We start from the raw sequence: 72089 nt of genomic DNA, 5'->3' as shown, positions 1-72089 counted from the left end.
TTCGGGCCAAATTAAAGTGTTAGTGAAAAAATATAAAACCCATTGGGCCTAAAAACAATTAGGCAATTGAACTCAGGGCCCAAAAATGCCTATGGATGGGCTGAGTAAATAAGAGCCATGCGGCCAAAGCCCAAGAATGGATGAGGATAGGCTTGGGTGGATCAAGCCCAAAGACTGATAGTGGGCTACAGGCCCATAGCAACAAACCGGCTGCAAGGGAGCAGGGCCAAAGAGAGGCCCATATTAAGGTTGATCATGATTGAAGTGACACGGGGGAGCACAAATACTCTAGTGGAGCTGGAATTTGGTGCAGCGCATAATGCTGGGACACCATAGCCCTACAGGCTGGTGTTGGGTCAAGCCCCAGGTATTGGACCATATAATGTGAGCCCGTTTTAGAAAAAAAAACTTTTTTTATTTATTTATTTAATTTTTTTTTTTTGCAGGCCGAGAAGTTTAGCCCAAGTTTTGGGCTTAGGGTTTCAGCCAACAACACCCCAGCTGGAGCTGGGTGCCGGGGACGAAAGCTGGCACCACTGCTGTAGGTAGTAGTGTTTTGGAAGAAATTTCTCGATGCATGGTCATGGGTTCGACGACGAGCAAATTCCAAGGGACGGAGGGAGTGTACCTCGACATCAGGGGAAAAGGAAACCTATGAAATTCAAACTAGAATTTCACCCAAATTTGATGAAATTCTTCTGGAATTTCAATGATATTGGTTAAAAAAATCACGACATCATGTTGGATTTTGCTAGAAAATTGCATGGTAAGGCCGTGATCTCGTTGCAAGTGAGTTGGGTTTTCTGGGTTGGACGCCATAGGCGTCGGGTTTCAAGGAGCTTGATACTCTATGTTTGCTTGGGGTCACGGGTTCGAAGAACCCATATGGCGTTTTCCTTTTTTTTTTATTTTTTTTATTTTTTCATAGATTATAAAATTCAATTATGTGTATATACAATTCAATAATTTAATGCATGTACATATATTTGATGCAATTCATGGCAAATATTAAATTGACATAATTTAACAATTATAGATATAATGCAAACACAATTTATGTAGAATCTAAAATTTGAAAAAACGTAAAGTTGGGTCATGCATTATGGTGAATGTTCATGCTATCAGGGCTGCAAAAATATCAAGATAAAAACTATTGTTTTGGAAGAACCTAATTACGTGATGATATGGACGAACTGGTTTGATGCAGAAAAGCTTCCTGATCAGATTCCTAAGCACAACAGTAGGAGCGTCCTGATAACGTGTTGTAGCCTATTTTATCTGACTAAGGGGAGATGGCTGGCGGCAAGGGAAGAGGGAGAGAGGGAGAGAGAGAGAGAGAGAGAGAGATGTGTTTGTAGAATCGTAAGGGAATGTGTGTGTTATTTCCTCCTACGTAATGTTTTTATTTATAGTAATAAGAGGGAGAAGAAATCCATCATCCTCAAGGAATGCAAATTCATATAGAAAAGAATAACTATAATTAAATCTAAAATAATATTTATACAATCACACTTAAACTAGAAATGTTTACAATAAAGGTTTAATTTTTGTACAACATTAACCTATTAGGAAATGTCGGCAGGCTGATATTTGTTAGTTTGGCACCTTTTTGTTTTTATTTTTATTTTTGTAAAAACAACTAGTTAGCCACTTGGATAGTACAATTTGTACTCACACATGTACCTGCAGACCAGCAAACTAAAGAGTATCATGCATCCAAGGGACAAAACAAACGACATGTCACATCCATACTGTTTACCATTTAGCTATCGATCGCAAAGGGCCAATTTTGTGATTAAATAGCTTTCGGGGCACCTGCATTCTTCTTAGTTGTCAACGCGTAACCAGTTGGAAAGCTGTCAAAATGTGTTGATATTTGGGGCGGGAAATCACTTGTGCTGCGAGAGAAATGATATAATTTTTTACACAAAACCTATATAATTAACTTTATATGACACTGGACGATGCAACTCATCACCAATAAATATTTGGAATGTTGTAGGCTTATTTGATTGAACAATCTAGGGTTTAGAGAGAGAGAGAGGGGGCCGGCCACAATTAGAGAGAAGAGAGAGTGATTTAATTGTGAGGTGTGTTTGATTCACACCATTGTGCCTTTATTTATAATAGTAGGATAGGTAAAAACCTTTCCCTTTACGATTATAACATTTAATAGGTAATCAACTTTTAATATGAATATAAGATACATTCCCAGATTCCCTAGGATTTACACAATCACATTCCCATTCTAAATATGACTGCAACACTCCCCATTGAGTGTGTAAATACTCAACAAACTATCGCATCAGATCTTCAACATATAAGGTAGAATAGTTGATGAAGTCATTGACACAATAGGTGATCGCGAGTCTCCAATTTAAGGAAGTATGCATTTGTAGTAAAACTCACAAAACCTTGTTATGATAAAACCTAAGGCATGGGGAAAACCCATAGTCTAAGGAAAAAAGTAAGAAGTATGCATAATGTCTAAAACAAATGTCAAACAGGACGAAAGTAGTGAGCTCAACGGAGTATGATCATCCCAGGATGGGTGCCTAGTTAAAACCTCGTCAGGTAGCAAAAACCCAGTGGGAAAAATGCTTCTAATTGTAGGAAAAACAGTACATTAAGATCATGTGCATATGCTTCTAGATACTTCCCCTAAGTTAGACATAACTTCTAAATAAAAGAACTACAAGTGATTGAACTCAGATAATTTACGCATACCGATTCCTTGGAAGAGCTTCTGAAATGTAGACTTAGGCAATGATTTGGTGAAGAGATCAGCTAGGTTGTCCTGGGAACGAATTTGCTTGACTTCAATGTTTTGATGTTGCTGTTGCTGGTGTGAGTAAAAGAACTTTGGCGCTATGTGCTTGGTGTTGTCTCCCTTGATGTATCCTTTCTTTAACTGCTCGATACATGCTGCATTGTCTTCAAAGATCGTCGTAGGAAGGTCAACAACTGATGTAAGACCACTAGTGCTTCGAATATGCTTCATAACTTCTCTCAGCCAAAAGCACCCACGCGATGCTTCATGGAAGGCGAGAATCTCAGCATGGTTAGACGAAGTCACGAGTAGCGTTTGCTTGGTAGACCTCCAAGATATAGCGATGTCTCCAATGGTAAAGACATAACCCGTTTGAGAACGTGCCCTATGTGGGTCAGACAGATATCCAGCATCTGTGTAACCAACAAGGCGAGAATCAATCCGAGTACCATAGGGGGTGGCAACACTCAAAGATTCACACGTATAAAACAAGTCCAAATCCGTAGTACCCTTGAGGTAGCGGAAAATGTCTTTAACATCATTCTAGTGCCTGAGTGTGGGCGCATTGCTGTATCTTGCCAAAAGATTAACAACAAAGGAGATGTTGGGTCTGGTGCATTGTGCCAAGTACAATAAAGCCTTGATTGCACTTAGGTAAGGAACTTCGGGTTCCAAAATCTCTTCCTTATCCTCATTTGGACAGAATGGATGTCGTTTAGCATCTAGAATCCAAACGACCATGGGTGTACTCGAAGGCTTCACTTTATCCTCATTAAAACGACACAACACCTTTTAGGTGTAGTTCGATTGATGCATTAGGATTCTATCTGAACAATGCTCGATCTCTAGGCTGCAATAGTATCGAGTTTTCCCAAGATCCTTCATCTCAAATTTCGATTTCAAGTGTGCAGCAATTTCCTCAAGCTCTGCGAGAGTTCCAATGAGGTTCATGTCATCGACATAAAAAGCAACGATTGCAAATTCAGAATGTGACTTCTTTATGAACACACGTGGGCATAATTCATTGTTCACATAATCTTGACTTGTTAAATATTCACTTAGACGATTATACCATATCCACCCGGAATGTTTTAATCTGTAGAGTGACCTCCGCAACCTACTTGAGAGAGAGTTCCGTGGTCTAGAACTATTTGATCCAGTCAATGGAAGTTCATGTAAATTTCCATATCTAGATCCTTATAGAGATATGCGATTACCAAGTCCATAAGCTGCATATCCAGTTTTTCAGAAACTACCAAACTGATTAGGTAGCGAAACGTTATAACGTCCATTACAGGGGAATATGTCTCCTAGTAATCAATCCCAGGGCACTGAGAGAAGCCTTGCGCTACGAGGCATGCTTTATATCGCATTATTTCATTCTTCTCATTACGCTTCCTCACGAAAATCTATTTGTAGTCAAAGGGCTTTATATGTGGTGATGTAGGAATGATAGGTCCAAACACTTTACGTTTCACGAGCGAATCGAGTTCGACTTGGATTGCTTGTTTAGGTCCAAACACTTTACGTTTCACGAGCGAATCGAGTTCGACCTAGATTGCTTGTTTCTAGTTTGACCAATCGATTTTACGTCGACATTCATCGACGGAATGTGGTTCAATGTCATTGCTAAGCATGATGTTAATAGCTACTGAGTACGCAAATGCATCATCGATGATCATCTCATTCCTATTCCAAACCTCATCCAATACTGCGTAATGGACAGAAATCTCGTGATTCTCCAAAGGCCGACATGTTTTGTCTGAAGCATCACCGTAATCTAGAATAACCTCATGCGTTGGAATGGTTAAGTGAGCGATGGTCGGATTCAAACTAGGGTTACTAGTTGGTGTCATTTTCCTCTTTGGGGGTTGTGAATCCTTTAAACTAAGGGGTTTGCAAGGCTTCAGGGTCGGAGCCAATGATTGGCTGGCTGCCAATGTACCTTGCCACGTAGAGGGTGCGGCCTCCCCACCTTCGGGGATGGTCCGGCCTTCCCAAGCTAGTTGTTAACGTACGCAGGGTACATATATCCTTACAGGTGTGTTTGCAGTTGGTATATGTGATCTTGTCACCTTTGCTAGATCATTAAAAGCATCCGGCACGCTTTGAGCAATGCTCTGAAGATTTATAACTCAATGTACCTCAGTTTCAGACTGGGCAGTGTGGGGATTTAAATGAGACATAGTGGGAGCATACCACGACAATTCGTGGCATTCTACGGGAACGTTAGCATGCTTATCTCCCCCTAACGATGGGAAGACTGTCTCATCAAAGTGACAATGCACAAAATGTGCGGTAAAGAGATCTCTTGTCAAGGGTTCTAAGTAGCGAACAATTGATGCTGAATCATAACCGACATAGATTCCCATTTTTCTCTGAGAATCCATTTTGGTACTTAGTGGCGGCTCTATTAGGACATAAATGATGCACCCAAACACCTGTAAATGCGAGACGTCATGCTCGTATCCAGTAACTAACTGTAACCATGAATGTGGTTGGGTAGCGGTGGGCCTTAGGCGGACTAATATAGTGGTGTGCAATATTGCATAGCCCCAGGCAGATACCGGTAGTTTGGTTCTCATAACCAAAGTCTGAGCTATCAATTGAAGGAACTTTATGAAAGCTTTTACAGGCCATTTTGGGTGTGAACAGATGTTCCACATCAATCCTTACTGACATGCAATAATCGTCAAAAGTCTGTGACGTAAACTTTCCAGCGTTATTTAGTCGAATCGACTTAATCGGATAATCAGGTTGGTAAGCCCTTAGCTTAATGATTTGAGCTAGGAGTTTAGCAAACGCGGCATTGCGTGTGGACAATAGGCAAACATATGACCATCATGTCGATGCATCAACCAACACCATAAAGTATCTAAAAGGTCTGCAGGTTGGTTGGATAGATCCACAAATGTCCCCTTGAATCCTCTAAAGAAATTTAAGGGGGGGGGTGGTCATGAATAATCTTTGTATATGAGGGTTGAGTATTCAACTTCCCCAAAAAACACGTTTTTCATGGCGGAATTCCAACATAGGGATGTAACTTATGCCCGTGTGAAGATTTGATGATACGGCGCATCATGTCACGTCTAGGATGTCCCAAACAGTAATGCCAAAGCAACAAAGTGTCCTGGAACTCATGCATAGAACCAGCTACACTGTGGGCTTCTATATCACGAATGGTGGTGATGTATAACCCACTCGGCAGACATTCCAACTTCTCGTGAATATGTTTCTTGCCATACTCGTATGAAGTGATACAAAGAAATTCAGAACCAGTATCTTCAATGCTTTCAATATGATATTGATTATCTCAAATATCTCTAAAACTCAGCAACGTTCTTCTGGAATGTAGTACCTCCTTAATGGTTAAGACAGTACCATTGGACAACATGATACGTGCCTTTATGTATTCTTCAATTAGGTTGGATGAACCTAAGAGAGTTGTCAAATGAGCTTTCTTGGGTATTAAGTTAGTAAAATAATGTCGTTCAGGCAAGATGGTATGTGTGGTTGCACTATCTGCTAGACAACTAACTTCCCCACTAGACATACCTAGAAATAAATTGATTGAATTGGTCACATGCATAAATATAAGTCCATTCATTCACTTAAGCAATTCAAGAAAATAATATCCATTCAAATAACAATCCATAATTCAAAACAAACCAAAACCAAACAAATTATTCCAAATACTTAGAAAGATTGTTCAAAATTAAACCATAAACCTAGAAAAATAGGAGGGGGGTAGAGCCGGCCACTCCTAGTGGGTTCGGCCACTAGGGGTAAGCACCCTAAAAACATGTCTAATTTATTCATCCATAGGAGCTGACACCTCCTGAAAATCCGATATCTCTATTGATGTAGTTGCATCTTTCAGATGTTTTACATGTACAAAGCGAAACGGGAGCTTTGCCCTTGTTCTTGAAGTTTAGGGCCTTAAGGGCAAGTGGTGGACGCTGCTAGGTCACATTTCTTCCCTTAGGTGCGACACTCTGTTGACCTTAGGCTCGTGGTGGGGCTTGCTGCTTATTGCCAAGGCCATGACGATTTTTTTTGTCGTTTATGTCTGCTGGAATTGGTCGCATGCGCTTTAGGCGCGGCGTTCAAGCCAGTGGGTCGAGATTGATGATTCTTCATCAAAAGCTGGTTCTGCTTTTCAATGAGAAGTAAAATAGAGATCAAATCTGCAAAACTTGGTGAATTTTTATGCCCTATATTGTTGCTGCAAGACAATATTGGTGGCATGGAAGGTCGAATAGGTCTTCTCGAGGAGATTTGATTCGGTTAGTTCCACTTTGCAGAATTTCAACAGTGAACGGATTTTACAAACTTCAGAGTTGTATTCAATCATGGACTTAGGTTGCATTTGGTACGCGGGACGCGACGAAACAGAGTGGGATGAGGCATTCCATGCCACGTTTGGTGCGTCTAAAATGAATGGAACCCGCTCTTCCACATAACAAGTTTTGGATGATTTTTTGTTCCACCTCCCCCCTGGAACGGGTTGTTCCGCGTCCGTGGGACAGAAATTTCCAACATTTTAAGACAAAATTGCCCCTTGTCTTTTTCAAAATTTACATCATCAAAATCATACAACAAACCCTAAAAACTATCTTCTCTTCTTCTCAGCCGTTATGTTCCTCTTTACCTCTGCATCTCCCTTTCGTAACCTTCCTCCTCATCTTCTTCTGTGTAGCCTCTTCACCTCTGCATCTTCCCTTCGCAACCTTCCTCCTCGTCCTCTTCCGTGTAGCAGCTCTGCGAACCTTCCTCCTCATCCTCTTCCGTAGCATCTTCAGCTCTGCATCTCTGTTCCAGGTTCGATTTATTTTTGTGTAGTTCTCTGTCTCTCTTTCTTTGTAAAAAAATTTCTTTGTAATTTGATGGCATTATAGTGAAAACCAATTGTTCAAATGTTTTTTATTTGTTCTCTGTAAGGGCTTTATGTGGTTGACATTTCCATTGCCCAGTCGTCTTCTTCTTATTTTTATTCTTTATCTCTCTATTTTTTTTCTTTCAATTTGTTTAATTTAGTCGTTCAATTTTTTCTCTCTGTTTTTTTCTTCGAATCTGTTTAATTTAGTCATTCAAATGTGTTCAAAGTATCTATTTTTTTCTTCCCTAATTTGAACTGTTTTGATTCTGATTTTTCTTCTTCTTTTTCTTTTTCTTATTCTTGCTTGCAACATATTGTTCTTGTGATCATAACCAAGCAAAATCTCACTTCTGTTGTTTCTCATTCTTTTTGCAGCACTCTTAAAGCGTCAAGGAGTTAATGTGAAGGGTCTGTTGAAAGCTGAAAAGAAGAACTTCAACCATACATTTTGTACAGGAAACTTGCAGGTGCTGTATATCTGTATTTATTGCACTTTTTGTTGTTTCTCATATTTTTCTGGTAACCATTCTTATGTAGCAGTGGTAGTACTTGTTTGTTAGTTCAACTCTGTTTGGAAATATTTCCTTTGAACCAAGAACCTCTTTTGTTAACACAAACTCCACAAAGCTGGTTGACTGTACTCTTTGTCTTTCTTTTCAAAATTGTTAAAAAGGAAGACATAAAAGTTGTCTATGTATATGAATCAATTCATAAATTGTATGGAAATACCACTAACTTGGTTATAAAGCCTAATATTTAGTTTTGAATTCTAACCATAAAACTAAGAGGTTGTAACATTCGACAAGAACCATATCTAACTCATCACAAATGAGGTCTTAGGAAAACATGAACATTCATTTGGAAATTTTATGTTTTGCTTTTGCTGTAGTTCCATATTACTGTTGCTATATTTATTCATTATTTAGAAATGCTTTTTAGGTTTTAGAAGTGCATATTTGATGAATCGTAAAACCTTAACCCCACGCAGAAGGAACTGAGCTAGATATGTGAATATAAATCTCATGTCAACTTTTTTGTTATGCAATCAGTATCTTATTTGTTCTAAAAAACTTAAGGTTTGTTATCTATAACAGGCTTATCAAGAGTCAACCAAACAAAAGCAGCGTGCTCAAATTGCTCAAGGTTTCACTCCATCTCCCTTCTATTTTCTTCCTTTCTATAGATGGGTACTTTTTATTTGTTATAGATACTAGAACAGTTTGGGTTTGGAATGCTATACATGTTTAGGATGGGGGTCATGTAGGGTCGTACATATATGAATTGCCCTGGTTATGTTTCCCTCGTTCTATACACCCATGATTCATTTTATGGCCAACACAGTTATGTTTCCCAGTTATGTTTCTCTGTGGCTAGCACTGCTTTTGATTCATTTTATGGCTGAAAAATTAATATTCACTTTTATGCATGGTGAATTTTTAGTGCCACTCAAACCAAGTTTATCTGTCCATAAGAAGTTTTCTCCATATATGTTAAGAGGAAACAGAGATTTTTGTTGTTGATCTAGGTTCGACATTTTACCATTCCATGGAATAGAAATCCCAGCTGCATGAATCAGATGGTTTGGGGTTTGATGTAAAGAGAATCCTCTCTATTTGCATGCGACTGCTTTCATTCTAATTTTTCTTTCTCCAAAGTATTTTGTTAAAAAATGGTCCAAGCCTTTATTTAGGACTGTTTTTCGAAGAGTCAAATCCGCCTATCCAGTTTTGGTAACTCCATATACACTTATTCTATCCTGTAGTTTGCATGAACTGGGTTGCTTATTACTAAATCTTTTAACAGTTGCTGGTTTATGTGTTCTAATATGTCTGCTATAGAAGACATATAAGTAGTAGGTTGCATTTATACAATTTACTACGGCGTTCCCATTTCTTGTTTTGATCAAAATTTTATTATCGGTTTTATGTGTTCATAATTCTTTAGATGGATGGAAAAGTGAATAGAAATTGAAGTTAGAGAAATTTTGATATGTTGTTGAGTAAACCATTACCCTTGCAAAAAGTGTGGGACCTTGTTGTCATGTTTCTCACTGAGCATGTGAGTTCATGATGATCATATGGCTCAATGGTTTCAGGCTAAGAAAGCAACGTCCATAAACATTATATATTATTACTTTTAACAAAATTAAACTATTGTCCGCACCATTATTTGATGAGCTTAACCGTACTTTATAAACTGGAAAACAGTCTAATAAATTGTGTCTTTCAAGTCTTGTTCAAAAAGCGAGATTCCATAGAACACACTCATACTCATTTCCAATCTTGTCCAGTCTCAGCCACCGAACGACCCCCTATAGCAATGACTTACTTCATTAGTCTAATCCAAACCCTCTAAGTGAACTATTTTGCATTGTATAGGTTGTTGGGCCATGTTTTTTATTATACATTATATTATCATTATTACCTCCACAATTTGATGAGTCTTTAATAGACTAACATTTAGTCTGCGTGATTGATTATTTCTTAAAATCACTTTCAAGTTTATATATGAATTGTATGAACGTTTAAGCACTCTTTTCTTCCTCGTTGTTGTAGCACAAGGTCTAAGGTGAGCTTTGGGGATTATGTGAAGTGTTTTGGAGGGATGGGAAGTGGTTGGATAGTGGCTGCAATGGAGGAGAAAAACTGCACAGAAATGGAAATGATTTGCGGCACAAGGGTTGTGTTTGTGTTGTATGAAGTGTTGTGAATGGAAATATGAGTGGGGAGTGAATGAATGCCAAATGAATGAGAATGCAAGGGTTTTTATAGGAGGAATGGAGATGTATATGGCTGTTTGTTTAAGATGCAAGTGGCTAATTAATGATGGAAAATAGTTAGGAAAGCATGTGAAAGCTGGAAATGCATATGGGGTACACGGCAATGATGCTTGTTGGTGCTGAAATTGCATGTGTGTGAGGTGTGTAGGTGTTGAAAATGCATGTGAATGCATGGCATTTGAAATGATTGTTGTTTGGAAATGAATGTGAAGACATGTGAAAGCTGGAAATGCAAGTGAAGATGTTGGAAATGGGAATGAAGGCCACGGCAAAGGATTTCAGGATGCATGTGTTTGTAGGTCACGGCATGGTTGAATGATTATATGTGTTAAATGAATTAAAGGGTGCATGTGTTGATTTGAATGTGCATGTGGGTGAATGTGAAGGGAATGCATGTGAAGATGCTAATAAATAATGCATGTAGGGTTAGGAAATAAAAATATAACTTAAAGGGGAATGATTAAAAGGTGTTGAAAGGTTTTGCATGGCTTTGAAGTGATTGTGGATTGGGCTAGGGTTTAAGTACATGAAATGGACCCAAATTGCTCCCCCTTGCATGGCAAGGAATGGTGTTTGTGTTAAGCCCAAGGCAAGGTGAATGTGATTGGGTTAGGGCCATTGTTTTGTGTCTTCAAGTGCATACAAGGCCTTCAAATTCGTCCATCCTCTTGGCTCCATGGATAAGCTATCCAATCCATGCCCAAAAATGCTCCAAATGGCCTCAAAATGCACTTTCTTGCTCCCTAGGCCCTTAGAACCTGAAAACACACAAAAGAAGCATAAAGGACTAAAATACCGAGAGAAACATAACGTAAATGCACGAGAACAAGCCATTTAAGTCGCATGAATATGCTCCTATCAAATACCCCCACACTTAGCTTTTGCTAGTCCTCGAGCAAAACAGAATAAAAACAAATAAACAAAACGACACTAAACACGTAAAACACAACCTAAACCTTCCAACAACCGTCTTAGGGATTTCCAATGCACATGACATGTTAAAAATCATCATTCTCACAGATTTTAGTCATCTTCACACTTAAGTACATTCTTAATCATAGTCACCATATACTAGTTCACAATTAAGCATTTAAAACCATGTTTTGAATGTAGTAACATGCCTTAGAGAATTTGCTCAATTCCTTACAAGATATGCACTCGATTTTCACTCAGAATTTCTAACTACACACCCTAATCTAGTCATATGTGAGAAGATTGATGTAACATGAAAACGAACACTCACATATAAGTATCACAAAGAACGCAATTTCTGGAGTTAATAAGCATGTTTAGATACGATCTCATGAATGGAATGCTACTACTTAGACGCGAGAACCAGTGACACCATAAGCTCATACCAAGTTCAAACTCCACAAATTGAAATACACAACACTCAAGATAGAAGTCAAGGGTTGTAACGGGGCTTGGGGTATGTGGATAACAAAGAAGGGATATGGAAAACAAAGGTTCTTAAAGAAATAGTGAGCAAAGCATTTGAATCAACTTAGAATTCACTTTTGAATGAAAACTCAACTTTTGAACAAAAAGGGAGAATTTAGACAATTTACGCCCAGAATTGGTGTTTTGGAACCTTTCTTCAATCACTTATTCTTTTCTCTTTTTTTTTTTTTTTTTTTTTTTTTTTTTTTTTTTTTTTTCTTTTCTTTTGAATCTCAAAACATAAACACTTAAACATTCTCTCCCCCACACTTATTTTCTTTCATAATGTAACTCAAAAGGAATTCAATTAAGTCATGCTCACTATCTTTTAAGAACAAGGGTGGGGATTGTCCTAAACTAGGCTAGGTGAGGAAAAAGTGGGTTAACAAAGAACATGGGCTAACACGGCTCAACGGGGGTACAACTTACAACATATACGAAATATGGGAAGTGAGGCTATTTGGCTATGGTGGCAACTACACAACTTCATCTTGAATATGTGTTATGCAAATCAATAACATGCTTTGAATGAAATGGGCATGAGTTCTAGCATTTGGAACTATATGATGAAACGCCTTCTAAGTAGTAACCAAGCAAAGAATAATGAGATCATGCAACGACTTTAGAAAACAAGAAATCACAGATTATACTCTCCAAAGAACGTTATAGGCTCAAGTCTCTCAGGGTTGTAGCGTTTGTTTGAGTTCCTTCCTTCAAGCATGTTACAAAAACGAATTTTTTTTCTTTTATGATTGCATGTGAAGTCATACATTATAACCATAACCAAGCATATACCAAGAGTAAATCAAACTTTTCTCTATGTTTATAACTCTTTCTAACCGTCATGCAATTATAAACCAAATCCTTATCATTGTGTTGGAAGGTACCCTAAGACACAAACTCAAAAAAACGACTCAAAACACTCTTTTTAGGCTTTTCAAAACAATTTTTCAAATTTTTATGTGCTTTTCGGAGTTATAAAAAAAAAATATACTAAAACACTCTAAAACAACTTAAAAACACCTTAAAACAGCAAAGAACAACATTTGAAGTTATGGGTGATAAAATCCCACGAATTTGCATTAACAACATTAGTTACCCAAAATTTGATACGTAAATTATACGCACACAAACTAAACCCTATTTGTGACAATTGTAGTAATGATGTAAGTAGGGATCGTTCTAACCGGGGATTAACTAGGGATGCTAAACATTTGACTCAAATAAATAAAACTAACTTTTAAAACACTAAGACAAACTAAAAGACTCAAAACAAGTTCAAAAGACTCCAAATACTTAAAAACATAAAATAAGACAAATCAAATGATTAAGACTTAACAAAATAGAGGGGGGAATTGTGGTTGGACGAGATTAAATTAAACGGACAGATTATAATTTAAAACAGATAGTAAAGATGAATGTGATGAAAATATGGATGATGGAATAGCTAAGGGGTTCTTCTCCACACATGTTACACTTGCATACAAAATTGATTCTCAGTTGGTCTTTCGATAAATTATGAAACTCAATGCTCCAAGTTAATTAGGTCCGCTTAAATTAACTTTCAGATTTCCCTAGATTCGTTGGATTGAATGGAATACGCATTACAACCAAATTATTCTTAATCAAAGTCCCTAACTATGGAATACGCATGATAGAGACATTCAACAAAGATCATTAAGTTCAACGGAAATCATAAACATCGACGAGGCATTCGTTACTATGGAATACGCATGAAACTTATGCCAAGAATTCGTTTAACGCGATTGTTTATAAGCAACCTCCACTACTTGTGAATATAAGTTCATAACGATTAGGTGAAATTCACTTATATTCTAGCGTCATATTTATGCATGAAAATTAAGCTTGCAATCTCAATGAACATACATAAATAAGTTATCAATCAAACAGTTAAACGAATTGAATCCACAACTTATGAAATTCCAACCAAACGTAATCAATTCAAATTGCAAATATAAACATAGTTTCGAATCACCCCCTAGCTAAAGGGGGTTTAGTTCCTCATAACTTTGAAATCAAAGAAACACCTAAACATTCCAACAACTCAAACTTGAATTGTATGAACGTTTAGGCACTCTTATCTTCCATTCTCATACGTACAAAACAAAGAGAATTAAATTTAAACTTTGAAATCAAAGAAACACCTAAACATTCCAACAACTCAAACTTGAATTGTATGAACGTTTAAGCACTCTTTTCTTCCTCGTTGTTGTAGCACAAGGTCTAAGGTGAGCTTTGGGGATTATGTGAAGTGTTTTGGAGGGATGGGAAGTGGTTGGATAGTGGCTGCAATGGAGGAGAAAAACTGCACAGAAATGGAAATGATTTGCGGCACAAGGGTTGTGTTTGTGTTGTATGAAGTGTTGTGAATGGAAATATGAGTGGGGAGTGAATGAATGCCAAATGAATGAGAATGCAAGGGTTTTTATAGGAGGAATGGAGATGTATATGGCTGTTTGTTTAAGATGCAAGTGGCTAATTAATGATGGAAAATAGTTAGGAAAGCATGTGAAAGCTGGAAATGCATATGGGGTACACGGCAATGATGCTTGTTGGTGCTGAAATTGCATGTGTGTGAGGTGTGTAGGTGTTGAAAATGCATGTGAATGCATGGCATTTGAAATGATTGTTGTTTGGAAATGAATGTGAAGACATGTGAAAGCTGGAAATGCATGTGAAGATGTTGGAAATGGGAATGAAGGCCACGGCAAAGGATTTCAGGATGCATGTGTTTGTAGGTCACGGCATGGTTGAATGATTATATGTGTTAAATGAATTAAAGGGTGCATGTGTTGATTTGAATGTGCATGTGGGTGAATGTGAAGGGAATGCATGTGAAGATGCTAATAAATAATGCATGTAGGGTTAGGAAATAAAAATATAACTTAAAGGGGAATGATTAAAAGGTGTTGAAAGGTTTTGCATGGCTTTGAAGTGATTGTGGATTGGGCTAGGGTTTAAGTACATGAAATGGACCCAAATTGCTCCCCCTTGCATGGCAAGGAATGGTGTTTGTGTTAAGCCCAAGGCAAGGTGAATGTGATTGGGTTAGGGCCATTGTTTTGTGTCTTCAAGTGCATACAAGGCCTTCAAATTCGTCCATCCTCTTGGCTCCATGGATAAGCTATCCAATCCATGCCCAAAAATGCTCCAAATGGCCTCAAAATGCACTTTCTTGCTCCCTAGGCCCTTAGAACCTGAAAACACACAAAAGAAGCATAAAGGACTAAAATACCGAGAGAAACATAACGTAAATGCACGAGAACAAGCCATTTAAGTCGCATGAATATGCTCCTATCAATATACCTGCTGTGCTTTGCTCTGTGATGGTTTCTAGGGTTTTTTCGTGTTGAAGCTCTTGTATGTGTTTGCTTAATTTTACCAAGTCCAAGTATCTAAAATGAATTTAGCGTATGTTGATGCTCCACTCATTCATGTGTTGTTTTTTTGCATGTAAAGGTATGGATGAATATGAGACTTAATTCTTTGTTTTTTGAACGTTTGGATTATAATGGCACAAATCTTTACTATGAATGCACAATTGTTGAGGTATAGACAACAACAAAAGAGACAATGGGAAATAGCTAGTTTAGAGCAAAGGACATTTGTTAGACTTCATGTTAGGAGAGAGGAAATAAATCGTATCACGCGATTGAGTGATACTAACTGTTTGTGGGAGTTGCGAATGGATAGGAATGCATTTGCAGTTTTATGTGATTTACTACAAACTCGTGGTGGATTGGTAGATTATGGTCATGTTACAATAGAGGAGCAAGTATCTACTTTTGTTAACATATTAGCCCACCACAATAAAAATAGGTCAATGCAAGTTAGATTCATTAAGTCTGGTGAAACTATTAGTCGGTATGTCCGTAGAGTATTGCGTGCGTTGCTCAGTTTGCAAGATGTGTTGTTTGCAAAACCAACCCCTATCCCAGAGGATTGCACGGAATCGAGATGGAAATGCTTTAAGGTAATAATCATTAATAACATAATTATTTGTAGTTGCTAATTAATATAAGTTTTTCTTTTGTCTAGGGTTGCTTAGGAGCGCTAGATGGAACATACATAGGGGTCATTGTGCCTGATGTCGATAAACCAAGATATAGAACAAGGAAGGGTCATATAGCAACTAATGTGTTAGGCGTATGCACACATTACCTCAAAGTTGTATGTATGTTATCCGGTTGGGGGGGGATCAGCTATTGATTCGAGAGTTCTTGGTGACGCTGTTACTAGAGCTAATGGTCTCAAGGTCCCAACTGGTAAGATAGACAAGCACCTAGTATTTTTCCTTACCTTTGTTGGCCAACAACTAAAATTTATTATCAAGTAATATAGGTACATACTATTTGGTTGATTCCAGATATACTAATGATGAAGGTTTTCTGCCACCGTATAGAGGCACTAGATACCATTTGCAAAAGTGGGAAGACAATTCACGTGCACCTAGGAATCATGAAGAATATTTTAATATGAAACACTCACGTGCTAGGAATATCATTGAGAGATGTTTTGGCCTCCTTAAACGACGTTGGGCTATCTTACGAAGTCCTTCCCACTATCCAATCAAGATTCAGGGACAAATGATCATCGCATGTAGTTTACTTCATAATTTTATCAAAATGTATATGGCAGTTGATCCTGAGGAAAATGCAAGGCTTGCATTTGATGAATTACCTATAGGGGAAGATTTACCAGAAGTATTAGCCTACATTGAAACCGTTGAGTCAAGCCAGATATGGACTCAATGGAGGGATGATCTTGCAAGAGAAATACATGATGAGTGGAGAGGAATGAGGGCTTGAAAATTGGTTGACATGGTTGTTGTTGTAATTGTCTTTTATTGAGATGTGGACTCAATGTAGTTGTTGTAATTGGCTTGAAAATTCGTAACATCAAGACTATTGAGATGTTTGTTATTGTAATATGGTAATTGGGAGTTATCTAGATGTTATGGCTTATTTGATATGTTTATTTGTGTTAGTAAATTTTAATAAATAATTTTGATGTGGTAATTTGGTGGCTTTCAATTTGTATAGCTAATAAATAATTTTGATTTGGATTGATCATGGATTGATTAGTACAACTAATATAAATTTAGTCATTGTCATCTGATTGTGTTTCTAATTTAAAGATTTCAATGGAAACAACAACACATGAATGTGGTTTTCTATTCATTATATCTATGTTTATTTGTGTTACTTATGTAATATATGGCTTCTTTGATAGATTATATGGCCACCACACGTAATTGGATTGATCATGAGGACGATGTACTACTTACCATCCTCGAGGAGATGGTTGCTGATGGTGTTAGGTGTGAGACCGGTAATTTTAAGGCTGGTACTTTTGTAACGGTTGCCTCCAAGATGAGGTAACAGATTCCTGGCATTAATATAGAGCCGAAGCATATACAAACAAATTGAAGCGTCTGAAAGAAAAGTATTCGTTTGCATATGACATGATGAATACATCTGGATTTGGTTGGGATGATGAGAAAAATGTGTTGTTGTGGTTAGTGACGAAATACTATAGGAGTGGGTGAAGGTAAATTTTTTTTTTTATTCTTTATCAATTAGTTGGTTTGAAAGTCTTAACCTTGATTTCTTTGGGTTTTTATTGTAGAAACATCCCAATGCATCTTGCAAACCAAATAAGCCATTCCCGTTGTATCCACGGTTATGTATGGTGTTTGGGAAAGACTGAGCCACGGGTAGTATGGCTGAATCAGCAGCAGATGCAATTGAAAATATGGGTTTGGAAAGTGAGGATTGTGAGACTTCTAAGATGCCTCCACTTTCACCTACCCCATCTCCTTCTGTTGCTACATCTAGTGCTTCTCAACCTGTTAGGAAGAGGAAGAGGAGTAGGAATACTGGTGATGCAAATATTGTATCTGTTATCAGTGAAGGTTGGAATAAAGCTGTTATTGAAATGAAGAAATTAGGTGAAAGTTTTACTTTTAGAGAAGCGAAAGCTAGACTACCTTCTGAGCTTCAGGCCATGAGTCTCTCATACGATCAGGTGCTAAGAATTTCAATGAAGTTAGTGAAAGATACCGATCTTATGGGTATTTAGACCACCTTGGATGACTCACAGAAGCTAGATTTCATTAAAGTGTTTATGGGGAGCTGATGCGAAAATTAACTTGACACACAAATTAAACCCTCTTTTTGTCAAATTGTAGTAAGTATGTAAGTAGGGATCGTTCTGGACCGGGGATTAGGAGGGATTGCAAATCACTTGGAAACTGACTCAAAACCGTAAAATAACAATATAAAACACTATACTAGACTCAAAGAATGCAAAACTAAACTTTAAAACACTAAGACAAACCAAAAGACTCAAAACAAGTTCAAAAGACTCAAAACTGCCTAAAAACACTAACTAGGCAGTTTCTGACCTTAAACCCAATTTTGGACGAATTGAAGATTATGGCTTGATTCAAAACACTTTAAAACATAAACTAAACAGATTCTAAGCACTAAAGAACAAGAAAGTAAAAGGGGGGGGGGTTTGATTTGACGAAAATTGAAATAACAAAACAAGTTAATAAACTAAACAGATTGTAAAACGAATTTGGAATTAATGGATGGAATGAAGGCTAGCTAAGGGGTTCATCTCCACACATGTTATACTTGCATATAAAACGATTTCCAATTGCTTTTCAATAAAACATGAATTCTCAACGCCCCAGATTAACCGTGAATTGCACTAATTAACCCTCAGATTTTCCTAACGTTATTGAATTGGATGATTGCATACGACAACCCAAAACATTCCCCACAAGTTCCCTATATGAACTGCATAATAGAGATACAAGCAAGAATCATTAAGTTCTTTGAAAACCATAAGCATTGACGAAGCACTCGTTACTATGAACTGCATGAAACTTATGCCAAGAATTTACTTAATGCAATTGAGATCATCAACTTTTACTACTTGTGAATATAAGTTCATAACTATTAGGTGAAACTCACTTATATTCTAGCGTCATATTCATGCATGAAAATTAAGCGTGCACTCTCAATAAACATACATAAATAAGTTATCAATCAAATAGTTAAACAAATTGAATTCACAACTTATGAAACGCAATTAGAAGTAATCAAATCATATTGCAAGCTTAAACATGTATTTCGAATCCCCCCTAGCCAAGAGGGGGTTTAGTTCCTCATACGTACAAAACAAAGAGAATTGAAATTAAACATTGAATTCAAAGGAAAAGAAACACCTAAACATTCCAACAACTCAAACTTGAATTGTATGAACGTTTAGGCCCGCTTCTCTTCCTCTTTGTTGCAGCACAAGGTCTAAGGTGAGTTTTGGGGATTATGGATGATGTAGAATGATAGGTTTTGTGGAATGGTGAAGGAAGGTTTGTATATATGCTGGAAGGTGGAAGGAAGGCACGGCTCAAGGGTTGTTTTATGGTGTTTGTGGCTGAATGGATGGAATGGTGTGTGTTGCATGGCTCAAGGCCTCTAATTTCTGTGGTGAATGGTGTGTATGAATGGATGAATTTCTGAATGAAAATGAATCCTCCTCTTGTGGCTGCATTGGATGTTTATTTATAGGTGGATGAATGATTAAAAGAGGGAATATGACAGCTAGGTTGTTGGTGGAAAGCTGGAAATGGGATGGGAGTGCATGTGGGTGGAAATGCATGTGGGAATGCATGTGCAAAACAGCTAGGAAAAGTTGTGGAAATCTGGAAATGGGATAGGAGTGTGCACGGCAGAGATGGGAATGAATGATTGAATGTGCATGGCTGGAATGAATGTGTTTGCATGTGAATTAATGCTAGGGTGAATGATAATAAATGCATGTGGATTAAAGTAGGGAATATGGAAGTGAATGTGCATGATGAATGGGAAAGCTGGAATTTCAAGGGGGAGCCACGACAATGAATTTGTGTTAGGTGATGGGTGCATGTGTTGGCTGTTTTATTTGTTGGGAAAGCATGTGAATTAAAGCTAGGGTGAATGATGATGAATGCATGTGGATTAAAGAGTGAATGGTGGCTGCCATCATGAAGGAAAACTGGAAATGCAAGGTGAATGTGCACGGCACAAAGGGATTATTTTTGTGGCTGAGATGGTTTGATGAACGAGTGGATGGGGAATGGGAGTGTGGTTGGCACGGCACAAAAGGAAGTGGTTTTGGTGAATGGCTGATTAGAATCTAGGGTGAATGGTGTGTACGGTTTTTGGGAGAGAATGTGTGTTGGATGCATGGCAAGGTGTTAGAATGGGCTAGGCCCTTTGTTTTATGTCCTAGAGTGCATACAAGGCCTTCAATTTCGTCCAACACTTTGGCTCCAAGCATAAGCTATCCATCCTTAGCCCAAAAGTGCTCCAAAAGGCTCCAAAATGCATCTTTTTGCTTCCTTAGCCATATGAACCTAAAAACACACGAAAATGGCTTAACTTACTAAAACAACTAGGAATTAACAATATAAATGCACGAAAACAAGCTAAGTAAGTCGCCTAAATATGCTCCTATCAGGAGCTTTTGAGCATTTAGGGTTTTAGTATTTGTGGTTTTAGTATGAGGAACTTTATCAACTTCTAGTGTTTTCATTATTGCTTTAGCAAGACATTATTTATTTTTTAAGTCAGGACGAATGTTTGATTTCGGATATTTCATGTTTAAGTTATGCATATTTCATTTTCTTTGTTTAAGTTCTAAATGCTTAAACCCTAAAACATTTACGATATGCATGATCATTAAACTTATATATTTTTCAACATTTCTCATGTGCTCTTGTGTGTTTTGCCTTGTTCTTGCAATGGGGAATATTTAGAGGGGTGTCCTTCTAAACAAGGCCAATTCTAATGTTTGTAGAACCTGAACTCCCTGAACAACAACAACCCACAATTGAAAGGAACAAAATTAGGGACTAAAAATTGAATTGGGGTGTGGGTTTTGCAATTTGCATAATAAAATTTGATGGTTTTGTGGTGAAAATTAAAATCGAGGTGTAGAAAACGGGAAAAATTACAAATTTTAAAGGGGTTTGCATGTGGAACACAACATATACCTATTAAAATTTGGACCAAGAAAAACAAATAATGGATAATAGTGTTCAAATTTGAACAACTTATAAAAAAAAAAAAAAAAAGAGTCTTGTCCCGTTCCGCGCATAAAATTGTACCAAACAACAGATGGAACAAGGGTATTTTAGTCATTTTAATCTTTTGGTTCTGTTCCGTCCATGTGCTACCAAACGCAGGACAGAACAACCATCCTGTTCCGTCCTGCGCGTACCAAACATAACACAGAACATTCGTTCCGTCCCGTCCGCGTACCAAACGCTACCTTAAAGTCCTGGAAGTGAAGATGCTGCCAGTCGTGTCTTGCTTCAGGTAAGTATATGTCTTTCTGGTGATCGAAATGGTTGGCCAGAGCAAGCCAGAGGGTGTGTGGATCCTCCTTAGCGAGATACTCAGTCTGCAGTGCATCATGGATGTGTCTTCGAATGAAGATCATTGTAGTAGCCTTTTGAGCTTTGTTAACAGGTTTGTCGGTGATGGGTGTCTCGATGATGACTCTAATACCCTTTGCAGTCAGATGGAGCTTCACGTCTTGAGCGCACTTTAGATAGTTTCTTCTAGAGACTTCTAGAGCAGAGAAATCGAGCTTATTCAAGTTTCGACATGTCCCTAAAATAGAGGGAAAAACGTGATTAGTCATATGGTAAGCCATAGACATATATTGTAGAACATACAGGTTCTATAAACATGTATTGGTTTAATTTAGGCATGAAAACTACAAGTTTCATATGGTATGTTTTGAATGAAAACTTCGGGTTTCAAAGGCACTAAATTTGAAACTACAAGGTCAATTTAGTTTTATGAACAATTAGTTCATAAGGAGAGGTTCCTGCAAGAAACACATAATGCAATATACGAATTTTAAATATAGTAGATTTGAGGTTCTTCAGGAACTTAAGTGTGAGAGCTTCCTTACTACGAAAGTGTGTCAATGGTTCAAAGTATAAAAATAAATTATTGAATCGTTAATGTCCAAAAGTGATCCTCCAGTCAATAATTTTGGATTCATCATTAGATTAATGGACTACAGTTCACTTTTAATTAATTCAATAAATCGGATCATACGGGGTCGGTTGTAGAAGGAAAAATAATATTCATATATGGGTTTAAATTATTTAGAATGCTAAAATAATAGCATTTGGGTCGAAAATAATGCCCCAAAAATAATTGGGCTCGGGTTGGGTGCTTTGAGTAAAAATCAGGGCCCTAAAGGGCCTCAAGAGTGAGCTGCAGGCCACAGGGGTATGGAAGAAACCCTTGCCACAACTGGGTTTCAATTTTAAGCAAAAAGGGGGGCATGGGTTCAAGCTTAGCATGTTTGATGTCCTGTGGGTTCGCATGAGAAGCACAGCCACAATGGGCTGGCTGTATATAATGCGGGTCGGGGCTGCTGCAAAACCCTAGCAAGCATAACAACTTGTTGGTATGGACCTAGAACCAGGGCTGCAGGCTCGTGGCTATGGCACAAGCCCAACAACCATAAAAGGTTGCGGGGTGCAAGTCGGGGAGAATGGTGCGGGCCAAGGTGCAAACGAGTTCAGGGCTTTAGGCCCATCAAATTGACCCCAGGCTGAGGCCTAATGGTGGCGAGGCCTAGTTTTCCCTTTTCTTTTTTTTTTTTTCGAAATCCCCTAGGGTTTAGGAAACCCTAAATTTGCTTCTAACTTAATTTAATACTTTGACTCACATATTCCACATAACAATTTAATTGTGCGATGCATGAAACAAATATATATATATATATATATATATATTGACAAAGATATAAACATATACAATATATATATATATATATATATATCGTAAAGAAAATATAAACATAGAAGGGTTCATGCATTATGGGGAATGTTTTCATGCTTCGTGGACGTTTCAAATATATTCTTTTATTTTAAGCTTACCTAATTAGCAGAAAACAAAAAATAAGCCTTTGAATTTTATGGATGATAGCCTCCTCTTACAGTGCGTCAATTCCTCAGCTTCTGGCAAAAACGTGCTAATAACGTGTTGTAGGCCTATTTGATTGAACGATCTAGGGTTTAGAGAGAGAGAGGGGGCCAGCCACAATTAGAGAGAAGAGATTGTGATTTAATTGTGAGGTGTGTTTGATTCACCCCATTGTGCCTTTATTTATAGTAGTAGGATAGGTAAAAACCTTTCCCTTTACGATTACAACATTTAATAGGTAATCAACTCCTAATAGAAATATAAGATACATTCCCAAATTCCCTAGAATGTACACAATCACATTCATATTCTAAATATGATTGCAACATGGAAGAGTTTTTACAAAAAAACAGTTTGTTGTTGGTTGGCGAAATGTTTATGATTAGAATATGTCATATTATAATTAATTATCTACGTAGATTATGTTTGCAAAATATCAACAAAACATGATTGCATTTCCAATAGAGTTTACATACGTGACTATTTGACAAAATAGAAATTTGTTAACTTACGCGGCAATTTAAAGACTTAATTTTACTACTTCACATTTACAGTCTAACATAATCCCCAAATCTTTAGTATTTTACTAGGGAACTAGTATCAGCACTCCAAAAATCTCATTCTACACTCCTCACAAGTGTATTTTTCTTTCTAATTATAGAAACTTTGGAGTGCTAATTGAGATTTTTGGAGTGCCAATAGTAATTCCCTTTTATTATTTCCCATCATTTAATAATAGGAAACAATTTGACAAAGATAACTTTTTAACACCAACTTCAATGGTTAGGGTTAAAACCTAAATTTTTAGCCCATAATCTAACCTAGAAATAACTTTTCTTCTTTAATGGTTTGGGGAAAATTTTTGCCCGAGATAAAGAGTGATTTTAGCCTAATTTTTTTTATGTAAATTTAAAAAACAATTATATAGATTATACTAGTTTATTTTATGAGCAGTTTAACCTAAAATTATTTAAATAATGAAGAATCACTAAACAACCTCACCCTCACACATATCCACCACATGCATGAACATGGAAAACCACACAACCTATCTCATTCTTAAACACAAATACATAGGTGGGTAGAAAGGAAAAAGGAAGAATTGTAGAACGAAAGTGAATTTTGTGTATATGTTTGAACAAATACATAGGTACTTATATAGATTTAGGTACTTATATAGATTTAATTTTGGAAGGTTAGATCTATTTTACCATTAGATTTGCTTATATTCAAACTCAGCCGTTAGATTTAATGTACTTATAAATTTGATTTAAAAAAAAAAAATTGAATTTGGACTAGTAGATCAACCAACTGTCCAACCGTGTGAGCCATCCGATAAAAAAAAAAAAAAGCCATTGGGCTTTTTGCAAGTGGCTGACAATGTAGCAGTTGAGTCCCAGCCACTATCATTGGCTCATTCTCTAGGCTAAAGTTGGCCCAAAAGTAAGTGTTTAACCCAAAGCCTTTATATAGACCAATGATTGGAGAAGCTTTGGGGGAGTTTAAAACTCAAATTTTAAGTTTTAACCCAACCCTTGGAGTTGGTCTAAGGAACACGTTGATGAAGACATTTTTTAACAATTGAAAAAAAAAGTTCGTGGAGTGGGATCTAGAGATTGGACAAACGCTTTAAGTTTGTAGAGTGAATTTATAAACTCTGTTGGCAAAAATCCCTACATGGCACTTTAAATTTAGTGAAAAGTGACATTTGTGGAGTATGTTGGAGTCATCAAACTGTATAAAAACAAAATAGTCAGAAACCTGTAAAAGTATTACAAACTGTCTATCTATTGTCTATCTTAACAATGTGTATATAATATAAATGGTTCCGATTACAAACAGGAAGTCTTGCAAATCTACCATGATGTTTTGGGTCAAAATCCCTCCAAATTTTTGTGAAGCCAAGTATCTCTCAAAATAAAAAATATAGAATAGTAGATTTCTATAATTGAAAAGAAAAATATACTTATGAGGAGTATAGAATGAGATTTTTAGAGTGGTAGTAATAAATCCCCTAATAAAAACCCAATCCTCTTTTGACTATCATTTAATATTAAAAAATTACCATAGTGAATTTGTAAGGTTAGTTAATAGTTATGGTTCTCATTTTTCATTTTGTTTCATGCCTATTTTATCCTCTAGATTTCTCTTTTTTCGTCAACATCATTTTTCTAATTTAATGTTATTGATGTTGAACAAATTGATTTTTGGGTTTAAAAATTATTAGATTAGTCACTTAGTACTACGGTCTAGTGGTATTCTTCTTCACTTGTAAGTGAGAGGTCTTAGGTTCGATTTTCGCCAAAAGTGAATTTGAACTACATTATTGCTAGCCTATTGTGAGGCTAAGCCTACCCCCTCGCCCTTAATGTAGATAATATCATCTGTTAAACAACAGTTATTCTATTTGAACCTTATATATTGGTAATGTGGATGAGTTTGACACTAAATGTGTAGATAATGTATTTGAGTTTGATACTGAATTTATAGATAATGTAGATTTATAGGTTTTGATTCTTATTGCAAAGGTGATGTAGATAGGATTTACTTACCGAGTGGTAAAGTTTCAATATGCATGCAAAGTATTTATTTATTGATTGTCTTTGGCCGTTATTTATTGTTTAGTTTAAAAGAAATTTTATTCTACCTTTGTTAGATCCCACATAATCCAGGGGAGAGGATCCTCTATGCCTTATATGTACACACCCACCTCCAATTAGCATGAGGCCTTTTGGAAGCTCACTGGCTTCGGGTTCTGAAGGAACTTCGAAGTTAAGCGAGAATGGGCCAGAGCATGCCCAAGATGGGTGACCTACTGGGAAGTCTAGCTCATGTGAGTTCGCAGAAACAAAACCGTGAGGGCGTGGTCGGGGCCCAAAGAGGACAATATCGTGCTACAGCAGAGTCGAGCCCAGGATGTGGTGGAGATCAGGTCGACATGTGATAATTTGGTATAAGAGCCAATCCCTAGCCGGAAGTGTGCCAACGAGGACGTCGGGCCCCTAAGGGGGGTGGATTCTTAGATCCCACTTCGCCCAGGGGAGAGGATCCTCTATGCCTTATATGTACATGCCCACCTCCAATTAGCATGGGGCTTTTTGGGAGCTTATTGGCTTTGGGTTCCGTAGGAACTTCGAAGTTAAGCGAGAATGGGCCAGAGCATTCCCAGGATGGGTGACTCACTGGGAAGTTCTACTCGTGTGAGTTCCCAGAAATAAAACCGTGAGGGCGTGGTCAGGGCCCAAAGCAGATAATATCGTGCTGCAACGAAGTTGAGCTCGGGTCGAGATGTGACAACCTTGGCAATAGATTTTATGACTAAAAAAATTGTTTTGTATAAATACATCTTTAGGCCAATTTGGGATTGCTGTGCTTTACAATTAAAAAAAAAATTAAAAAATTAAAAAAACTACTTCTGCTGTGCTTTAAGAATAATCAGATGTAAAATAAAGCAGGTGAGAGTTTAATTAACTGTATTTTAAAAGTGTTGTTGAGTATGAAAAACAATGTAAAAGCGTTTGGTAAATTGTGATGTAAAAGTGATATAATTTTATGAGTAAATTGTAGCAATGGTCCCTCAATTTTAACTCAAGTAAAGGAATGATCTCTCAACTAAAAATTCATTACCATTGGTCCCTCAGCTCATCAAAACGTGCTGCTATGGTCCTTTTCGTTAACTTCATTAGAACTTCCGTCAAAATGAGTCACGTGCCATGCACGTGAGGCTAAATCAAGGGGAAAATATGGAAAATCTAATAAGAAAAATTGTATCAATGATCATTCAACTTTAATTCAACTGGAGAAATGGTCCCTTAGCTTTAACCCAATTAGAGCAATATATGGTCCCTCAACTTTAACGCAGTTGTAGCAATGGTTCTTCTAACATAACTCATTTTGACAAAATTTTGACGGAGTTGATGAAAAGAACCATAGCTACACGTTTTGATGAGTTGAGAGACCAATAGTAATGGAATTTTAGTTGAGGGGCCATTACTCCATTTTGATTAAAGTTGAGGGGCCATTGCTACAATTTACTCTAATTTTATAGAATGACAAAATGGACATAGTAGTAGGAACGGGAGTGATGACAACAGTGGCATGGACTGTGGTGGTGGTGGTGGTTACGATGATGGTGCTGGTAGCATCAATAGTGGAGGTATGGTGGTGGTGCGTGCTAATAGTGACATAACAATGGTGGTAGGGGCGGTGGTAACGCCTGTGGTAGCGGTTGTGGTCATTTGATTAATATGTCATTTTTATACCTAAGAAAAGGGGTATTATGATTTATAATCATTTTCATAGGTATTATCATTTGATTTAAGTATACCTAATAATTTGTTAATGTACCTCTTAGTAATTAGATAAAAAAGAGGTATATAAAGATTTTAGTTTTGTACCTTTATATAGCATTATTTTTTTTAGACTACCTTTTTAATTTGATAAAATACCTGCAAGTTAGGAATTATATCTCTAGTTTGTAATATACAAAATTGTTTAGGATCATTATCAAAGTTAAACATTAGGTAAATTTGAGATATTTTGAATGTTCGAATTTTGAACTAAGGGATTTTAATTAAATTCCCATATCTACGTCAAGGGGTAAAACGTAAGAAACATGGAAAGCAAATCAGACTTAAATCTAATAACAGCTTGTGTTTTTTTGAACTGGATCAAACGGCCCTAAAATGTAAGGATTGGAGATCTTACTAAATACAGGAAGGCATTTGCATGCCGCATGCGTACGTATTTTGTTCTTTCTTGTAAAGCATATATATATATATATATTGCTCTCAATAATTAATTTCACAAAGAGATAGGGGTAAACAAAAGGTCAATATATAGAAAGAGTAGTTAACAGAAAATAAACGTTGTCAAGACATGGCATCCTATCATGCCAATCAGAGTGTCGTCCCGCAGCTTGGTTGTCAGTTTGATTCGTAATTTGACTCCAAATAATAAATAATGTTATATATATGCATGTGTGTGCGCGCGCGTGTATTATAATAGATTAGGTTTAGTAAGGCATCTATCAGGCGTGCCGTCGACCTTCATGTGAAACATACGTTGTTGCCTTTCAATTCTTCTACTCTTACAAAAATTTCAGTCTTATCACTTGCGAAGGAGTCTAATATTAGAATATGGCTACAAACATAGGCTCTTATGCATTTTAACTCCTAAAATAATAACCAAATTTGCAAAAGTAGGTATCCTTGTATGCATGTATAGTTGACCCTTCAAGAAAATAATAATATAAAACTTAGTCCTTCGTAGGTCCCTTTCCCCATCATGCACGCGCATGGATAGAAAACCTGATGTTCGGATACTAAAGCAATTTTTTTTTCTTTTTCTCTTGTATAATAATCCATACCAGCCAAAAAATGGAATTAATTTAGAGTGTTCATTTTTCTCAAATTAATTACTTAATACGACACAAAAACTACATGTTTAGACTGATTTCATAATTTTTTCTTCATGATCCAAGCTGTTCATTTTTTTCATATCTCATTCCTAGACCATCCTTACGAAAATTCGTCCAAATGAAAAAGCATTTCAAGATCTAATTGCAACAAAGAAAAAAGATACGAACACAGTATCATTTATTCTATCAAAAACAAACATGGTGTCGTTGTGAAAACATACGAACATAGTGTCATTTATTTTGTCAAAAGCACGGTGTTGTTGTGAACACAATAAATATTCACGACAACAATCAAATGATTAAATAATTTTTTATTCAAACAACTTTCTGTAAGTATTATATTTGAATAAATATTTACAAAAATAAACAATTCGAATTATGAAAAAATATGGAGTGTGTCTAAATGCATGATAGTGTCATATTAAATTACTAATGCTTGAACACTCTTGCAAACGTTTATATTATCTGCCACCAGGTTTCAAAACTACTGATGAATTTCAAATTCAATTAGTACCCAAGAACTCAATTATTCAAGTACCTAATGTCTGCCTTATCAAATAATTGAATTTTTTTTATGTGTTTTTTTACAGAGTGTCTACAATAGTACCTAAAGTTACTAATGGAAAAATATATAAAAGATTTTTTGACCATATGGGCTCTCCATAATAATTATGACCCATCCCTTCAGCCAATTTAGCTCTTAACAGAGGATCATTCAAGTTAGGTTTTTTTTGTTATTAGGATAGGTGAATTATAGTAAGAGTGAGGGGTTGAGATCCTCTCCATGCCACGCTGTCAAAATATCCTATTAAGCACGGTTATACCTTTTGTGTCTGTCATGTTAAGATTTCAATGTTATAGATGTTTTAGTCATTAGATTTAATTTTCATAGTTATTCAATGTGGATTTCAATGTTACGAATATCAGGGCTATTCAGTGTGGGTTTTAATCTTCAATTAACATCCTTGCAAAAAATACCAAAATTAAAGGTGACAAAAACTATTAAGTCGTGATGCTAATTTTTTAACCGTCCAACCTTTTGCGCGGTTTCCTAATGCCTGGAAGTTTTTTGTTGTAATTTTTTGCGTACGCAATCTCATACTATGTTCAAACAAGTTTGACGGTTAGATTATAAAAATTAATTTCGTAGAGCGCATATCCTGACAAAACAATAGATTCAACCAATACTTAGAGTTTATTCTGTAGTTCTATTAAATGTAATGTATCATTTTGTGATAACTACTCTTGTAAATATTTTAAATTGATGATCCGGTGCACTCATTGTACTCTTCGAGGGTTGAGAGGTATAGTTGTAAAAAATCTTCAAAATTGAAGCAAAAATAACCCTTTAATCTTGATTTTTTTTTTGTTCTACCTATCGAAGGATTTCGTCTTGTTTCCTAATAGTTGAAGGTTTTTTTTAGTGATTTTTAGCATATACAATCTTGTAGTATATACCAATGACACTTAAATAGCATGACTTCCTTGCAGTTTGTGAATAACAATTAAACCACACTTAAAAGTTTGCAGAAGAAATAACTATTATCCTTTACCCCTATGACAAAATCTCCACTATTTTGAGTGCATAATTTATCGTCTCTTTCAACTATAAAAAATTTAACTCGGTTCACGTGACAACCAAAGTACGTTTTGGCTCTAAAGGAACCACATGCCAACTCAAGTAATTCTTTGTCAAACACGGCGATTTGTTTTCTTTTAATTGTCTCATCTAGCAAAGTTCAATACCACTGTATATATAAGTTTTTGCAGCAAGTAAAATCAGTTTTATTTAAAAATAGGGATAACTTGATATAGATCCAATTTTGTGAGCCATTAGTAGAATTAGTCCACTTCATTGAAATAGGTCCAATAATTAAGATTCCACGTATGCTTATTTGTGGTTTGTACCATATTTACCCCTTAGGTTTACGAATTGTTATAAATACACAAAATTTCTTAATTATGGGATTATTTGTCGTTTAACTAATCCCTTAATTGTAGGATTAGTTATAGCCATATAATCACCTCAACCCCCAGTCCATTTCATCCCACATTTTTTCCTTCTTCCAAACAATTCCCTCTATCAATCCTCCTCTTTTTTGTCTCTTCTTTTCATGGGTGATATTTTTGTGTTCTTCTCTCCAAATTCGTTCTTTGAATGAAGGTATATTATATCATATTTATATTTATATGTTCCGCCATGTAGGTTCCTAGCATTTTTCTTCCAATACAATAGGTAGTTTATTTTTGTTTTGCAGGTAGATTATATTTGCTTTGTAGGTATAAAGCATTTTTCTTCCTATACAATAGGTAGGTAGTTACTAGATTATATCGGTTTTGTTTTCTTTATAAATAGTAGGTAGTTACTAGATAATATTTTAGTTTGAGTATTTAAATATTCAAAATTTAAAAACTGAATAAATGATAAAAAAATTAAAGAATTTAAATATTTTTATCTGAAGGGGCAAAATTGATATCAAAATATGTAATTGAATAATTGGACTCAGTCCCAAAAACTACCTATGTTGTTGGACCTAGATCCAAAAGCCCCTTAAAAATAAAGACACTTATATGCTGGCAACTCAATGTGAAAATAATTTTTTGTGCATTTCAACCCAATTTATATACATGTGCATGTTGCCTCCCATTCCAAGAATATTCCGAGAATATTCCAAATCCAATTAGGAACCTGTCGGGTCAGATTCGGGTTTGGATCCAGGTTTGGGTGTGGCCTTTTCCCTTTTTTTTTGTATCGGGTTGGGTTGATCCGTTTAGGCTTGAGGGTTGCACCCATCGGACCCAACGAAGAAGAATCGTAGGATCTCGAGCTTGACTCCACTGTAACACGATATTGTTCGCTTTGGGCCCTGACCACGCCCTCACGGTTTTGATTTTGGGTCACCCATCCTGGGAATGCTCTGGCCCCGTACTTGATGCGAGATTTATACGCACACAAATTAAACCCTCTTTTTGACAATTGTAGTAATGATATAAGTAGGGATCGTTCTGGACTGGGGATTAGGAGGGATTGTTAATCACTTGGATTTGACTCAAAAACGTAAAAACACAATATAAAACACTATACTAGACTCAAAGAATGCAAAACTAAACTTTAAAATATTAAGACAAACCAAAAGACTCAAAACTAATTTTGGACGAATTTAAGATTATGGCTTGATTCAAAATACTTTAAAACATAAACTAAACAGATTCTAAGCACTAAAGAACAAGAAAGTAAAGGGGGGGAGAGTTTTGATTTGACGAAAATTGAAATAACAAAACAAGTTAATAAACTAAGCAGAATGTAAATATGAATTTGTGATAGAATGAATGGAATGAAGGCTAGCTAAGGGGTTCTTCTCCACACATGTTACACTTGCATACAATATTGATTCTCAGTTGGTCTTTCAATAAATTATGAAACTCAACACTCCGGGTTAATTAGGTCCGCTTAAATTAACCGTCAAGTTCTCCTTAAGTTAATGAATTGGATGGGTTTGCGCAACGCAATTCACAACATTCTCCAAAAGTCCTTTACGTGAACAGCACAATAAAGATACAATCAAAGATCATTAAGCATTATGAAAACTATAAGTGTTGACGAGGCCTTCGTTACTATGAAAAGCATGAAACTAGTGCCAAGAATTCATTTAACGCGATTGTTTATAAGCAACCTCCACTACTTGTGAATATAAGTTCATAACGATTAGGTGAAACTCACTTATATTCTAGCGTCATATTCATGCATGAAAATTAAGCGTGCACTCTCAATAAACATACATAAATAAGTTATCAATCAAACGGTTAAACAAATTGAATCCACAACTTATGAAATTCCAACCAAAGTTAATCAATTCATAATGCAAGCATAAACATAGTTTCGAATCACCCTCTAGCTAAAGGGGGTTTAGTTCCTCATGATTTTGAAATCAAAGAAACACCTAAACATTCCAACAACTCAAACTTGAATTGTATGAACGTTTAGGCACTCTTCTCTTCCATTCCTCATACGTACAAAACAAAGAGAATTGAATTTAAACATTGAAATCAAAGAAACACCCAAACATTCCAACAACTCAAACTTGAATTGTATGAACGTTTAGGCACTCTTCTCTTCCTCTTCGTTATGGCACAAGGTCTAAGGATAGGTTGTGTGATGGTGTGAAGTGTTTTGGAGGGATGGGAAGTGGTTGGAGTGGCTGCAATGGAGGAGAAAAACTGCAGAAAATGGAAGGGGATGCATGGCACAAAGGTTGTGTTTGTGATGGTGTGTTGTGTGATTGATTTGTGGTGAAATGGAATGAATTGTATGAATGCATTGCATGGTTTTATAGGGAGAGAATGGATGGGATAACATGTGAATGGCAGCTAGGAATGATTAAAGAAGGGAATGCATGTGTAATGACAACTAGATTGGTTGGTGGAAATCTGAAAATGCAAATGGGAATGCTGGAAATGCAAGGAGGCCACGGCAAGGTGGGGTTTGGTGTGCATGTGGCTGATTTGTTTGTTGGGAAAACATGTGGATACAAGCTAGGGTGAATGATTAAGAATGCATGTGGATTAAAGAGGGAATATGGAAGTGAATGTGCAGAAAATGATAGGATGAATGCATGTGGCTGCAAGGTTGTGCAATGATGGAGGAATTGCAAGGGAATGCACAGCAAGAATGGGTTTTGTGGGCATGTGGCTGAAATTCTTAGGTTATGCATGGGTTAGGATGATTTGTGTTAGGTGATGGGTGCATGTGTTGAATTGGTGGTGCAATGATGAAAGAATAAGTGCATGTGGCTGAAATGAATGAATGCAAAGTGAATGAATAATGAAATGGGAAAGCATGTGCAAGGTTGTAGTTTAGGGTGTTTGAGTGAATGGTTGAGATGGTTTCTAGGGTGAATGGTTGAGATGGTTTCTAGGGTGAATGGTGTGTTGGATGCATGGCAAGGTATTAGAATGGGCTAGGCCCTTTGTTTTATGTCCTAGAGTGCATACAAGGCCTTCAATTTCGTCCAACACTTTGGCTCCAAGCATAAGCTATCCATCCTTAGCCCAAAAGTGCTCCAAAAGGCCCCAAAATGCATCTTTTTGCTTCCTTAGCCATATGAACCTAAAAACACACGAAAATGGCTTAAACTACTAAAACAACTATGAATTAACAATATAAATGCACGAAAACAAGCTAAGTAAGTCGCCTAAATATGCTCCTATCAGTACTCGCTTAACTTCGGAGTTCCTATGGAACCTGAAGCCAGTGAACTCCCAAAAGGTCTCGTGCTAGGTAGAGATGAGAATATACATATAAGGCTTACAGGATCCACCCCCTTTAAGGGGCCCAACGTCCTCATCGACACACTTCCGGCCAAGGATTGGCTCTGATACCAAATTGTCATATCTCGGCCCAGGCCCCCACCACATCTCGGGCTCGACTCCACCGTAGCACAATATTTTCCGCTTTGGGCCCTAATCACGTGTTCACGATTTTGTTTCTGGGAACTCACACGAGAACTTCCCAGTGGGTCACCCATCCTGGGAATGCTCTAGCCCCGTACTTGCTTAACTTTGGTGTTCCTACGGAACCCGAAGCCAGTGAGCTCCCAAAAGGCCTTGTGCTAGGTAGAGAGGAGAATATACATATAAGGCATACAGGATCCACTCCCTTGGGCGATGTGAGATGTTACACCGTGTATTCTCAAATTTGTTTGATTTTTTTTTACAAAAGCAATAATAAATTTATGAGGTTTTTTTAACTTTAATCATTTAAGAAGATTTTAATTTAAAATAAACATAGTGTTAGATTACATATTGATTATAATCCCTTGATGTGTCCTTAATTCAAAATAATTAATGTGCATTTTATTTAATGTCTCCCATTGAATATTTAAATTTATTAATGTACAAATTTTAATTTATTTTTTGACCAAAAAACAGTTTTTTAATTTATCAATTTTATTTAACATTCTTCAAACTTGAAAGACTCAACTAATGTACCTAAATATTAGTACCAAAATTATTATATTGAACTAATTTATTTTTAAGTGTTAGTACCAAAATGTATGTACTGAAATATATGCACCGAAATGTATTATATTAAATTAATGTACCTAAATGTGTGTACCAAAATGTATGCACTAAAACGTATTTTATTAAATTAATGTACCTAATATTTGTATCAAAATGTATGTACCGAAATATGTGTACCTAAATGTATGCGCCGAAATGTATTATAATGAATTTAATGTTCTTAAATAAAGAAAACAAAGTACATCGAAATATATTGTATAACAAAATTAATTTATCTAAATGTTTATAACAAAATATATTACGATAAATGTGACATCCCACATCGCCCAGATGAGTGATCCTTATATGTATATTCTCATCCCCACCTAGCACGAGGCCTTTTGGGAGTTCACTGGCTTCGGGTTCCGTAGGAACTCCGAAGTTAAGCGAGAAGGAGGCTAGAGCAATCCCATGATGGGTGGCCCACTGGGAAGTTGCTCGTGAGTTCCCAAAAATAAAACCGTGAGGGAATGGTAAGCCCAAAGCGGACAATATCGTGCTACGGTGGTGGAGCGGGCTCGGGAAGTGATCCGTCCCGGGCCGGGATGTGACAAATTGGTATCAGAGCCTAACCCTGGTTGTGGTGTGCCGACGAGGACGTCGAGCCCCTAAAGGGGGTGGATTGTGACATCCCACATCGCCCAAGAGAGTGATCCTTATATGTATATTCTCATCCTCACCTAGCACGAGGCCTTTTGAGAGCTCACTGGCTTCGGGTTCCGTAGGAATTTCGAAGTTAAGCGAGAAAGAGGCTAGAGCAATCCCATGATGGGTGACCCACTGGGAAGTTGCTCGTGAGTTCCCAAAAACAAAACCAAAAACAAAACCATGAGGGAATGGTAAGCCCAAAGCGGACAATATCGTGCTACGGTGGTGAAGCGAGCCCGGGAAGTGATCCGCCCCGGGCCGGGATGTGACAATAAATAAAATGAAAATAAAAATGAAAATGAAATAAAATTAATACATTAAAAATTAGGAAGAAAAAGAGAAATAATTAAAAAAATCAAAATATAATTAATAAATGAGGTTATTAATGTATCAAGGGATTAAAATTAAATTTTGATCTTACTCATGGTTTTAATCTAAAAGTCATCTTTGCCAATAATTAAAATGAAGTTTTCTATAAATTTTATTTATGAATGAGAAAAGTAGAAGATTTACACATATGAAAAGCATTTTCAAGAAGAGGTTAATGCAAACAAAGATTCTAAAACAACAAAATAATAATCACCTATGTTGCAAGACAATGCTGAATAAGAGATGACAATGAGGCGTTGGGTTGGGATGCAATTACCATAACCGCCTCATTGAGTATGATAATGGGAACTTTAACGAAAATATAATTAAAATTATATTTTGATAAATGAGGTTATTAATGTGTGACAATCTGTTCCAAATTTTACGTTTTTATTTTATTTTAAAAGCGTGAATTTACGAAAATGCCATAGAGGCAAAGATTTTGACTTATGTTGACCATCGTCTAGAGAGACGTATGACTTATTCTTTTAACATATTCTCGTAGTACTCGTTGGTGTGAACGCATAGGTTAAAGCCGTTTGCGAGTCCGAATTATAACGGTATAGTTATGGACGTTTGAAAATGGCTATTTAAAGTTTAGTTATAAATTATTTGAATTCCCATCTTGTGGGAAAGTGGCCAATCAGATTTTAGGCACAAATAGGAAGGAACCAATTAAAATTAGAGGGAGAGAGTGAGACCCAATCAGAAAAGAAAGGAAAAAAAAAAAAAAAAAAAAACTGGGAAAGCTTCCCATGCACCCGTGCCGGACCCTGTGTGACCACCCATTTTCCAAGGCCGATTCCGGCCAACTCTGATGGAGTTTTTCGACGCAACCACCACCATCTTGAAGCTCTCATTCCCCTCTACAAAACCCACCCAAGAACCATCTTGATTAACCACGGTATGTGGCGGTTTGAGGCCATGAAATTTGGCGATTCTCACGGTGCTCCGGGCACCCTTTTTGATTTTCCGGCAAATCGGAAAAGTGATGGCCGATGCCACAACTTGGGCTTTGTAGCCCATCATCCCAGGAGAAAAACCCAACCAACCTCGACCCCGTTGGACCACTATAGAAGATGAATCAATATCGGAAAGTTTTAGGCACCCGCCGGCTTTGTGGGAAAAATTGACCATCTTCCGTACACTTTTGGACTTCGTGGAAGGTATGAAAGTTACTCCACTCACTGAGATCTTCATTTCTGTGAAGTCTGAGAATTTTGAAAAATAGTTGGATTTTCCAGCGAGTTGGGGCGGCTGACCACCACCCGCGGTGGCGCGTGCGGTGGCGCGTGGCCAGTGGGCCGCCAATGCTATTTTTAGGCTATGTTGAATGTCTTGAATTCAGTTTTGTTATTTGAATGACGTAGGTTGATCGTTGGAACCTAAATTCGTTACGATACGTTACTTGATAAAAATATGCATTGACGATCCGACCGTTGGATCGTCACCAAAATTGGATACATTATAATACGTAATATTTAAACATCATAAGAATTTATAGATCAGGAATTCGACGTATGGATCTTCCAGAATTGAATTTGTAAGTTAGTAAAATAAATGTTCACGGCCACTTGTTTTAAGCAATTGGTGAAGATCCGACCGTTGGATTGTAATGAAATTTTAATATCTTATTCTCAAAGAATATTGTGGATCTTTGGGAGTTGGGGATTGGAAATCTGATATGCGGATCTTCCGGGTCGAGTTATACAGGTTTGTAGACCCTATCATCGATCTTTGATCGACTGTTGATTTGTAGTCAATGGGTCTCAAACTATTTTAGAATGCCCTTGAGGTTGTATTTTATGTGAATTACGTATTCTACTGATAAGAGTTCTTAGATGTGATTCGATAATTGGTCACAGGCACCAATCATTCAGGACGCCTCGATGCGTGCGCTAGAGAATCATAGCGTGGACTGCAGGTGAGTGGATCTTTTCCTTTTTATCGTACATATTATTGAGAGTTCTATCGACACTTTTAAATTGATTGGGTATATTACCTTCATATAATTATTGTGAATGCTTGAAGTACTATATGAACTACGAATGGCTTGATCCCTGTTTAGGGTACGTAGGCAGTCTAACGAGATGTTAGATGCAGCCATAATATATTTGAGACAAAAACCTTATTTGGGAAATTGAGTAATGCAAAGGAAATTGGTAAAGGCAAGTTTTAGTCTTGTGAATTAGTTAGTTAAATTAGTGTTAATTGGGTTGTCATGGGTAATTATCACTGAAAATAAGTAGTTCGGGAGTATGGCGTTATTAATTGTACATTTCACACCGTATTGTATATAATTGAAAATGCTACGACATGGTTGAGTATTAGATTGCATCATGGTATATCCATATGTATATTACTTGCATATAATTATTGGGAATGCTTTTAAGTGCAAAGGTGAACGCAGGACACCCAGGTAAGTTCCTGTGAGTTTATGGTATTAGTTGAATCGATTGAGTTATAGCATGACTACATTTATGTGTTAGGCAACTCCAATACTGTCGTAATTGTTGCCATGAGTTGCACATGTTATATTGAGATGCATTGAGAGCTCATAAACCTGCACCCCGGTGTTAGTGTTCCCGTCCGTGGTCAGGGCTCAGTCCTTCACGTGATGTTCACCTCCCGCACCTTACGCTCACCTTGAACTCAAGGTCGGTGCATAGGCCTATTGTACAGACCATTATAGATGGTTCCGACTCGTAGGTGACCCGTGATTATTCGCACAGTCTTCACGTGATCGTAGCACTTGAGCGTACTTATTTACACCAAGTCCTGTCGTACAGACCACTAGAGGTGGTTCCGACTTGTGTGCAGGGATGTTTGATGAGCTATAGATTAAGTCGTACAGGCCACTATAGGTGACTCCCAACTTGTATGCTAGTATTGATTGATAAGATATGGATATTTGCACCTCGGTGTTAGTGCTCCCGCCCGTGGTCAGGGCACAGTCCTTCACGTGATGTTCACCTCCCACACTTTACGTTCACCTTAGACTTAAGGTAGGTGCACAGGCCTGTCGTACAGACCACTATAGGTGGTTCCGACTCGTAGGTGACCCGCGATTATTCGCACAGTCTTCACGTGATCGTAACACTTGAGTGTACTTATTTACACCCAGTCCTGTCGTACAGACCACTAGAGGTGGTTCTGACTTGTGTGCAGGGATGACTGATGATATATAAGTACAGTCGTACGGGTCACGTTAGGTGATTTCGGCTGATGTATCATTTTATATTGATTAAGTTCATTTGGCCTACTTGTTAATGCATTGTAGAGTCCATGGACATGACATACTCGTGGTTTTGGCCATTTTTGAGCATGGGTGGATATATAAATATATGTGTGTAGTACTATCCTATAGAAAACGATAAGGGAATTACGGTGAGGGGTTATTACTGATAGAAAGGTAATAGTTTTGGGAAGCTTGGTTTTACTGCTTACTCACACTTTCTGTTTTGTACCCCTTCAGGTTTTAACTGTTGAGTTCGTATCGACGAGGATATATGGCTAATCTTAGTATTGGTGGCTACTTTTAAGGGTATGATTCTTACCCACATACTATACTTTACTTATGCTCTGACATCGCGTGTGAAATGGGTTCGGTCCCACTCGTAGCGCACTCTAGTATTTAGACACTTTTAGGTTCAAATTTATTCACATTTTATACACTATCACACTTTGTGGCTTCGTCACCTTCCAGGTGTCGGCCAACACAGCTCGATTTGGGGTCCTAGTGGACATTCCGGGTCGGGGTGTGTCATAATGTCTCAAGGGATTAAAATGAATTTTTGATCTTACTCATGGTTTTAATCTAAAAGTCATCTTTGCCAATAATTAAAATGAAGTTTAAAATCTATAAATTTTATTTATGAAAGGGAAAAATAGAAGATTTACACATATGAAAAGCATTTTCAAGAACAGGTTATTGCAAACAAAGATTCTAAAACAGCAAAGTAATAATCACCTATGTTGCAAGACAATGTTGAATAAGAGATGACAATGAGGTGTTGGGTTGGGATGCAATTATCATAACCGTCTCATCCAGTATAATAATGGGAATTTTAATGAAAAGCTATCGGTACTGTTAACTTTAACAAAAAACTACATTTTTACATTAAAAAGTCAATCTTGATACTATTCATTTTACCATTTATTTTATCCTTATCGTTAAAACTCAAAATTTTCAAACTATTTTCATTAGTTTTTCTTATAATATATGAGACCCCGTCAGGTGTAGAAGGTGTGGATCCCGAGCATAATTTCATAGTAGATCTGACAAACCCGACCCAGCTCACCTTTGCCAATCTTGTCAAGAACTATCAGATCAACCTCGTCATGAACAAACTCGCATATAACGATATTATTTAGCAAGCTTAAGTAAGAATACCAGGTTCGCCTAAAGTGAGTTTATGGAATAATCACCAATTACAACAATAAATTAATGTTGGAGTTAGTTTGAATATTGAACCCGACCTAACCAAACCAAACCCGAACCAATCTATTCAAACCAAAATCAAACAGACGACCAACAAAATGCCCAAATTAGATCAGTTCATAGCAGCAAAGGGGAGAGGAAGAGAAGAAGTGGTCTGAGAGGGATAGGAATTAGGGGAGTTTTTTGTGAGACGGGGAGGAATTTTAGGGTTTCAATATGATGTAGTGAGGTGTGTGGGTATATGCTAGGGTTGGGGTAAAGCTATTACACCATTTTTTTTTTTTTTTGGAACAAATGATATAATCTGCACTAAGTGAGAAGGAGTGGACTTAGCCTCAAAATGGGCTAGCAATAATATGGTTTGAATTTACCTTTGACGAGAATCGAACCTAAGACCGTTAATTAAATATGAAGACTAGACCTCTCACTTTCACAATTTTTTTTTTATTGAAAACATACGCGTTAATTTATTTTTTATTTTTAGCAAAGAAAACTTATGCGTTATTAAATATCAAGATAATGTAACATGATAGCATAAAATTATCAATACCCAAACGTGAATATTACCATTTAGTACTACGGTCTAGTGATATTCTTCTTCTCTTGTAAATGAGAGGTTGTAGGTTCAATTATTGTCAAAGACGAATTTGAACCACATTATTGCTAGTCCATTGTGAGGCTTAACTCAATCCTACATCCTTAGTGCAGCTAATATCGTTTTAATTTGTTGAAGAAAAAAAAATACTGAAACATAAATATTAAGAACTTTAACTGCGTCTTTAAGAAAATATATGATCATCAAGGCATAAATACAGTTAGAGGGTGTATTCAATTGAGAATTTGATGGATTTTAATTCTTTTAATGAATTTAGGGGTATTCAATCAGGATTTTAAGTAATTTTCTGAAATTTAGCGTGTATTCAATCAGGATTTTAAGATAGTTTATTAAAATCCTTAGAAGTCCGAGTGTATTCAATTAGGACTTCAAAGAAGTTTATAAGATTCAATGTGTATTCAATTAGGACTTTAAAAAAGTTTATATAATTCAATGTGTATTCAATTAGGAATTTATTTTAAAGAATTTTAAAAAGTCGAGGAATTTGAAGGAATTGGAGAGATTTTGTTGTACAATTTAAGCATTTACAAATCTCTCATCCCCTGAGATTTCGAGAGAATTGAATCAAAATTTTTCATGAAATCTCTACAAAACAATTAAACTTCCTTAAATTTTATGAATTTATAAATCTATTAAAAATTTTCAAATTCTTAATTGAATACCCTCGCATAAGATGCACTAGCGTCAATAAGAATGAGTTAACAGGCTAGGCGTGCTGTGGGCCTCAATAATAAAACCTTCTTGAAGACGGTAGGGATTTGTTAGCGAAATGGCAATGGTTATCGAGATCCACCGTCCATCTCGAACATGGCCTCTATTATTGTTGTTTTTCCACTTGGATATTGTTATTATAAGAATCTGTGTTTACGCTTAAGCTGCCGAAGGTGCAACGACTTTGGATTATTGGGGGTCCCCAAAGGATTAAAGTCAAATCCTCTTAATTTGCAACAATAAAAAACCAGAATTATACTCTATTTTATAATCATCTAAAATTAATAAAAAAATATTTAATATATTTATTTTATGGGGCAAAGCATATTTACACAAAAAATATCCCTACCATACCATGGGCGACTAGTTCCGTAGTATGAGGGGACCCGCTTGAGTCGTAGTATGCACTCTTTGAAGTGGATGGAGGAGGTGAGGAGATGCATGCATGCTTCTGTTTTTTTTTAATTTTTAATTTTAAAACAATATTTACACTAAGATGGTGGAGAGCGAGCTAACGATAATATAGTTCAAATTTAAGTCTTACAATTGGTTAACAATAATATGATTCAAACTAACTTTTGATGATAATCGAACCTAAAACCTCTCACTTACAAGTGAAACGAAATCCTACTACCCCATATTACTAAGTGGTCTATTTTCTTTATTATTGCTGTGAAAGTTGAGCAATTTCATATGTATAACAGTATAAAGTTGAATCATTTCCCTAATTTATCAACTCCTTAAATGTGAAATATGGGATAATTTCACGAATTTTTCACATGAACAAGTGTATTATATGACAATTGATGTGTCGATTAACAATTGTCATCGGAATTTTTGTATAAAGAAAATTGTTTTGTTTTGTTTAGGGTTCACTATGCAACGTGCTCTTATGGTCCAATTGAACCTGTTTATTGCTTTTTGAATTTCTTTTGTAGAAAAAAAAATAAAAAATCAGACAAAATTATAGACTCTGTAGCTATTTGAATAGTTGTCATTTTTGTATTGAAAAAATACGTATGTTCGTTTATTTATTTATCTTTTTTTTTAAAGGATTAAACATCTGTACAAGATGTAATAATTCATTTTGGAATACAATCATAAACTTACACAAATTGATCTGAAATTTGATAAACCTACATAAATGGATCCGAAATTTGATCTAAATCTGTTGACTCTAAAAATTACAAAACCTACGCAGCGCGCAGGCCGAGTAACTAATAAGCTAACTAAGTCCTTCGGTTGAATGCAGGGTGTGCCAGCTCATCGGCTAAACTCGGCTGATGAGTAAAATTTGTTGATGTTGTGTTGAGCGCGTTGCTGACTTCTTTACCTTGTGACAGCGACCGAGGAAGGAACACTCTCGGTCTTCAGGTTCTAGAGCCTGAAGACAAGGCTGCTAGTTCTGCGAAGTTCACCAATCGTCGATGCTTGATTCGGTCACCGTGATTATATTCGTAAAAGTATAAGCACGTCGAATTGACGCCAGACTATACAGACACAAATATTCAAAGGTGATGTATGTCTTGATGGTAAAGGTGATTCGGCCGTCAGAATACCGAACTCTAAAACTCACTTGTGAGTATCCGATCATAAAATCACTTGGCGTCCAGTACGCCGAATGTTGTAGCTCGTAACACCGTACTTCGCCAAAAAGGCTAATAGGGTGACCTCCACCAACAAGGATTTGAAAACCCTTCTCGGCCGAGACTTAGATAGGTAACCAGTCGACCTCGACGCAGTGCTGTTTATCCAAACTGAAGGTGCTCCTCGATCCGCTGATTTTACGGTAACAGTGCTGTTTATCCAAACTGAAGGTGTTCGCCGGTTGCGTCCACAGTGCTGTTTATCCAAACTGAAGGTGTGTCGGCGAGAAAAAGAAAATAAAAATCTCAAACTGTTTGAGAGGTTTTGCGCATGGCAATTGTGTGTTGAATTGAAGGTCCCCAATTGTTGCATGATTTCTCGTATTTATGGCACTAACTCCTTGAGATCGAATTAAACTCCTATCTAGATTAGGAGTCCTTGCTTCGTTCCAACTTTGCTTTGAACAACCCTACTCCCATTAGGACTTTGAACTCACCCCCATTCGGGGCTTTATTCATTGCTGGTCGAGAATCCTAGTTGCACCAAGACTTCCTTGACCCCTTTGCTTATCAGGACTACTTCTTCTTGCGATATGACTCGACTATCCCTACTAAATGGCCCGGAATCATCAGGCAGCCCATAGTATTTTTGACACGGCTTTGGGCCAAGCACAAACCTACACTCGGCCCAACAATATTATTTTGGGCCCAAACATTGCGCCCTTGCTTCTGAGGTCGTCGACTGCCAACCTTTGGTCAGATCTTGACCTTGAAGAAGTGAAAACATCTTTTGCCTTTAGACTTAACTGTTCTTGATAACCATTACCATGTGCATTTATGAAATATGATTGCACGATCGTCGTTATTCCCTCCGTACTACCACGTGTTGATTCCCTGCTAAACCTAACACCTTCAATCATGGCCCTCGAAAACGTGCGCCCATCGAAACGTCTCTTCCTCATTAATGCATTAAAACCGCCACCACACGCAATCGTGCGTCCCAAATCCCCGAAAACCTCGATCCTAACTTTGAAGATTCCCAAGATATCCGAAATGATTGGCCATTTCCCTGTTAATTTTCCTCCAAATTCAAAAATCTAGTGCTTCTAAATTCCAAACGTTTGATCTTCCTTCTTAAGTGCCTATAGATACCCAAATTTCTTTCATTCGCATCCCACGCCTTCAGAAAATTTGAAACTTCCTTTCGCCATTCTTGCTTTCTCAAAACAGAGAACAAACACCTTCCCTAGGAATCCTCCCAAGCATTCTTTCAAATTCCAAAATGAGTCCCAGCACCTTTATTTCCAAGCTCAGCGATGAATGCATCAAATACAAAAGCTTCACCAATCGGAATGCCATCAAAACTCTGCGTTTCGAGGGTGACCTGAGCACCACCCACCAAATCCGGGGGCCCTTTTTTAAGGATGCGGTTCCTTCGTCAATCACTACTCTTTTCAAGGCTCACTACCTGACACCCTTGCTACAAGGGTTCGACTGGTCAAAATGGGACCTATTGAGGCCCCAAGTAGCCTGGTCCACGACCAACGCCAACTGGGTGGCTTAGGTCGTCCGAATGGAAAACTTCCTCGGCCAAGAATGGAAGGCTCTTGGTATCTATGAGTCCATCAAGCTTTCGACCATGGAGCTAACCATGGATAAAGAACTCCTCATGGCAGCATTGAGTTTCTGGTGCTCGGCCACCAATACCATGGTCCTTCCTTTTGGCCCTCTAGGCCTCACTATCCTTGATGTCTCGGCTATTCTCGGGACTCCTCCATCTGGGATCTCGATAGATGCGGCTCTCTTTGGGAACCCCGTCTAATCTCAATCTTAAGGCGCTCTTCGAAGCCCGAGCCGTCGAAACACTAAATCGAGATAGTCGAGAGCCATCGAAAGAGGAAGTTCAGAAGTTACACAAGAACTTCTTTAACTACAACACCCTCATCCTTCACTTCGTTGGCCGAGGCGAGGAGAGTTTTAGGAAAGGAGAACATGAAGCATTCCTATTTTACTGGTACAACAAATTCATTTGTTGTACCCGGTCGAACAAATGTTTGGTCGAGAACATGCCGGTGGTCGAAGCCTTGGCTAGTGATCACACCCTAACGTTTAGCTCGGCCGTTCTCGCCAATCTTTTCCGCTGCCTGGCTAAAGCGACCATTGGAAAATTTGACCCAAACCATAATGGTCCCCTCTAAGTCTTCCAACTCTAGCTACAAGTCTATTTTACCACCCTTCGGCCGGATGTCTCTATCTTTCAACCCACTACTTCACTCAGCCTTCAGTTGGCATCTCGGCTGTCGCCTCCTTACCAGGCCGAAGAAGTCTTCAAATACCTCTTCGGCCTAGATGTCCTCTCCGACGACGAATTTCAGGTATGTCGTCGTAAAAAACACCCTCACTCCATCAGGCTTCCATCATTAGCCTAGGATGATAGTGAAGATGCTACCCTCCGCCAGAATTGGGGGTAGATCGTGTTGGCACGCGACCTTCCCTTTGGCTGTGATCCTCGCCGAGCAAGCTGGGAAGTCTACCACCCCCACTTCACAGCCCGTCAACTTGGATACCTTCAAGGTTGTCCGGTCCCCCTACTCACTTCCCGTTCCCTCCTCAATCGATAGCGCATTTCCAGCTCATCAGGTAGGAAGTGCCAAGATTCCAAGAAGGAGTTTCAGAATCGGTGCAAAACATTCCGCCTCCGACCCGCTTTCCCCGAATCTTTGGGCATAGACACCTTCAGTGACTGGTGGGAAGAATATACTGGAGCCTTCTTTGGGACTGCGGTCGAAAACATCACCGATAGACTTTTTGGTGATCGATCAAGGAGAATCTATGCCTTTCAATCCAAAGAGCCGACCCGAGGTAGACAGCTACCATTTTCTCCTATTTCTTTCCTCAATTATCACTACCCATTTTCTAATGTGATCCTATTTTCTCAAATGGTACGTCATTGAAGAAGGTGGATGTGGTCATTGCAGCAGCAGCCAAGAAAAAATGGGTCCCTTCCTCGAAGGTAAAAACCACCGAGTGAACTCTGCTGACCAAACGACCTTATCAGGGCGCCGAGACGGTAGATGACGTTCCTCGCCCTTCAAAACGCGTCAAGAAATTGGCAAAAAAGGAGGAGCAGGAGATTCACGTTATCTTCAGCCAGATCATGGGATCAACCGCTCATGTTGTCTCTCCTCCCGTCCCGGTTATCTAGGCCCTGGCGGACCAACTACCCCCGCCTGAACCGATTGCTGCTCCAGCTATGGCTTCGGAGCCGATCATTGCGCCTGTCTTGGAGGAGACGGTTACACCCGTCGAGGCACCCCCTATCCAGCGACCAACGATTATTCTGGAAGAGGTATGATTCCATTGCTAATGATCTTTATTTATCTGATTTTCAAATCGTAACAGATTTTTATTTCAGGACGATGAGAACGACAAAAGCGACGAAATTCCGCTGAAGCGTCGCCCTCGACCAGCCAACCTTTCTTCCGTCCATCCTCCTCCTGTGGTCGAGGCAGCTGTCTATGCGAATCCTCCTATGGCCGATCGTGGGAAGAGGCCCCTGGTAGAGCCTGAGGCGACGACCGAAACGCCACTTCATCCACAAGATGAAGACCTCAACATTCCTCTGCAAGAAGTTACCTCGGCCTTTGTAAGGCTCACTCTCCCTTCTTTATTATTTTTATTATGATGCATCTGAACTCAGGAAAAAATATTAAATGTCAATTGCCCGAACGTTCATTTCACCGACAATTTCATGCGTCGAAGGGTGTTGTCTATATTTCCTGGCCACCTCAGTGGCCATCAAATGTAGATAACCTCCATCGACCACATTAATTGAGAAGTGGTCTTAGGCACTGGGCTCGGCCATTAAGTTCTCTAGGTTCGAGCAATGAACCAGAGGACATGACTGAGGTATCCTCCCGGCAGGTCTAGAAACACATTCCCTATGTTATGCATTCCATCTAACTTTCCTTTCGCTTACAACTTTTCCTCTGTGTGCAGTCTTCGTGGGAGATCGAGCTCAATGCTCTTCTCCAGAGCACTACTGGCGCGACCGGTTCCTCTGCTGCCCCTGCCGAACCAGTGGAGGCCGTGGCTGGGGCCCAAGCTTTTGTTAGGCTACAGAAGCTTATGTCCCTCTCTGCCTCTCAGGTCCTCTAATGCAAGGGTCTTCACTTCGTTAGGGAGTGCCTGAATGACCTTGCCAATGGCGGTTTTCTAAGCACGGAGAATATCGCTTATCTGACTACCCTTTTGGAACGGACTCGGCAACACTTCACCATTTTTGAACAAGCTTTACGTGCCGAGGACGACCTGAAGGCGGCCAAGATTGCGCAGGAAGCTAGCTGGGCAGAGGTGGAGGCGATAAAAACGAAGAAGGCGCATCTGACCGAGTTTGATCGCTATATTTCTGAGCTTTAGCGTCAAATTGCTGAGCTTCAACAATAAAGGTCAGTTACTGCTTCGGAACTTGAGAGAGACTTTGAGGCAAACAAGGCTCGGCTTACGACCTTCGTTGCCGGCGTAAAGCACATCCAGTAGCTGTAACTTAATAAGGAGACGAGGCAAGCTGAGATAATTTTGAGCGAAGTAAGGTGGCTAGAGTTGAAGGCTGCTCTCGAGACTTTCCTTCCTTTGACCCCTTAAAATCTTAGGAGCCTTTTGAATGCACCTGTACGCCCTTTTTATGAGTTTAATACAACGATATTCATTCTTGCATTTCCCATGTGACTGGGTAGTACTTCTTTAAAAATTTCCAGTTAATCAGCAATTTGTGAATTAAACCGGTCAAATCTTTAAGATGATATGCCCATTTGCCGAGAACTTTGTGAACGATGAATGGTCATTCCCAATTCGACGACCATTTGCCGAACCTGGGGTCTTTAATCCCTACAGGCAACACCGTTTGCCAAACCAATTCTCCTTCGCCGAACGTTTTTTGTCTGACACGTTGATTATAAGCTCGCTCGACAATTTTCTTCTGTGTTATTAATAAATTACCCACATCGATCCGATTTTCTTCTAAGTCTTCTAATTCTTGTCGCATACCTTGACTATATTTGGCACTAAACAAACTACTCTACTCGATCACTCGTAATGAGTTGATACTTAGCTCGACTGGTAACATAGCGTCATGTCTGTAAGTTAAAGCATAAGGAGTTGTTCCGGTGGCTGACCAGGATGACGTTCGGTATGCTCATAATGCTTCGTTTAACTTTAAATGCCACATCCCAGGCCTCTCTCTTACCCTTTTTTTTAGAATGTCGATTAATACTTTATTGCTTACTTCGGCCTGCCTGTTCGCTTGTGGGTAATACGGCGTAGACTTCTCAAGTCGGATATTCAAACTTGCCGTGTATTCCCTAAACTTGTCGACCGTAAAGATTGTGCCATTGTCGGTTATGATCGTTTCTGACACGCCAAATCTGGTCACAATATTTCCCTCTACAAAACTGCAAACTTCTTTGGCTGTCAATTCAGCATATGATTTTGCCTTTACCCACTTAGTGATGTAATTGGTTGCTATTATTATCCACGCGTGTTTTGCCACTCCCGACGATGGTGTGATTTTGCCGATTACGTCCATTGCCCATCCCCTGAATGGCCATGGTTTAGTAACTGAGTGGAGTAATTCGGCCGGGGCTCTCTGCACTGGTCCATGAACTTGGCACGGTATGCATCCCCGTGCGTATTTGATGCAATCCTTTAATATACTTGGCCAAAAGTAACCGTGTCGTCGGAGCAACCAGCGCATTTTGCGTCTTGATTGGTGAGCTCCACAAATTCCTTCATGTACCTCGACCATTGCTTGGACAGCCTCTTGTGGGCCGAGGCACAATAATAGTAACCCATCCTCACCCTTTCGGTATAATTCATTTTGGTATGACACGTAATTTGTGTGTGGACCCTCCTTCTCCTGTCGTGTTTCCCGTTGAGGTTATCGAGATATCGTAGAATCGTCTTTCTCCAATCGTCTGGTAATGTCTTGACAACACATACTTCTATGGGGTCTCCTCATTCTAGTAACGATGGTAACGACATCACCCTCATGCGTATCACGTGATTGCGCTGGAGAATTTGCTGATTGACCAAGGCTGGGTACGATCGTAAAACTGTGGGTGTTACCTGGCTTAGCTTGCCCCCTGTGAGTTGTGCTACGGAGGCGATTTGGGCGAGTTCATCAGCATCAGTGTTCCGAATACGAGAAACGTGCTCAAACATGATCCGTTCAAACGACTCGGCTAAATAGGTGGCGACCATGTGGTAGGGCGCCAAAGTATAACTCATGCAACGGAAAATGTCGTTGAGTTGGTTAATCACCAGTTCAGAATCACCAAAGACGAGAACACGGGTTGCTCTTAAATCGTATAGGACGTGAAAGCCGATGATAAGAGCTTTATACTCTGCTTGATTATACGTACAGCCGAAATCTAACTTGAGAGAAAAATACCAGCGGTAGTGGTCGAGCGATTTAATGGTAATACCAACACCAGCCGAAGTCGAGGTACTGAAACCATTGAAATGCATCGTCCAATGGCTGTCGCGGGATGTGATTAAGCCGATGTCAACGTTGTTGCCCCCAAAGCAATACATAGAAGGGTGTTAGGCCAAAAAATCAACGAGAGCTTGGCCTTTGATGGCCTTTTGGGGTATGTACTGCAAACTGAATTATGATAAAGCCATTGTCCATTTCCCAATTCGACCTTTGACGATAGGCTGAGGAAGCATGTAACGAATAACATCTGTTTGGGCAAGGACCTGGGTGACTGATGAGAGCATGTAGTGCCGAAGTTTTGATGCAGCAAAAAACAGAGCTAAGCAAAGTTTTTCGACGGGTGAATAATTAAGCTTCAGCGAATTCAGATTACGGCTGAGGTAAAAGATAGCTTATTCATGCCCGACATCGTTATCCTGCTTGAGGAAACAACCAATGCATTCAGCGGCTCCCGAAATGTACAGTTTGAGAAGTTTACCGTGACAAGGTGGAACTAGTACGGGTGGTGTAGAAAGGGACACCTTGATTTGCGTAAAAACCGTTTGGTGTTCTTCACGCCACTCAAACTTGTCGGAATCCTTAAGTTTGAGGAGCGTAGAGAATGCTTTCATTTTGCCTGCCGAATTAGCGATGAAACAGCGAAGAAAATTTATCTTCCCAAGCAATGACTGGAGTTGCTTCTTGGTTGTCGGGGGTAGAGCGCTAATAATTGCGCGAGCTTTATTTTTGTCGACTTCAATGCCGCGATGGTGCACCAAAAATTGTAAAAAATTACCGGTCTATACACCGAAGGTGCATTTGGTCGAGTTCATTTTTAGATTATGTTGGCGCATGCGGAGGAACGCTTGCGGAAGATCATCCACGTGCATTCGGCGGATTTTCGATTTTACCACCACATCATCGATATAAACTTTCACGATCGTACTAATCAAGTCGTGGAATATCGTATTCATGGCTCGTTATTATGTAGCACCGGCGTTTTTGAGGCCGAATGGCATGACAACCCATTCGTAGGTACCGAGTGCCCTCGGGCAACGGAAGGCGGGCTTGTGGACGTCAACTTCAGCGATAAAGATCTGGTTGTAACAGGCATGGCCGTCCATGAAGGACAACAATTCATGATTGGCTGCGGCATCAATTAGTAAGTCTGAGATTGGCATTGTGTATTCATCATTGGGGGTGGCCAGATTTAAGTTACGAAAATCGATGCAAATGCGGAGGGCTCTATTTTCCTTTAATACCGGGACGATATTGGCCAACCATTCAACATACTGAGCAATCCGAATAAACCTGACTTTTAGAAACTGAACTAATTCGTCCTTTATGCCAAGTTGAACTTCGGTCGAGAACCGGCGTAGGGGTTGTCGAAAAGGCTTACACCCTTTTTTGATGTGTAACTCATGTTTGACGAGGTTTCGGTCAAGGCCTGGCATCTCATGATAATTCCACGCGAAACAATCTTTAAACTCATGAAGCAATTTACAAAGCTCGTCATTCATAAAAGGTGGTAATAACGCGCTGATAAACAACGGTCGAGGCTCATCAGCTGTGCCCACATAGATTTCTTCCAATGGGTCTTTAACCTGGGGCCCATTGTCTTCGAGTTCGGCCGGTGCGGCCTGAACTTTGTCGAAAGATAGAATAGGGCCGTTATCCGCTTCGGCCAAAAATTCGATTAAGATTATGCCTAAATGTGGTTGCTTGGCAATGGCATACCAATAAGCTAGCAGACATTCCATGGTTGACGAAACTACGGCCCGACGGCTTTCTTGTTTAGTGGCATCAATCATCGGCATTGGTAATTAGATTTGCCAAGCTGAGTCTCGCCGAAGCCTGGTGTACAGTCTCAGCGCCTACCTCGATAACTTTATGAATCGAAATTTTGGTTGGCCGTCCATCCTCGTTAAAACCCTAGAGGGTGATATAGCCGACGTGGTCGTCATAATAGCGAGCTTGAATCACGTTGGTCTCAAATGGCTGATTATCGGCTAAGTGTACTACGACCGATTTGCCATCCCAAAAGATGAGAACGTGGTATAGTGATGAAGGGATGCAGCTGGTTTGGTGGATCCAATCGCGGCCGAGCAATGCGTTATAGTCAGTTATTGAGTCAATTATAAAGAATGTCGTCATGTGGTGACGACCGGCAACGCTGACTTCTAACGGGAGCTTGTCATTGGAACGGCGTAATGCCTTCATGACGGATATCGGCATGATGTTGACTGTGGCTCCACAGTCGACAAACACTTTAGAAATGGGATATCCCTCAATATGGGCCATGACGTATAACAGCTTTAGATGTTGGAGATTAATCGAGGAGGAGCGGGGAAATAATTCAGCCAATGCTGCCTTAAGGTTGTTGCCTTTACGGACTTCCCCATCATCGTTAGTAGCGACGAAATCCATTTGTGTTACTTCTTCAGCAACAACGTCCCCATCCAAGAAATTTGACTAATGGGTGCTTGGTTGGAACTCAGCCGGTAAAACATGGACCATACTGATCTCCATATGCTCGAGAACCGAGGGACCCATCAGTTCTTGGTCGTCGTTTTCCAGAGTAGTAGACGTAGCATCAATCATCGGAACGTCTGCCATTAGACTACTTAGTGCTACAGTATAAACCTGCTTCTGAGGCATGTGGGCCGAATCTATCCTATTTTGGTTACCTTCCTCGAGCGCATTTACTGCCGAAGATTCATTTTGTTCTTGCAATACTTTACGGGCTTATTCTTCGCAGGCGATGCAGGCGTTCCTTGTGTCCAGGTATGCGTCTAAATGCGCCACACAATTTTTCTCATCGGCCGCAAAGCCGAAAAGAGACAGTGTCGAGAAAACTTCGAAATGATATCACAAATGCTGAAGGTCTTCGAGTGAAAAGGGTAATTCGGTAGTGTCGATATCCGTGTAGGGGTCGACCTCAAAGCTGAGAACCCGAGCCTCACGTATATGCTGGAACCTAGCTTTTATTGCTGGATCGGAAGTTTTTTGGATAATTTGCTCGGCATCCGGATAAGTTAGTGCTAGGTCAAGGGCTTCCTGACGTGCCTTGGGTAGTTCGTATAAGTTATTGACGGAATATTTCTTATGAAATTCCCGCATGTACTCCAATGTGTCACCGACGAATAAAGGGTGCAGATTGCGTCGTACTTTGACTAACAGTTCTGGCGGTGGTAGCGGAAAAAGCTTCCTTTCGGCCTTTTGCCGAAAATGCTCGAGACGAGCTCTCATCTCTCCGGGCCGAAGAAAGAGCTTGATGCGGTTCTCGGACTCTTCAATGGTGGTCTCAAAGTCGCAAGCAGTTGCCTTTTTTCCCTCAAGTAACTCTGTCATGATAGTCAGGGTTGGCTGATCGTCACCGCTTCCTACTGCTTTTTTTTGCTGCCACCGGGTGGTCGAGTTGGCCTGCACTTCTTGTCGTCGAGCCATGCAATCTATCCGCTGGCAACGATGTTTTTGAGATTTAGACAGCGCCGTATACAGGCCAGTTGGGGAATTGTAACTATACCAACATTGGTCTCGTGGCCTAGGCGGTTTGAAGGTTTTTCGATCGACTGACGAACTTGAACTGCTTGAGTTGCGCGAGTAATAATCCTCATTATAGAATGACGCATCAAAGTCAAGACGTCATCTGACTGAGGCCGAGTCTTTTGCTTGTACCTATGGGCCGAGACTCTCAAACACTTGGCGTCATGGGCCGGCGCCAAGTTCCTTTGACGGTTTTGTAGCGGTCGTGGATGGTGGGTCTGAAGTTGGTGCCGAAGACTCCCTCTTTTTAGGTTCAACTCGTGTTTTACAATGGTCGCATAAAACATTTGATTCATGAGTTTCTTCGGAACTAGAACCTGTCATGGGTTCATCGATGGCCGGCCCTGAGGACTCCATAGTTGGTGCATTTGAAAACAAATCAATTTTCAATCTTGGTTGACCATTCTGCTTATGGACGTGTTGTACCAGGATGTATTCGGCCTTCCCTTTTCCTTTGTTTTTAGGAAGATGAGCGTCCACCATAGCACTTGTTGTTGAGGGGAAGAGATTGACATCGACCGCCATCTGTTTCTCTGGGAATTTTAGCTTACCCTTCTCGATCCAATTTTGAATCGCGTCTCGGAACACAACGCAATTATTGGTAGCATGCTTGTTTGAATTATGATACTTGCAATATGTTTTGCCCTTCAATTCTTCGGCCTTAAGGATGTTGTGTCCTGGTCGAAGTTTAATGATCTTTGCTAACAACAACTGGTCAAAAATTGCATTAGCTTTGGTGAAATCGAAAGTGTAAACTTTCGATGTTTTACTCATCTCCTCGGCTGCCGAATGGGTCTTGGCGTCTTTGGGACTAACTTGAGCTAACGCCTTGCACACATAAGGTTTATCTATCACTATTTCAGCCACGTCCACACTGGCATACTGGGTGTCCTCGCTTTCGGCCAATGCATAACTAACCGTGGGATTCTTATATAATGTTCCCTGGGATAGTGACTTCGATATCTTTTCCTCTCGGAGCAAATAATCATATTGCTCAACGTGCTGAGCAAGTTCGTACATATCTTGAATATTTGCCCCTATAAACTTCTTTTTGCATTCCACGTCCAAGCCGTTTAGGGCAATTCTGACGAATTCAACTTCAGGAAGAGGTACTTGGCACCAATTCCTGGCCGACTTGAACCTTGTTAAGTATTCCATTGGAGATTCGTCGGACGCTTGAGCCATCCTAGCCAGCGATGAAACGAACATCTCCATTCCCATTCCTGGTCGATAGAATTGTTCATGGAATTTCTCGCCCAATTCCTCCCAACTCTCGATGGAGTTTGGTGGAAGATTAATGTACCAAGAAAAAGCTGATCCTGTCAGTGAAAAGTTAAATAGCCATAGCTTATGGAAATCACTATTGACGTCCCCACATTGTGCCGTAAACCAAGCTACGTGCTCTAACGAGGATATGGACGACTCTTCGACAAACAAACTGAAATCGGGGATCTTGAAGCCTCTAGGGTATTTGAACCTTTCCACATAAGCTGGGTACGGATGGATGAACTTTGGGAACTTTGGCCTTTTTTATAGGGCTGAGTCGATCATTCTTTGGACCTCGATCATATTGACAAACGCTACTTCTTCCCCTTGGTTCGTTCCATCAAATCTATTGCCTGATCCACCTCTTTTCTCTAAGTCAATTGGTTGTAGCCGAACGGACCCTTTCTCGGCTTGTACTCGCACATTTGTAAAAGAAGGTTGCCGAGGTTGGCAAATATGGCCATCTTTGAAGGCTTTACTGACCAACAGTTCGAGCATCCTGGTCTGTGTGTCACTATTGCTTCGTATTGCGTCTAGAAAATCATTCATTTTTTGGCCAATCGACTGCTTGATCTGTCGATATTGTTCGTCGAGTCGTCTTCCAAGAAACGACCTTGTTGGCGGATCAGAACCCTCCCCACCATCTTTGTCGCAATCTTCCACTATTCCTTCAACGAAAATGCCTGCCGTTTGGTTGGGAACTTCTGGGTTGCGAGGCTGTCCGCCGAGACAGATTTCATTATCTCGGCGCGTCGCACTTGTAGCCTCGGGTGGCGCAACAATGATCTGATTTTTTGCCTGAGGTAAATTCTGCCCAAGGCCTTACACTGGTAAGTCAGTTGTTAACTTTCCCATGATTGTTTTCTTTTTTACAGACTGGGTCTCAATGGTCATGAACTCCGAAGGTCTAGCACAAGGTCCTACCGGGCATGCCAAAATGTTGACTCTAAAAATTACAAAACCTACGCGGCGCGGAGGCCGAGTAACTAATAAGCTAACTAAGTCCTTCGGTTAAATGCAAGGCGTGCCAACTTGTCGGTCGAGCTCGGCCAAGGAGTAAAATTTGTTGATGTTGCGTTGAGCGCGTTGCTGACTTCTTTACCTTGCGACTGCGACCGAGGAAGGAACACTCTCGGTCTTCGGGTTCTAGAGCCTAAAGACAAGGCTGATAGTTCTGCGAAGTTCACCAATCGTCGGTGCCTGATTCGGTCACCGTGATTATATTCGTAAGAGTATAAGCAAGTCAAATCGACACCAGACTATACAGACACAAATATTCAAAGGTGATGTATGTCTTGATGGTAAAGGTGATTCGGCCATTAGAATGCTGAACTCTGAAACTCACTTATGAGTATCCGATCATAAAATCACTCAGCATCCAGTACGCCGAATGTCGTAGCTTGTAACACCTTACTTCGCCGAAAAGGCTAATAGGGTGACCTCCGCCAACAAGGATTCGAAAACCCTTCTCGGCCGAGACTTAGATAGGTAACCAGTCGGCCTTGACACAGTGCTGTTTATCCAAACTGAAGGTGCTCCTCGGTCGGCTGATTCTATGGCAACAGTGCTGTTAATCCAAACTAAAGGTGTTCGCCGGTTACCTCCACATTGCTGTTTATCCAAACTGAAGGTGTGTCGGTGAGAAAAAGAAAATAAAAATCTCAAACTGTTTGAGAGGTTTTGTGCAGGGCAATTGTGTGTTGAATTAAAGGTCCCCAATTGTTGCATGATTTCTTGTATTTATAGCACTAACTCCTTGAGATCGAATTAAACTCCTATCTGGATTGGGAATCCTTGCTTACTTTGCTTCGAACAACCCTACTCCCATTAGGACTTTGAACTCACCCCCCTTTGGGGCTTTATTCATTGCTGGTCGAGAATCCTAGTTGCACCAGGACTTCCTCGACCCTCTTTGGTTATCTAGACTACTTCTTCTTGCGATAGGACTCGACCATCCCTGCTAAATGGCCCGGAATCATCAGGCAGCCCATAGTATTTTTGACACGGCTTTGGGCCGAGCATAAACCTACACTCGGCCCAACAATATTATTTTGGGCCTAAACAAAATCACACAGCAGAATAGTCATAATAATGTCATGCAACCATATTTTTCACGGAAAGATCATTCTTATTGGCCATTTGATAACCTATTTTGTTGCAAGCTTTTAGTTTTTGATTTTACTTTTTTGAAAACTTAAATTTGAAAACATGTTTGTTAACTATTCTCAATTTTTGGTTAAAAACAAAAAAAAAAAACAAAAATTGAAAACAAAAAAGTGAAAACTACTTTCTTAAGTTTCAAATTTTGGTTTTCAGCCTTCAATTTTTTGTTTCAAAGCTAACAACTTAATATAATTATCAAACAAGTTTTCAATCTAAAAAAATATAAAAATTAAGAACTGAAAGCGAAAAATAATAATGAAATATTTATTACATGTTCCATTGGAAGACACTGTAAGATCATTGAACATGAGAAATGTTAAGGGGACTTTCTTAAAAGTGGGACTTTTGATAGACTCTTTACCACCTCACAGTTTAACATTATTTCTTGTGCCAACATCATAAATCATTATCATGATGTGGAAAGGTTTACGGCAATCACGACGTGGAACCAAGTGTCCGTAGAGGGAAGATGTTAGAGTGGGCAAGCGAGAAAGGAAGAGTGTCAGTAAACAAGAAAGAAGAAGTTACGCAAGACAAGCATGGTTATTATTCACCAAGCCTACTCGGAAGAGTGAGAAGGAAGAACTTAATAGCCACTTGGAACAAATTGATATTTTGTTACAAAGGGTTAGTTAACGCAGCACAAAAGCCCCAAGTTAACCGAGCAACATGTAAACGTGGTTTGAACATCAAGCCACTATTTGTAAATGAAAGACTTGCCTGATCCCCTGTGAAGGGGTGTAAGAAATTTACTCCTGTACAGAAGGTTTTTCCCTTTTTAAAAGAAAAGTAGTTTGTTGAAAAACAAACTGTCCAGATCGGTCTCCTTTACACTAAAACACTTGCACCTATACAACTACCCCACCATTATTTACTTAAGATATTTAAATGAATCATCACTATCACAACTTAGTTTAATCTATGATCTACCAAGCATCCAAACAACGATAATGGTTGAAGGAAAACACATTTCATAAAGATATTAAAAAATGACCCCTAAAGGGCCTTGTCCTAAATAAGATGTGAAAATTATTGCAAACTTTAAATTAGTTCTATCAAACAAAAAACTTAAAAATAAGAAAGGCATAGGTAGTTATGGAGTGTAGGCTGGTCTGGTTGAATTGTTGGCTACTAGGTTGTCACAGGCGGTAAGTTTAACTCGCTTAAGAGAAACATTTAAGAGGTCGGCTGATGATAAAAGTGATAGCTTGTTGGAAGGCTCGGTTTGGGGCTCGACGGTATGCTTGGTAACCTGCTTTGAGGGGTCAGGTAGAAACCTCGTTAGACGGAGGTTCATCAACCATGCGAACCTCTTCCTTCTCCTCTAGCTCGGAACCCTCATTGTCATCCCCGAAGTCTAGTTCATATTCGAGATGGGCTACCTTCAATTTCTTATAAAACTCCATGTAGTCTTGGAAGGGAATCTTATCGACAAACTCCTGAGCTACTGAAGTGGGAAAGTAACTGTCCATGTCCTGGTCGATGAAGGTAACTAAACCATGACCTAGTCGGTTGAGGAAGATTCGCTTAATGATTTTTACAAGCGCTCGTTTTCTCCACGTAAGGCCCAAGCGGCGTCTCTGGCTTTACCCAGCTCCAAGGCATCTTTGAGCTTGTTGGAGGCCGCTTCGCTCAATTGCCTCCTCAAGCTTTCATTTCTCTGATGCAAACAAACAACCTTCTTTGTAGCCACCTTCACCACCCTCTTGACAGCCCCGAGCTCCCCCTTTTGGGCTGCATGGCTTCCTGCAGCCTTTTCAGGTCCCCCTCATAGTCATTGTGCTTATTCTTCTCTCTAAAGAGGTGCTGCAGACCCTTAAACTTGGCAAAAAGAGCATGGAAATGAATTGTTAGCACATTTAAAGAAAGACATGGAATTAAGACAAGACTTACCCCAACTTGGAAGGACATAGCTACTTACTCGTGGTTGTTCCCCTTGACACCCCCCACTACGTCTGCCATGCTCTTCCCACAAAGGATAATTATCACAACAGTCGGCTCTGTCCCTTCTAACCGGAGAAGAGCGAATGAGTCAATTTTTTTCATCTTAAGAGAAAACAGCCTAGCCAATGGTGGTCGAACGCTTCCTTGTGGATTTACCCATGCCCGCACTTGGTAGGGTGTTCGGTGTTGTCTTTAGGGCCTGGCCATAATGACGGAGGCCCTAGAACTAGGCAACAAGAGTGTGCTATAGGGAAATGACAGGTTAGCTTGGAGATGAATAGTTAGCCCATTTAAAGAAAGACATAGAATTAAGACAATACTTACCCCAACTTGGAGGGACATAGCAACGATAGAGAGCTCTGTTACAGGTAAGGAAGTGATGATTGCCAACTGAAGTTCCTCTTCATCTGAGAAAAAAGCCTGGTTGGACCAATCAACTGCAAGGAAATCAATAAAAGGATAATTATGGTAAGACGATAAGGCTTATACAGATCGCAAGTTAAAAGAAAAGTATGTGTGTTCCGACCTTTGTTCCTAAAACATCTAGCTACCTAAGCGCTTGTCACAGCAACCTCCGTTGCACTTTCCCAGTTTCCACTCACTAGAAACTAACTTTCCTTGTAAGGTCTTTGGTTGGAAGGATTGTCGGCAAAAATTAAATAAGAACCAAGCACATGACAAAACCCAATATGCCCAGGGCTGTTCCTCAGTTTGTAGCAATGACAAATGAGGTTTGGATCGATCTATAAGTACTTTCTCCAGAACACGTGCATGATAAGGAAGAAGCAGGAAAGTATTGAGGTTGAGTTGATGGGTAGCTAAACCGTTGTAAGATATAATGCAATGAAGAAAAAGGTGTAAGGGTACCTAAATCCTCGACTTGAAGATCATAACAGAAAAACCACTCAACGTAGTGGTAACTAGTTGGGCCTCTTTTCGATGACCGGTACTTAAAGGATAACGTCATCAGGAATGTTGTAACAACTCCTCAACTCATATATCTTCTTATGGGTCATAACATTAGAGTTATGGTTTGCATTGTGGTCCTTAGCATCATAGTAATATGGGCTAGCAAAAACGTCATCGCAGTGTGTGTAAGGAGAACCTCCCAGTCTCAAGGGTCGCGTTTAGGGACTACTGGCTCGAGCACTCAGGCACCCCAAGGATTCTTCATAATATACTTATGATTTTTAACCCAACATTATTGTGTTTGTCAAGAATACCGAAGTTACCACTGCCAGATGGTACATAAGTCAACGGTAACGCAGAAGTATGTCTCACTATGAAGACATGCAAGGACGATGAAACAAATCTAATTATCCGCAAAACATAAAGAATATGAGAAAAGAGACCTATCTAAGAGAAAAAGGCAGGGAAAGAAGGAAATTCGGAAGGAAAAATTTTCAGGTTGTCAAAGGAGTTGCGGTGTAATATTGGCAGAACTTCAGTACCTTAAAGGTGTAAAGTGGGGAAAAGCTTGAGGGTTGTTTCAATAGTCTCAAATGAGTAATCTTAGCCATAATTGTGAAACGCCTAATCCCCAAGCTCACAGCACGTGACAGTCTACCTACACTGTTATGGGGCTAGAGAGATGTGAAGCAACGTCTTAGTGCACAAGGCCACATCTGTCTGCCATGCCTTCAATACATAGGCTTCTCGATTACTCCGTCGGTCCATAACTAATGCAAACCTTAGGCACTCAAACGTTTCCCGACCTCTACTCTATAGGGGGGATAAAGTTAACCAGCCATTACAACTTTATGCTTAAGAATGGGCCTTTAACCAAGGAGTTTGTGGGACGGTTGAGTACAACGATCCAATGGTTAGATGGACAGCCATCTCCATATCACAAGGATTGTCAACTCATTATCTAAACTTTAACAAAAATATGTCAAATTAGCAATATAGTTACAAATGATTAGATAGTTTGTTAGTTAGTTAGTAAGATAGCTTACTAACTAAGATTGTAATCAACATATATAGTTTGTAAACACATATTGTAATTCATTCAGTCATTTTACAAATCAATACAAACAATTCTTCCATTCCTCTTTCTGGATTCATTTTTTGTGTTCTTCATATTCTAGTTCTTGGTACTATTATCATGGTATCAATCGCCTATGACAATCTTTTAGGAGTTTTCTGCTGAAGTTTCATGTTCTAAAGGTTTAATTTACTGAAGGATTTCTGGGTTTTTGCTGGCGTATCAATTCGTCTTCTGGGTTGCAAGTATTTTTCATTCTTCAACTTATCAAAGTTCTTGAAGTTTATGTATATGATCTGTTTGATAGTATATCTCAATGATGTATATGATTGTTGTAAGAATTTAGAAGGCTGAATCTAATTATTTTCATGAGTATTATGATTGTTGTGAGGAATTAAAAAGGTCGATGCCAATTCTTGTTGATTGATTGAAAGATTATGATTGTTCAAGATTGAAAGATTGTTGAATTTTGTCATTTCATAAAAAGGCTGAAGCCATAAGTGATATTGTTGTTCTATGTGAATCAAGATTCAAAATTGATATTGTTGATTTATAAATATTTGCTTTGTATTTGTTACAATGGTTATCAATCTAGTTAAGATCGAAAGGTTACTTGTAGGGATGGCAATGGTTCGGTTTGGGGACGGAAATGTTATATCCATCCCCATAACCATGAAAATTAACCATATTCATGACCGCAAATTAACAATCGGGAATTATCTATAACCATACCCATCGAGCAACGAATTCCTCATCGGTTAACTGTTATATCCATCTTCGTCAATACCAAAAATATATTCGTTCAATTAACATATTATAATATAATAGATACTAATTTCATCATTATACTATAATAGATACGTTGATGATGTTGGCTTATGTTTGATCTTTCCCCTAAGCACCATTGACTTCTAATATATTGGTTTTGATTCAAAACTTTTTAACCTTCTCATAAAATGTAACTTTTGTAATTCTCAAGGTAATGGGTTGTATACATATATATTATATAAAAATTATATTTTATATATATATATATATATATATATATATATATATATATATATAAACATGTAACATTTGGATCTGATTCGGGGACGGATATGGATCAAAGACCCCTATAACCATATCCGAAATCATAACCGAATAATATTTTCGGTTTTTCCCCATATCCAAAACATAACTGAATTTTCATCCCCAAAACCGTTCTATTCGGGCGGTTATCTACAGTTATGGGGTTTAAAGGTTTGAATTACCATCCCTAGTTACTTGGTATGATCGCAATCAAATTGCAACAAGACAACTTTGTCAAGTGGAGTTATCAGTTTTCATCAGTTCTTAAAGGGTATGGTTTGTTTGATTACTTTAATGGGGAATCACAGTGTCCACCAAAGTATTGCATTACTCCTGAAGGTGGTGTTACTAATGAAATTACATAGGCTTACCAACAATGGATTTAGAATGATTTGGCTCTGCACAGCTTGCTCATTGATACATTGAGTAATGAAGCTATGGATTATGTGATAGGATGCCTAACTGCTTAAGAGGCTTGGGAAAGTTTACAAGAAAGATTTGCCTCAGTTTCTGTTGTGAAGATAAATCAGTTAAAAAATGAGTTTCATGTTGCACAAAAAGGATCTGATTGAGTTGACAAATTCTTCTTAAGATTGAAAGTGATTAGAGATCAACTGGTGTCTGCAGGGAAGAAAATTACTGATAATGAATTGATGATTGTTGTATTGTCAGGATTGCCACCGGAGTTTGAAGTCATAAAAACTATAATTCTTGCAAGGGAAACATCCATTTCCTTGATTTCAAAGCTGAGTTAATTGGTGTTAAAGGATCTCTTGAAACAAAGGTGAATACTCTTGTTGGAACACTGTCAGCCATGTATGTAAATGGTGAACCATCAAATGCACAAGGAATTCAAGGTGACTATCAGAATTTTGAGCAAGAAAAGAGTTCTAACTCACAAAGATTTCAAGGATGTTTCAACAATAACATGATATTTAATGGTAACAACATTAACTTAAGAACTTATTCCAATTTTGGAAATAGGTCTTATGGTCCTAATGATTCCAATGGTTTTAATGGGTTAAATGAATCTACTGATAATAACAAGGGATCGCAGAGTCAATATGGTAGCTCAAATAACTTTTTCTGGTGAAAATAGATTGAAGTAAGGAAGCAATTGAATTGGCAATATAAACTATAATTCTGTTGTCTCTCCTAAGTGCCATATTTGCTCAAGAAGAGGATTTGCTCAAGAAGAGGCCACACTGCACCAACATGCTATTACAAGACTGATAATGATCCAGCTATTACTAGAAGGCCAATCTTTTGTCAAATTTGTCGCACAAGAGTCATATTGTTATACAATGTTATCATTTGATATGGTAGTTGAAAATAGATCTGGAGAGTTGCTCACTCCAACGAGCCTAGGTGGACTTTGTCCACTTCCTATTAGGAATAACTATTCCAATCAATGGCCTCATCCACCTCAGTCAATAACTTAGTCATCTGTAGGAATTACAGCTTAGACATCTAATACAACTCAAATGGCTCAGAATGTTCATGGCTTCTAAAATGCTGATACATGGGTAGTTGACCCATGTGCAACTTATCACATGATAGCAAATCTTGAACACTTAATCATGTCACTCCTTACAATGGTGAAGCTAAAATCACCATTAGCAATGGAGAAGGTTTGAATGTCAAGAATATTGGTGCATCCAAACTTATTACAGATAATCATACATTTGTATTGAAAAATGTGTTTCATGTTCCTCTTATTGTAATGAATATGTTATCAGTTAAGAAACTATGTAGAGATAATGATGGTTGTTGTTTCATTTGTGATGATTTGATTATTTTTTTGTTTTATACAGAACAAGGTAGTTTGGGTGATTATGTACCAAGGAAAGAGTGATGATGGGGAATTGTTCAAGAAACCAATCTCAGTTTTCAGAAAGTAAGAATTTCAGTTTGGCATAAAAAGTTTAGGCATCCATCTAAGGAAGTATTGTCTACAATGTTGAAGGCTGCAGATGTATCAGTTAGTAGTGATTCTTGTCAATCAACATGTTCAATTGTATTCTAGTAAAATGTGTAAATTGCCATTTTCTATAAAAGTTAGAAGAACATTCATATTAAAAAGATACATTCAGATGCATGGGGTCCATTTCCTCAAAAGTCTACAAAATGATATAGGTACTATGTGAGCTTTCTAGATGATTACTCAAGATTTGTATAAAATTTCCCAATAATAAATAAATCAGATGTGTTCCAAATTTTTGCCAAGTTTCATGCTTTTGTCAATACTTAGTTTAATGGTTTAATCAAGTGTCTACAATCTGATGGTGGTGGGGAGTATGTGAGTAAAATGATGTAAAGTTTCTTAGATTAATAGGGTATTATACATCAGGTATCATGTCCTCGCATACCTCAACAAAATGGCCTTGCTAAGAGAGAGCATAGACATGATTGAAACAACTTTAAGTTGAATGACAGAAGCTTATATTCCAACTAGTTTCTGGTATCATGCTTGCTCATATGTTGCATTCTTGATAAATAGGATGCCATGTCAAGTTCTAGATAATACCTTATCAGATACTCTTTGGTGAAAAACCTGCAATTCATAGTCTCAAAGTTTTTAGGATTGTAGTATACCCTTATCTCAGACCTTACAATAATAATAAATTGCAAATCACATCAAGTCAATTTGTTTTTCTGGGATTTGCAGTGGGATATAAAGGAGAGATTTTTTATGATATTCACAGTGGGAAATTCATCATTTCAAGACATGTTATACATAAGGAGAATGTATATCATTTCAAGCAGTTTTCTATCACAAAGGATACTAGTTCAAGATTGCCTCAAAGGTCAAGTCAAAATCGTGTAGTCATTCAAGTACCTATTGTCATCAAATTGCACAAAATGGTGAATATGGAATTCAAAAAGAAAATTCAATATCAGCTATCAACAACAGTACTAAGTTACAATCTATAACTCCAAGCTTCTCTGCATCAGTGACAAATAATGGCAATGAATTACAATCAACGAAGTAAAAAATTAGTTCACAACAATATGCAGATCAAAATTCCCCACATCATCACTCTGGTGCATCACCAATGTTGCATGTCCATACATATTCAACTTCAGATAATTTTACCATTTTCATCGCAAAGTGAATCACCCATTAACACTAACAACTCTATTGATGTGAATACTTCTGGTTCTGTGCACCAAATGGTTACAAGGTTGAAAAGTAGCACTACTTAGAAACAGAATTATAATGCATTCATAGCATCATTTCCTGAATTATAGTTTCTACAAATAACCGAAGAAGATCAATTTGTTGGGAGTATAGTTTTATAATTGCAATAATTGATGCCTTAGAAAGAAAAAAAAAAACTACAATCATAAAAGCTACTTCATTGCCACAATGGCAACAAGTAATGCAAGAAGAATATGATTCTCTCAGAAGTTAAGGAACATGGACTCTGGTGCCCTCTCCTAATGATAGAACCATTGTTAATAGCAAGTAAGTTTATAAAGTGAAGAAAAATCCTAATGGGAGTGTTTCCAGATACAAGGCAAAGCTTGTGGCTCAAGGGTTTTCTCAAGAACAAGGTTACTTAAACAATTTTCAGTCCAGCGGTTAGACATATTACTATGAGAATAATGCTACCCTTAGCTGCAATCAATCATTGGAAGCTCAGACACTTGATATCAAAAATGCATTTTTGCATGGTGATTTACAAGAGGAAATTTATATGAAACAACCATAAGGTTTTGAGGATGCATCTCACCCAATTTATGCGTGTAAACTAATCAAGTCTTTGTATGGATTAAAGCAAGCCCTAAGGGCATCCTCTTTTGCATCTATAGAATTTCACACTTCAGCTTTTGATACAAACTTGATCATCAAGAAAAATGGCAGTGATATTGATATTCTTATCTTATATGTGGATGATATCATCCTCACAGGATCTAACTCTGTTAAAGTGTAGAAAATGGTTGATGACTTGTCTGAAGTTTTTGCACTCAAGAACATGGGACAATTGACATATTTTCTAGGGTTTAAAATTGCTTATAAACCAAATGGTGATAGTTTTGATAATCAATCAAAGTATATAAAGGATTTGATCCATAAGGCAGGTAATGATTCATGCATACCTACTACTGCTCCATGTAAACCACTTGATCAAATGTTGATTTCATACGGTCCTATAATGTCAAATTCCTTTCTTTATAGGAGCATTGTAGGGTCACTACAGTACCTGACCTTTACTAGGCCAAATATTGCATATGTTGTAAATACAGTGTGCCAGTTTATGAGTTCTCCTACAGAAATGCATTATGGAGCAGTAAAGAGAAAACTAAGGTATCTGCAAGGAACATTGCACCATGGGATCTTATATTCTGATGATACAGTGCTAACATTGACTACATTCGCAAATGCATATTAGACAACTAATCTTAGCACTCGAAGGTCAACAACAGGATATGTACTATGTTTGGGAAGTAATCCAGTATCTTGGCAATCAAAGAAGCAAATCTCAGTGTCAAGGAGTTTAGCAGAGGCAAAATTTAAGGTTTTTGCCTATACTGCAGCTGATATTGCTTGGTTGAAGGGAATATTGAAGGATTTGGAAGTGTTTTTTCCTTCACCTCCCATAATTCATTGTGATAAAATGTCAGTAATTGCACTTAGTGCAACTCATGTGTTTCATTCTTGAATAAAACACCTTGATACAAACTTTTGCTTTGTGAAAGAAAGAGAGAGTTCAACAAGGAGATTTAGAAGTGGTCTATATTCCAACTGAAGATCAAAGAACTGATGTACTTACAAAAGGCTTTCACAATCCATCATTGCTTAGACATTGTTACAATCTTAGGCTTGGTACCCCAGCCAATATTGATGGGGAATGTTGAGTACGATGATCCAACTGTCAGATGGATAGCCAGCTCAATATCACAAGGATTGCCAGCTTACTATCTAAACTTAACAGAAATATGTCAGCTCAGGAATATAGTTACAAAGGATTGGACAATCTGTTGATAGTCTGTTAGTTAGCTAGTAAGATAGCTTGCTAACTAAGATTGTAATCAACATATATAGCTTGTAAACACATATTGTAATTCATTCAATCATTTTACAAATCAATACAAACATTTCTTCCATTCCTTTCTCTCTGCATTTATTTTCTGGTATTCTATGTTCTTCATATTCTAGTTTTTGGTACTGTTATCAGGGACTTGTTAACTTTGGGCACTTGTAGGCCCAAATAGTGGGACTCAGTGGTGAAGCCAGCCACAAGGCTAAGGTGGGTTGTAGCTCAGGGAGGTTTTCACGCACTCATTTTTATTTCTCATACACTTCTCTTAATTTTTAGCTGTCAGATAGAATGAATTGAAGATGATCAATGGCAAAAAATTAATAAGAGAGTGTTGGAGGTAAAAATGAGTGTGTGAATAACACTATTGTTTTGTAAACTCATGCTTATAGCTCACTCAGTTTCAATATAGGTTATTATTTAATGTATAATTTAGTAGAGGATAGGTAATAAATAATAATTTTGATACTAAAAATTAAAAAAATTAGTTCTATCTCCTGTCCCCCTTTAACCTATTTGTAAAAGAAAAAGACCATTTAGCCTATGCGATTTAACCTCTGTGCTTCTTACCAATAAAAGAAAAATAATTTTTTAAAATCCATAGTTAAATCCCTATCTTTGCAATTCCTTACCTTTCATTGCGATTTTCCAATGAAAATGATTTTGAGAATAATTTATATTCTATTGTTGTTCTTTTATATTGATTATTATAACTTTATATAAACAAAAAAATAAACATATAATTTTATGGTACTAATTTCAACTAGCCCACCTAAGAAAATAATCTTGGCTATGCTCTTGGTGGGACTGGCCAAGAAATGAACCCCAATAAGCCCACTAAGAGGCCAAGAAGCCCAAGGCCCAAGGCCCAAGGGGCTTAAAAGATGACAAGCTTGAGCGTAACAGTCGACAGTCCCTATTAGGGAGCGCAAGAAGAAGCACGACTGCCATAAGCACGTGGACAGACTAAAAACTTTAAGACAAATTCACAGTGACAGATCTTCCTAGATACCAATCATGCCACATGACAACCACTTTTAGGTGACAGGGAAGCCTAGGACAGGATCTGAAGGCAATTAGAATGACACTCGAATAGGCGAGAATGGATAACCAAGGCCGAGTGGGTGCTTGGCTCGTACAGTTCTAACAAGATGCTTTATTCAAGCTGAGCACACGTCACTTCAACACCAAAAGTCGAAACTGAGTCAAGAAAATGTTGTGAGCACTGTAGGCTACATAGGTGGCACATTAAATGTCAAGCGGGATGATTTAATTGAAGGGGTTCGTTGAGGGCCTATATAAAGGAGTGAAGGTCTCCCAAATGGGGGTCGGATAACTGAAAACAAGAGAATAACTTGTATTAGTCGAGCGCTATTTTCAGTCTTGATATCACTATAAATCCTAGTACCACAGTGGACATAGCCCAATTTTAAGGGGTGAACCATTTATCTCTGAGTTCAATTCACTTTACTTTATACCAAAATTTATTCAAGTGTTTATTATTTTAATTTGTTAACTTGCATGTTTTGAGAGTTAACATATAGTATAACATTAACTATGATATACATATTTATGTGATTATTTGATTAGTCAGATATGTAAGAATAAACTATGCATTTGCATGTTAACTAAGCAATATTTTGAATTGCTAGAAGTAGAAGTCTATATCGATTTTTTATTATTATGACTTTGGAAGAGCTTGAGAAAACTTCCTCGCACCTATAGACGAAATTTGAGATAAAGGACCTAGGGAAAACTCGTTTATGCCTTGGCTTGAAGTTCGAGCATTGTTCTGACGCCGTTTTGGTCCACCAATCAAACTATACCCCGAAGGTGTTACCTTTTGAGTACATCCATGATCATCCATATGCTAGATGCAAATGAGACCCTTGAAGAAGTTGCACTTTGTTGTATTTGGCTCATTTCATGACATTTCCGCCACAACTACTTGTCATTAAAAACGTTTTTTTCGTTACTCTGAAGGTACTATGAATTTGGGCTTATCCCTATACATCCCGAGCAGATTCAACCCTCCTGATCCTCGAAATGATGTTGCCTTGTTTCTTAGGATAACATTGGTTACTTATCAAACCCGCATAAAGCACATTCCCAAATGGTTATGTCTTTACCATTAAAGATACCACAATATCTTGAAGGTCTACGATATAAACCTTAATTGCAAAATCTTCGGAAATTTCCAAGCTCACTGCCCATGACTATGTCACACGTGAGAGATGTGGTGTGTTCAACATATTTGAAGTGCCTATATTTTTTCATGCATAATTGAGTTCTAATGACAACCATGAAGACAATACCACATGTATCAACCAGATCAAGACATGATACACCGATAAAGTACGCACTAAGCATATTGCTCCATTTTCACCTCAGCAAAACATTAGAAGATTGAAGTCAAGCAAATCTGATCCCAATACAACATTACTGACCTTTCCAGGAAGTCAATTCTGAAGTCTACTTTCTAGAAACTTGTCCAAGGAATTGGTATGTGTAAATTGTCTGATTTTCAATTGTTGTTGTTCTCATTTGGAAGTTTTGTCAAACTCAGAGAGAGTATCCAGATGTATACTTACTTGACTTTAATGTACTCGTTTTCCCTTAGATCAGTAGTATTGTTTCCACTGCTTTTTGCTACTTGATGAGGTTTTAACGAGGCACTTATCTTAGGTTGGTCATACCCTTGTGTGCATCCTACTTGCATCCCAAAGACATTTAGTTTTGACTTAATGCAACTTCTCACTTTTCTCCTTACTTTATGGGTTTTATCCTACCTTGGCTTTTCTCATAACGAGGTTTTGTGAGTTTTACTACGTATGCATTTTTCCGTTTAGTTTTTAGACTCGCATTCACTCTTTATGCTGACTAGACGAGACTACTTTATCAGCTATTTCTATATAATCACATAAAGACCCGATGCACCGTTTACCTAAGTATATACATACTTAAGAGGGATTATTGCAATCCTAATTTCATTAGGAGTGTGATTATGTAAATATTATAGGTTATGCATAGGAATCCTATAAGATCTAGTAAATCTTTTCTTGTACAACTTGTATTACTTGGAGAGCAAGTTTCTTTCTCCTTTTTAGTATAAATAAAGGCACAAGGCATGAGGAACAAACTCTTCTCTCCCACTACAAAAAAAAGTAGTCATTACCGACAAAGAGTTTCTGAGGGCCCCAAAAAAGCCTCATAAAAAACACATTTTGTGACCATAAAATATGGGTTGTCGATAATATGGCATGAAACAAGTTTTTATTACCAACGCACATAATGTCCTCAGAAAAAGTCTCAAGTTTCGTCGGAAATGCATTTTTGTTTGGCGGGAAGAATTGGCACCAGTTGTATTAACAATGAGTACAGTTCTTATCGGAAATAGAATGGTTATTTCCGAAGGTTTACTCATGTTGACGAAATTGATTTTTTGAGGGAAAAAAAGTCCTCTCGGCAATGTTTTTATATTTTTGAGGGAAAAAAAGTCCTCTCGGTAATGCTTTCATATTTTCGAAGGTGATTAGTTGTTGTCGGAAGTAATCATATTTTTTCCGACAAAATTTTTTCTTTGTCAGAATATATTTTTAAGGCATGTGGTTTTGTTGGAATCAATTATTTACAGGGAATATTCTTGAAATAAGTTTGATGCTTAATTTAAATTCTACAATAAATAAGTCATATAACTTAGAATACATATGGAGAAGATTGGACCTTAAAATTAAAAATAAAACCGTTGAGCAAAAAGGTGTATAACTTAATATAGTATTCTATGATAAAGAAATAATTTGCATGCCTTTGTTAACTCATAACATTTGTCATGGACATTGAACAAAGTATAACCACATCACTTTCACAACTAAATTTTCAGACAAAAAAAATAAAAAAAACACACAATCACAATGAGATCTTATCCCACAATTTCATTATCTTCGTCATAACCGTTAAATCGTGAGTTTTCAACCGTCGAAAGGTTTCATTCTGTTACTTAATATCTGATTGTCTGCTTTTTGCGATTTTTTACGTATTCAATTTTGGAGCATATACAAACAAGTTTGACGGTTGGATCGTTGAAACTAGTTTTGTAGAATGTGTATTCCTTCAAAACGATAGATTCACCAAACACTTGGAGTTTATTTTATACTTCCATTAAGTAGAACATAATATTTTTGTGGTATCCACTAGTGCAAATATTTTAAATTGAAGATCGAATTAGTTCATCGCACTCTTATAGGGTTGAGGAGTGTAGTTGTAAAAAATCAGCAAAATCAAAGTTAAAATTGTGAGTTTTCGTTTATAACCATTGAAAGGTTTTGTTTCGTTACCTAATATTTGATTGTCTGTTTTTTACGATTTTTTACGTATGCAATCTTGGAGCATATACAACAAGTTTGACTGTTGGATCATTGAAACTAGTTTTGTAGAATCTGTATTCCTTCAAAATGATAGATTCACCAAACACTTGGAGTTTATTTTATACTTTCATTAAGTAGAACATAATATTTTATGGTATCCACTGGTGCAAATATTTTAAATTAAAGATCGATTCATTCATCGTACTCTTATAGGGTTGAGGAGTGTAGTTGTAAAAAATTAGCAAAATCGAAGTTAAAATAACCATTAAATTGTGAGTTTTCGTTTATAACCGTCAAAAGGTTTCATTCCGTTACCTAATATCTGAATGTTTGTTTTTGCGATTTTTTACGTGTACGATCTTGGAGCATATACAAACAAGTTTGATGGTTGGATCGTTGAAACTAGTTTTGTAGAATGTGTATTCCTTCAAAACGATAGATTCACCAAAATACTTGGAGTTTATTTTATACTTCCATTAAGTAGAACATAATATTTTGTGGTATCTACTAGTGCAAATATTTTAAATTGAAGATCGAATTCATTCATCATACTCTTATAGGGTTGAGGAGTGTATTTGTAAAAAATCATGAAAATCGGAGTTAAACTAACCGTTAAATCGTGAGTTTTCATTTATAACCGTTGAAAGGTTTCGTCACATTACCTAATATCTGAATGTCTGTTTTTTGTGATTTTTGGTATATGCGATCTCGAAATATATAAAAACAAATTTTGACGGTCAGATCATTCAAATTAATTTTTCAGACAGTAAATATTAATTTCTGATAATGTTTAGGGTTTTGGCTCTTTTCCTCAAATGAAACAATAATATTTTTTTTATTTAAAAAAATGTTTGTAGAATTTCGTGTTTGCCCGTTTCCCCAAAATAAGGGTCTGGCTTACCTCCTCTTTTTCCCACAATTCTCAAACTCTTGTTTTTATGGAATTTAAGTGGGTTGGCTTTTTTCTCCAAATTAATTAGGGTTTTGGCGTGTCCCTCCCTTTTCTCCCACAATTTCCAAATATTTTTTGTAGAATTTGTTCCGCCCACAGCCAAAAAAAAGGGAGGGAAACTAAAAAGGATAGATTAGGGCTGCCGTTCTTTATATTAACACCTCTAACCTTGATTAAATTAGGGCTACATCAATTCATCAATGTTGTTTACCGTGTTTCAAACCTAGTGCATGATCGTGAACTAGCGCAGTACTGACCTTCCGTTGTGCCTCTTCGCTACTTGAGTTGGTAAGAATTGGCCTACTAGCCTAACAATTAGGGTTTATGTATTTATTTTACCTTTTGCCATTGAAACACCAATATTTCTCCCTGTTTTATTTCGTTTTGTTTTGTTTTTTGTTCCATCTTAGAAGCTAAATTGTCATGGTACAATGTCGATTGGCTTTACAATATTGAAGAGTTCGAGTAATAATATTGTGAATACACTCTACATGTTCATGGTACAATGGCAAACTCTATGACAGTGCCCAATGGAACTCT

Source organism: Pyrus communis, chromosome 16 (assembly GCF_041283825.1).
Source record: "Pyrus communis isolate YQ-2024b chromosome 16, ASM4128382v1, whole genome shotgun sequence".
Classification (NCBI taxonomy): Eukaryota; Viridiplantae; Streptophyta; class Magnoliopsida; order Rosales; family Rosaceae; genus Pyrus; species Pyrus communis.
The sequence above is the reverse complement of the archived record's forward strand: the minus strand, read 5'-3'. Positions refer to the sequence as shown.